Here is a 72,089-nt window from a genome sequence, read left to right on the forward strand (position 1 = left end):
GGAAAGCTCATGATATGGTGGGTAGGCTCAGGAGGCTCATGAAGTCTCTCTGTACAATATTTTCACAATAGAAATCTCACGGTACAATATTTACTGTGATATTTCGTGGAGGCTGCGAACAAAACTATGCTACGTTTACCTCTTAAAATACCTTGACACGATTTAATCCAAAGAACTAAGACTTAAAAGTGCTTACAACTGTTATTTTTTCTTGTAGTCTGCACTGAAATGGAGCAAAGGATCATGGTCTATGTAGTTCCCTCTGTCTTATTTTAGCTATTGTTGCACTATAACTCTTAATTTAAGCAAAGAGACTTGTAATTTGATATATTGTGATGGTCCACGATATTATTGTGAGAACTCTGACGTGATATTTTGGTTATTGTTACATCCCTACTACTACTGCTATCAGTATTATCAGGAGATGTTGAAAATGAAATACATTATATAGGCTACTTCAGCTTCAAGGCTAAGCTTAAATCAGACATTGCTTGTAGAAAAAAACAACAACACACACACACACAAATGCATATGTGTGTTTTGTTTTGTCTTGTTTAAAAGTAGTTTTTAGTTTTACAGTAAATTAACATAAGCAAATTTGCATCATGTCACGTTATTATTCTATAAAACACTCATTGATTCACTGCTATCCCTTCACTATGTTAATTCACATTGGTTCACAAACACCGGCATAGCTCATTTAATCTTCTCATGCTCATTGTTCAACACAGCACACCGCTCTACATGCGTTCAGTGTGCGTCTCCCTGGAGAAAATGCTGCACACTGCTCTCTTTTGGCCACTCTGAATACTGCACCGTGAGCCATACATACGAGTACAGACCCTCATCCGTCCACACGCACACACACGGGGAGGAGAAAATATAGCAAGAGCGAGATAGACAACGTGATGTATAGGCAGACAAACTCCACCGCGCATTCTCTTATAGATTTACCGCGATACCTCCTCACTGCAATGTCAGCGCATTTATTCAGCTTTGACTATCAACATCAAATCAATTTCTCTGAACCTCTCTCTTTCTTTCTCTTCCCTCTCACAGGATGTTTGTGCAAGGTCTGCCGTCAGCACTAAAGTCAAAGATTTTTTTTATTTTTTTGATCTTCCCTTCTCTTTTATTGATGCCTTCGGAGTACAGTGTGCAGATCCTACCTCCTCCCAGTGCTGGTTTGAAGTGATCTAACCAGGAAGTCATGACCTGAAGATTAGCAAAGAGCCACCCATGCTTTGGCTGCTGTGTCTCCGCTGAGTGATTATCAGGGAGAGTTGTGTTAGAGGTAAAAGCTTCCTATCGGGAGTTGGACCCGGCTCTGTACCTGGCAACGTAGGCCCCAGCAGCGTTGGCAGTTTGATAAATGACCGAGCTGGGAATAAAAAGTCACTGGCAAATTCTACGAGAGGCAGGGCTGGACCTGTCTCTTTCTGCTTCGTGGGATTCAGAAGGTACATTTTTGCATTTTCTTACGTCAGAATATATAGACTGGCTTGAATTGAGGGAAAGGCCAGGTTATACAGTACGTTTCTAAAGATCATGACTACAAATAGTTGCTCAGCGGTGGAAGAAGGACTTGTTTTTGTTGCTTAAATAAAAGTACAGATCCTGACAGTGTTGGGGAGTAACAGATTACATGTACCGGGATTACATAATCAGAGTATAAATTATGAGTAACTGTATTCAGTTACAGTTACAGTTTCAATGAGTGGTAACTGGATTACAGTTACTTTGTTGAAATAAATGGATTACAGGGCGGTATTTTCCTGTTTTCACATTTTCGGCTAAACCAGGTCTAAAACCAGGACTAAACCAGGACTAAACCAGGACTAAACAATATGACACCTAACAGTAGGGTGGACATTATTTAAATCAGCAGTGATCTTATATAAAAATCATTTCTCTATCAATAATATTTTTAATATGGTTAAGTAAAGACTGGACTTTTTATTGTCTTTTAACAGACAAAACAAAACATCTTATGTTAAGATTTCCTAGTCTTTGCTTCTCTACAGCAAACAGTTGCTTATTCATGGAGACTTGGACTTAACAGACAATTTGAAGAGAACAAACAAGAATTTTCAGGATGTGGTTGCTTCATTTATGTTGTTTTAAAAAGCATGACAATATCAAGTAATCCAAAGTATTCAGATTACGTTACTCAATTTAAGTAATTTAATGGATTACATTACAAACTACATTTTGGGGTTTGTAATCTGTAATCTGTAGGAGAATACATTTTAAAAGTAACCTTCCCAACACTGGATACTGGACTGGAGCGAGTGAATACACAAGTAAAAGCATCATGTAACAAAATCTCCTTAGGTTAAAGTATTAAAGTACCTGTTTCAAAATGTACTTAAAGAGCAAAATGAAAAGTATTTCTCACAGAATCTGAGGTCTACTAAAGCTTCAAATGTAATGATTTTGGATAAAGATTTGTTGAACAGAAACAACTGAATCAGTCTTTTTCCTAGCTGATTTTTATTTGTATTGTGTACGGCATTACACAAATTCTGTCTCCACAGAGGCACGCAGGAGATGCCACTAGGCCAATTTACAGGTCATATCTGTGGAGAAGTGATCTTGCTCACAAAGGAGTGTATGAGTGTAAAGGTATGTTTGAGCGCTACAAACACCGATGATAAAAGAAACACATGTTAGATGAGTTTAATAACACCACACTCCAGACTCCCAACAGAAAAGTTATACAGCCTTAGGTTAAAGTATTAAAGGGCTCATCTCATACAAAATCAACTTTTCAGAGCTTTCTACCTTCTAAGAGTGATGTGTAGGCCTTGTATATGTCACCGAAGTGTTTTTTAGATTAATTTGGCTTTTTTTTTTTAACAAACTGCAGCATATTTCTGTCACCCTCCCACGTGACAACAAACTATAGCTGCTACAACGATGACACGGCAGCTACACCTATGACGCGTTTGATGTAGCAGAAGGCGCTTTGCACCCGCCTCCCTCCCCCGCTCCGCCGCCTCCACCCCGCATCGGCTGACAATTCCCACATGAACACCTAAACAAAAGTGACAGCAAAAGCTAATATTCAACACTGCAGTGTACACGATATATTAAGTTTATCTACTAGTGTTTGTTAATACTTTACCAATCAGTAATGTTCAGCTGATGCAGACGCGGTGCTTGAGCTTTGTGCACCTCAAAGTCCTCGTCCAATTCTGGGTCCAACACATGCGGCTGAACGCGCTGTATCACCATGATGAATAAAAGTTTATTCCTATGGCTGGTGCACACCTGTCTCCCCCTCCCTCCCTGAGATGGGCGGAGGAAGGGCGGCTCACTCACTCAGAGCCTACATCACGTTTGGAGGGCGGAGCCTGTGCTTTCTCAGGACGGGCGGGGGGATGAGCAATAGTCAGACTTTCATAGTTCCTGGTCTGTGACTGTCTCTAAGAAATCAGTAAGATTAACTATTGTGTAATACTCAGTATTGTGTAATGGATGTTCCAAAACCCAAATTGTGCTTGTATATGTGCAGAAGATACAATGTGAAAAGAGTTATTTTGTATGAGATGGGCCACCTGTTTCAAAATGTACTTAAAGAGTAACATTAAAAGTATTTCACACAGATTTTGAGATCTAATACAACTTCAAATGTAATGTTTTTGATAAAGATTTGTGCTCAGTTTAGTTCAAAAGAAACAGCTGAATCGTCTCTTTTTTTTTTTTTTTTTTTTTTTATTGCAGTTTTTATTTGTATAATTGTGTATGGAATTACACAAATTCTCTCTCCACAGAAGCAAGCAGAAGATGCCGCTAGATCAATTTACAGGTCATATCTGCAGAGCAATGACCTTGCTCACAAAGGAGTGTATGTTTTTTAAGGGTATATTTGAGCACTACAAACACCCATGATATTGGAGCCTAAACCCAGTTTTGTCCTTTTTTTCATTACTGAGATAATTATTCTTATTTTGTTTGATTCAATATTTACTTAAAATGCATTATTTTGGTAATTTTAGTCATCCTTTATGGTTAACATGATTATTTGTTAATAAAATAATAATTTGATCTATTTACATTTTTGTTTCAATTAATTATTACTAATGTTAATCATAAGTTTATTTAAGTCATTTTTATTTTTTGTATTATTTTGTGGTCTGTGGCTCCTTATTTAAGGTGAGTGCAGGTGCATCATGGGAGTGGAGTGGAGCCAAACAGTTTTTGTTTTTTTTACTTCCTGTTACCTACGTGTTAAAGTTCCATTTTTGTATGTTTTGTTTGTCCTCAAGAGTTTTTAACTGGACTTGGATCGTTCTCTGTTGAGGCATTTTTAAAGGTGGAACAACGTGCACAAAGCGTCAGTCTGGATTCACAACGTTTGGTCCTTACACATGATCAAAGGAACTCATGTCAGATAAGTTTAGTAGCACTCATGGAAACACTCTAGACCCCCACCAAAAAAGTTACACAGTGCACCTTTAAAAATGCTCATAAATAATCTGTGTACTAGCATGCGTCAGAGGTGGACGGTGGAGCCAAAACAAACAAACCTGTTTTGGGATCATTACACAGCCCGGTGAGGTCCGTGTCCGTGTGCCCCTGGCTGCTAATAACCTTTAGCTAATTACTCTATCCCCACATCTTAGCATCAGATCATAAAGCCATGCAGCGCTCGTTAGGGGGAGAGGCTGAGCTGATATCCAATTAGGATCTTGTCAAGTCTCAAAACACGTCAGCTGACCCAATTTCTGTTCACCTTGTGTGCTCCTGGCTAGGCTACACAGAGGTGAAAGTTTTTAATCACGCTTACACTTTTAACATGGCAGCCAATGCGAAAGTTGCAAACATGAAAAGGAAAAAAAAAGGGAAATAGCAACCAAAAACTATTCCTACCAATTTGTAGCACTGTGGAACTTCTCCGTTTGTCTCCATGTTGTTGCTATGTCTGGAATGTCTGGGTTTTTATTGAGGTAAAAACTTGCATTTTAACATAAGTGGGGCTCGTCTCTCCAAATATCTGACTTGTAACTTGGCCCTCTTGTCGTCACCCGCTGCCTCCACAGAAGTAAATTAGCATAATGCCATACTGTGGAACATTCCAAGTAACATGGAGGTGATGGGCTGTCTACCAGAAAAAGTTACACAGTGCAAATTTAAACAAATAGTTGTTAAGAGTTTTTGGCCCTGACCTCACAGTAAAAAGTCACGCCCTAATTAGTCAGTGCGTCCCAAAATGACCAATTTAAAGTTGCCCATGATCAGCAACCGAACCAAGTCATTTAATTCAAGGGGTTCGCTAAGCTGACCATCACGCTTAATTCTCTATGGTCTTTGAGCATCCTAATACCAAACTAATTACTTCAAATACTTTCTTTAATTTCTTTTTAATGAGGCAAATGGACATTCAGAAATATAAAAAGTTCCAAGTTTGAAGTTGTTTAAAGGACAAATATCACAAATGAGTTCTTCAGGAGGCCATCTACTGGCAATAAGGGGAATTACTACGAGAAAAACAAACACCTAGGGTTCGAAACATTTTCTGCTAACAAAAGCACACAGTTGTAATGATTTGATGACAAAAATGAGTCTGCCAGGATTTGTGGACTAAAACAGTACAGGACACTTCCTGACAATTACCTGTGACGTAACAATCCTGGGACAGAATAACAGTAATCATTAAGCAAGTGTAAATGAAGTTCAATACACATCTAGTTATGTTGTTGATGAGGGAACAATATGGTTAAAACTCCAAAGTCAGTATTGCGTAATATATGCAAGAAGCTTTTGCCTGTGTTAATTATTTTCCAGATCATCCAAACTTGATTTCAGTCACATTTTGCGAGCCTGAATTTCAGTGATGCAGACATCCTTGGCTTGGGCACATGTGAAGCTGAAGTTTTGCATTCACCAGATTTTTTTGTCAAATACCTGCAAGTCACGGCAGACTGCACTGGCCTGGCTGGTCATTTCCACTTTTGGAGCGAAGTGGACTTTTAAAGAGTGGAATTAGATTAGTGTCAGGGGGCCAGCTGCTGTGAATGGGAGCTGTGAAGGTGGGTGACATGCAGGGGCACCCATGGGCGCCTCGTGTCATTTTCAGCCTGATGGCCTCATCCCTCTGGACATCATAGAGGGGCACTTGTAATCTGCGGTCACTCAGCAGTGACCCGCCGAAATGGAAACCAGCGCCGAGAGAGAGAGAGAGAGAGAGAGAGAGGACGGGCAAGATCTGGTACTGGTCATTTTATCTCCGTGACACTAAACACTGTCACTTCTGCGGTGTCTGGTCTCTCAGCCATATCACTATGAGTTATTCAAATTGTAAAACATGCACATATTTGTAACCACTGTTGTTAGTTGTGGTGAATCTATGACCTTGTTTTGTGTAAATAGTTGTAGCCTTTAGTTCCTTTTCATAACGTAGAAGAAAAAGTTGCTTAAAGATGCATTCATCTCTATGGAGAAAATTGCTTTTTTTTTGTGCTGGAATTTTCCAGCCACATATGGCATAAAACCATATTAAATTATGTTGTCATTAAAAATAAATAATTAAATACAAATCTATGAGTGGCAGTGATCAAGCCTGTAACTTGACTTGGTGGTGTCACCTGCTTGTTTCTGTGGAAATAGACGTGTGTGATACTTTACTGTGAAACGTTGCAGGCAAAACAATACATAACATCATGGTGCACTGTGCACCTTGAAATAACAGAGGAAATTTATACTTGCATGAGTTTATTTATTATTTAACACTCTTTCAAGTCAGAATGGCATGATTGAGTCTAACAATTGCAAGTTTGCATAGACGGCAAATTCAAGTAAGACAACATAAAAAAAAAAAAAAATTAAATCTAAAAAAATAGAAAACTCTTGTGCCACTCCCAAATCTGTAACAATCTGAAACAGATCAATTTAGCTCTGGGCAGCATAATAATAAATATTAGTCTCATAAAGTGCTTTTCCAAAAGCTTCCTGAAGTTGCTTTTATAATTTGGTGCATTATTCATTTACTCAGCACTCAGTGGTGGTAAGATACTGTTGCAGCCAGAGCTGCCCTGGAGCAGACTGACAGAAGCGAGACTGTCAATCTGCACCACCAGTCCCTCCGACCACCACCATCACACACACCACTTTCATATTAGGTCAATGTGAGTGAAGTGTCTTGCCTAAGGACACAACAACATTTCTGCCACTGGCGCCCCACTGTGGCACCTGGTGTTCCCAGCGGTCTCCCATCCAAGTACTGACCAGGCCCAGCCCTGCTGCTTCTGAGGTCTGACCAGGTCAATACATACAACATAGAAAGTACTGGACAAAACAGAAGCAGCGTAAGTTCAACTCTATCGGCTGCCAGCTCAGTTTCAATATTAATATAGAAAAATTGTGGCATTTTGTGAAAGCTAGCTCCCAAATAAATGCATTACACTGCCTAACTGAACTTACTCGACTAAAAGAGTCTATTCAGCACATTCAAATATATTAAGACTTATGGATAGTTGTATTGAAGGATTCATTCATTAGCTCAAAGTGCTGTGCAAACACTTGTGGTTGTGGTTAGCAGTAAAAATGTCTTTAGCCTTCTCCCGATCAGACTCATAATGAACTAATTTGAATGTATTTGTTCTTTGGTAATTACAAACTAATTAGAATTGATAGATCACATGGTGCAGCTCGCGTGAAATATTGATTATTATAGGCTTTGGTCGAAGCAACTCTACATCAGGAGAGGGAGGTAGTACACTGTAGAAATACTCTTTTTAGTGAGCTCATATTATTTTGCACATTCAGAACTATTTTATATTAGCTTTTCGGAGTAAAAACTAGTCCATAAGTCAAGGACCATTGGGAAAACATTCACAATCTTTAACAGCCCATGTTACAATGTTTTCTGACCTATGTGTTATAATGTTGTTACCACCACAGAGACATACCTGTGTTAAACATGTGTGAAACCACATTATAACGTGGCTTAAAGCTCACAAATCAATTTAACGTAATATAGGACCTTTAATAATGATAATAAGAATCGTAAAATGAATTGTCCTTTGGGATAAATACAGTTTTTAAAATCTAAATCTCTACATACCTTAATATGAAAAGTAAAAATGAATGTTTGAGTGAGAGGGGCTTCAAAGCATGAATGGCCTCCTGCTTTGCTCTTCTAAACAACATATGGTGAAAAACATGTCTTATCTCCTCACATATTAATGTATTCAGCCGCATTTTATTATTAGAACAAACATTACCATAATTCTCACTTGGCGGCCGTCCAGTCATCTCTGCGATTGAGCCTGATGGCGACTTGGCCTGGCCCGCTGTCCGGCCCTGACATGCATTTTCAATAGGCTCCCAAAGTAGTGCTTCTTCACGTTTTCAGCACCCACTTGGCTCTCAAAAGCATTGTTGCATTAACCGAAACCTTTATAAATAAATAAAGAGCACACTGATTTACTAAATGAGGCCATATTATTTTCAGTCTGGGACTAAACCAGGACTGGACCAGATCAAACCAGGTCAAACATCTGAAACAGGACATAGGGCTCACGCAAAGATTAGAAAAATGAACTTAAAGGTGCACTATGGAAACTTTTTGGTGGAAGGTTGGCCATCTGCCTGTCACCATGATGTTATTGCTTTGCCTGGAATGTTCCACTGTCTGGTATTAAACTTATCCATCCTCACAGAGACGAGCTGGTGACTCCTCCAGGCCAAATAAAGTCAAATCAGTGACGAGGCGACACCTGTCACAATAATCACGCATGTTTTTTTGTGTTTTTTTTTCAATGTGATTTTGAGCAATAAATGTGTCTGGAATTCAGAAAATGCAAGATAGATCTGTTCGGTGTAACACTGTGGAATATTCCAGGTGAAAAACTAACCCATCCATGGAGAAAAGCTGGTGGCGGACCCCATAATATATATAAACAAAAAAAAAAAAAGAAAAAAGAAAGAAAGAAAAAAAACACTGTCCTGTCAGAACTATTCTAGGTCCAAAAAACAAACAAAACAAAAAAAAGAAACATGTCTATAGGAACCAAGTTCAAATTTAGGTTAATACAACAGCATTGAACAAAGATCAAAACAAGGAAACCAGAGTACTATGACTGAAATGTGGGACAATAATTCACAACCTGACAAAATTCTTTAATAGCTCATAATTTGACTGGCAAATCCAGAATGATATTTTATATACAGATCTCCACAACCTCCACTGCATCTCAAGCCTGGTCAGAAATGATCGTCTAGTCTATCACATTTGTTTATTTCAGTGGTGCATGTGAAACAAAGGAGCTCATTGGTCAGTGGTCACTTATCATCAGTGTTGGGAAGGTTACTTTGAAAATGTACTCCCCTACAGATTACAGATTACATAGCCCAAAACGTAGTTTGTAACATAATGCATTAAATTACTTACAGTAATGTAATCTGAATACTTTGGATTACTTGATTTGCTGTAGAGAAGCAAAGACGAGGAAATCTTCACATAAGATGTTTTGTCTGATGAAAGAAAATAAAAAAGCCCAGACTTTACTGAACCAATTTAAAAATATTATTGATAGAAGACGAAGAAACACGTCCACACAGCATGATTTAGTCCTGTTAAATCCTGCTTTAGTCCTGGTTTAGACCTGGTTTTAGCCCTGGTTTAGACCTGGTTTAGTCCTGGTTTAGTCCTGGTTTTAGCCCTGGTTTTGACCTGATTTAGACCTGGTTTAGACCTGATTTTAGACCTGGTTAAGTGTCCGGCAATGAGTGGAATTACAGAAAAAAAAAAAAGGATATCACCCAAAATGTGAAAACAGGAAAATACCGCTGTGTAATCCATTTATTTCAATAAAGTAACTGTAATCCAATTACCACTCATGGAAACAGTAACTGTAACTGAATACAGTTACTCATAATTTGTACTCTGAATACGTAACTCCGGTACATGTAATCTGTTACTCCCCAACACTGCTTATCATTTAGAAATAAAGACAATTTATCTCACCTCAGATTAACAGAGTTTAGTGCTTGGCTCATTAATTCTGCAGAAATCCATCATGTTTTTCAGTCCGCTGTGAATTCTTTTTCCTTTATTTTTTTCTAATCAGAATATGCAGCAATCCAACATGTACCACCATTTTGTGCTCATACCACAGTTTGAGAAACAACTCCCTCTCGTTCAAAATAGCCGTGCAAGACTGCCATCCTCGCATGTGTTGACTTGCAGACATTGCTTTACCAGCGGCCATGATTGGTGTCAGTGGGCCTGTCTTTAATTCTGCTTAATCGCATTCAGGAAACATGGCAGAATCAATACAGCTACTGCTTTCAGACCAGTGCTTTGTCCATTGGCTATCGCACTCAGGGGTGAACAGTCACTCGGGGCCAAACTTTATTGTTTAACTGCTACATATGGGAGAACAGTCGTCGAGATCAGGAGACCTGTTATGGACATTGTTGTAAGTGGTCAATGCTTTTGTAATCAGCCTGTTCACTGTGTCCTAATGGCTTCTCTTCAGACATACAGTATATTGAATGAGGGGGAAATCAGGTCAAAGCTTAGGCAAGCAGAAAGGCCCATTTTCAGAGCCTATAAATACATGAATCTATTGACTAAACTACAAGTACACACTAGATAAAGGCAAACATTTAAAGGGCCCATATTACGCCATTTTCTGATGTGTTATAATGATGTTTCCTCATCACGAACATACCTGGAGTTGTGTTTTCTTTCATTCGCACATGTTTAACACCTAAACTCTGCATACTTAGGCTGAGGTCTTCTCTCAAACTGGAAACACTCCACCTTGTGATGTCATGTGGTAATACAGGAAGTGCTCCACTGTGTTTTTAAACTCCATACACCTTCACTAGAATTATTTGCTTAATTTCAGCGCTGGAACTGTTGATCTCTACTGATCAAAAAGTAAAAAGTAGCTCTTAACTTGAAAACTAGAGTGTCATGATGTCACAAAGTGGAGCAGAGTATTTTGAGCTGTGGAGATGTAGAATACTACTACTCAAACAATAATTAGGTAACAGCATTTAACATGACTTAAAGATCACAATAGTCAGTTTTGCGTAATATATAACCTTTAAATCTTAAACTGAGAGCACGATCTTAAGCCTTTCTAACAGATCTGGGTGTCATTTGTTCATTTGTCAAAACAAAATCTAAATTATGAAAACGAAAAAATAATAATAATAATTTAAAAAAAAAACTGTTTTGGAGACATTATTTGTCTCCAAAACATTTATTTATATATATTTTTTTTTCAGTTTTCTAATTTGTGTTTAAATGATTAATGGAAAAAAAAAAAAACAGATAACGGTCATTTCCCATTTCAGTGACTTAAACTGCGATCCCGGACTTTTGTGTCCTAGTCTCAGTCCTGATCACCCAATAGTCTACGTGGGCGCACCTTCGACATTCCTGGTTCAGTCCTGGTTTAGTCCTGGTTCAGTGCTGGTTTAGGTCTGAGACTGGGACCAAACCAGGACTGAGACCAGGACTGAGACTGGGACTGAGACCAGGATTGAGACCGGGACCAGACCGGGACCAGACACCATATTCTGAGACCGGTTTAGTCCTGGTTTAGTCCTGTTTTAGACCTGTTTTAGACCCGGTTTAGTCCTGGTTTAGACCTGGTTTAATTCTGTTTTAGTCCTGGTTCAGTCTGTATGCAGTGCAAAAGTCCAGCATCGCAGTTTAAATCACGGACACAGGAAATGGCTGTTATCCGATTGAAAAAATTTTTTTGTCATTATTCATTTATCGAAAAACTGAAAAAAAAAAAAAAAAATCATTATCTTTTTCTTTTTTTTCACTTTGGTTTTGGAGACAGATAATAAAGAAACTATTTTTCTTCGTTTTCTTATTTTTGGTTTTATTTTGAAAAACGAATGATATAACAAATGATACATGGACTCTAACAAACCATTTAACATGTGCTGAACAATGGAATAAACTGAGTAATAGTACAGCTCAACAGATATCATGTAAACATACGTATTCTTCTATGTTGTTGGTATTGCAACAGCAGATTCATGCCCTGTATTAGAAATGGTGAGGTTATCTCCAGTCCATTTCATCTGATTCATTGGTTGCTATTAATATCGGTATGTTGTTTACGTTTTGTACACCATATTTTATAGTTCTACCACACGGTCATGTAACTGTAGGCGTCCAATGATTCACTAGTGTGTCCAACCAAGGACTACACCACACTGCATTTTAATCTGTCAACATGTCACACATAGAGGAGAAGACGAAATGGAATGAGGTGGCGTACGGGGTGGGGGGTGAAGTTTTGAGGGACACACACAGATGACACCCAATGACACCCAACAGTAGGTGTGTGTTTGCCTGTCCGAGTGGGTGCACCTGGGCCAAGCACCCACAAAGGGGGTGTCAATCCATCACTGTCCACTTGAGGGACTCCACTGCTGGCCTCTCTATCCCGGCTGACACCCAGACACAGCTCATTGGATCGGACAGCGTGCTCCCAGGACAAGTCAGGAAATACTCCGAGATACTGTACTGCATAGTTGTCTGTGTTTTGTGTGTACAGAAAGTCAGTGAAGTAGCATAACCTTCATGTGTATTTTATGGTGTGGTGCTAAAATTGTGATCAATATTATTCTGTTCAATGTGTGAACGACATAGTAGGGCTGGGTATCATTGAGAAGTTGCCGATACAATATATACCTTAATACAGGGGTGTCAAACTCATTTTGGTCCGGGGGCCATATCCAACCTACTTTAATCCCAAAGGGGCCGGATCAGAAAACTCATGTCATATAAACCCCAAAAATAACAATAAATTCAAATATTTGTGCAGAGAAATGCAAATCTATTACAGAAATCTTTTTTAATTGATGAACTCTTTCTTATTATAATATTATAATATTATGAACAACCTGAAACTTTAAGAAAAATTCAATTTCAACACAATGTTTTAACATGAACTTGTATGTAAATAAGAATAAGTCCATTTATCTTGGAAAATCCTGCACTCGGCTCCACTTTTCTCATGTTGGACATTTTTCTGATGAGGGTGTCACAGTCAACAGTCAAAACGATCGTCCTTTAAGAGCGTTTGGAAAGAGACAAGTCTTCATTTGTGCTGCTCTGGTGGGAGGGGCCACGTACAGAGACGCTGGAGACGCTGCTATGCTGAGCACCGCAGAAAATTAACAATATTTTAATAGAAAATATAATTAAAATATTTTAGTAGAAAATCACCCAAGGGCCACATTAAATGGAGGGCCGGATCTGGCCCCGGGCCTTATGTTTGACACCTGTGCCTTAATACATAGGCCATGATACGATACATATCTCAGTACAGTGAGCTGTTTCAATATCGATTCGATGCAGTTCAGTAAAAATAAAGGCTAAATCATGGCTGTGATAGTAAAAGTCTTTGTTAAACCACCTATTGTGCAAAGTTCATATGAAACACAAACATTTTAATCCTCAAAACAGTGAAAATGTCAAATGTGTTGCAGTTTCCTTCCACCAAACAAGCAACAAAATTGTAGCTCTGTAACAAAATAGTTGAGTAAAATATATAAAAAAGAATACTCTTGGCGATATATCAATACAGCAGTCCCCAATATCAATACTGTATCATTGCATTAAATGATACAATATATATATCGATATTTCAATATTTCTGCACACCCCTACTACATAGCCAAACATTCTTGGGAATTAAAGGCACTCTACTTGATTTTTACAATCTTAAAAAAGTTGTGAATTTTATCTAACGCACTTCATGACTCTGCGTAAGTTGTTTAATGCTAATGTGGAGCACTTCCTGTATTACCACATAATATCGCAGGGTGGATGTTTGAGAGAAGAACACAGGCTAAATATGCAGGCTTTGTGTGTTAAACATGTGTGAATGAAACAAAACACAACTGCAGGTATGTCTTGTATGTGATGAGGAAACAACATTATAATAGACATAACATTTCTTAAGGTCGCCGCAGAAATAACAGACAAAACGCTCAAGGACTACTATGGAACAAACCTCGACAACTGAGAGATTACACAGATATTAGGCCACGTGGCAATATAAAAGAAAGTAGTACCGTATTTTCCACACTACTCTGGATTATAAGCCGCACTGTCAGTGAATGGTCTATTTTCAAACTTTTTTCACAAATAAACCGCACCGGACTATAAACAAAACACAACAGTTAGATGGGTCAGTGGGATTTTGTTTGGCGCGTTCACGGTGACTCTGGGCTTTGTTCAGTTGTGGCGTGTAGGGAGGGTGCTGTCTGGGACCAACGGATTGTCGGCTTGTTCGCAGTGACTCGGTTGTTCCGTTGTGACTGGAAGTGGCACATTGCACTCACTTTTTCAGTTCGTTCCTCCTTTCCATTCCTCGTCCGCGTGGAGTGATGAGTGTGGCTGCCGGTGTTTTTTGTGCGGTCGCTGTCTGCTCCGTGCGTGTTTGCGTGCGCTGTGGATGGTGCGGCTTTGTAGTTTACTGAAGTCGTGCTGGGATTCATTCGTGTATAGGGCGCTCTGGATTGCGCGCAGTCGCTTTTTGATGGGGTTGGAGGCTTATGAGTGCGCCCTATGGTGAGGAAAATACGGTATTATGATTTAATGTTAAAAATCACATTCTACTGGTTAACGAAAATGCTTTTTAAAATGATCATTGTGGTATCAGAATCAGTATTGAAGTCTAATCCTTTAGTATCGAAATTGAGTTTGAAATGTTAGTATTGTGACAACACTAGCCTCATCTTTAACATGCAGGTGATTAAGTGAAAAGCATTTGGGAGCAGCCCTACAGACAGGTGAGGTGAGTGGAGAGGGGCAGATAAGAACAAATGCAAATATACAGCAACAGTGACAGATTAACCTTGTACAAGGGCGTGCATTAACAGCGCGTCCAGGCAGGGAGTACCGTGTGGAGCTACAGCACACAGACTTTACACAGTGGAGCCTCATGCGCTTAGACAGGGAACACTTATGGACTTGCTGTTATGCATTTACAAGCATAGACCACTGACAATTCATTATTCATCAGTCAATGTTTAATGTGTAGATTATAAGAGTGCATTTAAAGGTCTTGCATTACACAAATTGACTCTTGAGAGCTTTAAGCCATGTTGGAATTTTGTTACCTCATCAAAAACATATCCAGAGTTGTGTTGTGTTTCATTCACACATTTGATTAATCCTTTATTAACAGTCTGTCTACATCTCCAAAGCTCCCAATGCTTTGTTCCACCTTGTGATGTCATGTAGTGGGAGTTTCCAAGTTAAGAGCTACTTTTTTACCTTTTGCTCAGTAAAGATTGGCAATTCCAGGACCTAAATTATCCAAATGATTCTAGTGAAGGTGTATGGAGTTTGAAAACACAGTGGAGCACTTTCTGTATTGCCACATGACATCACAAGGTGGAACAGAGTGTTTGCTGTTTGAGAGAAGAACTCAGCCTAAATACGCAGGATTTGTGTGTTAAACATGTGTGATTGAAACAACTTTATAACATAGATCCCTTTAAATTGTCTCAGAGTCCAGGAAATGGAGGCACTTTTCAAAAAGCTCTGAAGTGAAGTGTATCCCTGTTTTTAGAACTACATCACTTATAGACTATTTCTGTTGTACAGGGGTCAGAGAGTGCAAAGGGCCAGATATTGCATTTAAACTTGTTGAAAGATAGAATATGGAAAATAGACTTAAATGGAGTGACACATACCAGGAGAATATAGCATGACTATAGGGGATACAGCTACAAAATATTATGGATGTATACACAGTTAAAGGGCACATATTGCACAGATTTGGCGCTTGTGAGCTGTAAAGGTATTGTGTAACTTTTCTGGTTGAGGGTCCATCACCTGCTTGTTTCTATGGATAAGTCATTGCTCTGCCTGGAATGTTTCACAGTAAGACATTAAACAGCTCTGCTATAAATGTATTAAATTACAGGTGGTTTTACAGCTCAGAAACACAGAAAAACAGACATTCTGACTGTGAACGGGGCTGCTTCTCCACAGATCTGACCTGCAACTTGGACTGGTTTGGTTTCCAAGAAAATAGAAAGGTTTAACATCATACTGTGAAACATTCCAGACAAAGCAATAACATTTCAAAGGAGAAAAGCATTTGATGGACCCTCAACCAGAAAAGTTACACAGTGCACCTTTAAGCCATATTATAATGCTGTTAAAAAACATACACGGTGTTGCGTTTTGTTTCATTTTATAAAATAATACAATATAACAAAGAACAAGAATATAAATGGTAATAATAAATTCAAAGCAATAAGTAGCAAAAATAGCAAGAGACTAATGGCACATAAAGCGTAATTATATAAATTTGTATGCACAAGTATAAATAAAATACAGTCATCCCTCGCTATATCGTGGTTCACCTTTTGTGGTCTCGCTGTTTCGTAGATTTTTTTAGTGCAATTTTGCATGCTTTTTTTTTTTTTTTTAAACAGTGTATGAATGTGTATTGTGTTCCTCCCCATGCGTCCTGACTGGCTAAGGGACTGTACACCATTGTCAGTCAATCCCCTCCGTGCCATGTCTCCTGTACAGTACAAAATGTGTTCAGCTCGCCAAATTTACATAAATGTTTGATTACTAGCAGTGTGATTCTGAAGTGCTGTATGTTTGCGAGTTTTCTTCCCAACAAAACCGCTTACCTTTGTGAGGCGCGGAGTTGAGCCAGTCCTTTCTCCAGTGGTCACCTCCAAGCCTGTCGCGACAGTGAGTCCTGTTTCAGTCCTGGTTTAGTCCTGGTTTACTCCCGTTTTTGTCATAGTTCAGTCCTGGTTTAGTCCTCCTCTTCAGACCTGGAATCAGTCCTAGGTTAGTCCTGGGTTAGTCCTGGTTTAGTCTTGATTCAGTTCCTGGTGTATGCAGTGTAAAAGTTTGATATAATCTTGGGTTAACGGGCGGGTGCGAGTCTCGAAAAATGGACCCATGAAGGACTCTGCGCTGTAGGGCTCCATTACGGAATAAATGAATCTTCGGTTCATTATATAAAGGACGAAAATTTAAAAAAAGGACGACAGCAGCAATAAGTTTTAAGAAGGATGTTAAAAGGGTTGTAATTGTCCTGTCTGAGAAAAGTGTATAAAGTGCATGGTGAGGGGTTTTACAGCCTTAAAACAGATATAATAATTGTAAAAAAAACTACTTCGTGGATTTCACCTGTCGCGGGCTATTATTAGAACGTAACCCCTGTGATAAATGAGGGACCACTGTATAGAAATATAGTCAATATATAATCATGTACAAATCTATCTCAGCTATACCTAAGAGGTTAAATAGCATTTCCATGGTGACGGAGCCTCAACCAGAAAAGTTAAACAGCGCACCTTTACGAAACCAGTCCATCCTCTGTTGTTCTATCACTTCCATCAACAACAACGCTCTCAGCAAGGAACACGGCGCTTCTCCCCTGCCTTTTTATAATGAGTCAAATCGAACTAGCATAAGGCATGTCTCCAAGCCCGATCCTGCTATATTACCCCCTGATTACTTAGCTGGACGGATGACAGCCACGGAACAAGCTCGCCACCACCACTGTTGATGGGAGATAAGGGCCTGTGCCTACCCATGATCTTTGACGTCACTTGCGGGGAAACGGTATCTAGGAGGCAGGTAAAAATAGTGCGCCATGGAGACATCAGGTTGAGACGTGTTGAGCAGATGGAGAGAGAGCGAGAGAGAGAGAGAGAGAGAAAGGAAAAGAAACGAAAATCAGTGAATAGCAATGAAGCCGGCGGATTTGGCCCGGGTGGCTCTGGTATACACTGTACTGGATTTGTCATGTGGCTTCAGAGGCCTTGGATTATGAAAAAGCGTGTGCTGCTCCGAGGGGAGAATGAGCAGTGGGAGAAAGACGGTGGAATTTGCTCTGATGCTGGCCATATGTTTACATGTACAACCAAACTGATCATTATCTCATTTCTGGAGGTATCAGATTATTGAAATGTCATGTAACGTTACATCCAATCTCAGTAATCTGTCTACTTCCTGGAGATGCACTGATGCAGCTTTTAGGGTTTTCTTTTACAGTTTCGATACCAATATTGTTATTGATATTGATACTCTGCTGATATCCAATAGTAGTCATAGAAACACTGTTAACAAATTTGATCAATTTGTGTTATGTAACTTGTCCTGCAAATAACATCATAAAAGCTTTGTATGAATTAAAGTTCCAAAATTATGAGATACCAGTCATACATTAGTCAGTAATTATTAGTCTTATTACTTCAAATTAAAGGCTTAACCTGTATATCGTATGCAAATGTCCTGAATTGGTTCTGATATTTGATACCAGTATAGCATCAGTGCATCCTTACTACTTTCTGATTGTTCACACCTTTGTTGCTTTTCAAAAATATGCAAAAAACACAATTTAAGGTGGCAAAGACAACAATGAAAAAGAAAATGTTAAAAAAGGTCATATTGTGTTATTTTATGATCTATGTTATAATGTTGTTTCCTCATCACAAACATACCTGGAGTTTTGTCACATGTGCTAAATGTAGCAATGCTCTTCTTTCCCTCTCCATGACTCATGTTATGTGGTAAAACAAGAAGTGCTCCAATATGTTTTTAAACTCAATACACCTTCATTACAATGATTTGGATAATTTCAGCACAGGAACTGCCAATTTGCACTGTAAGTAAGTAAGTAAATAAGTGAGTGAGTTTATTTATATAGTGCTTTTCAGAGACAAATGTCACAAAGATACTTTACAGAGCATTATTCATTCACTCCATACGCAGTTGTGGTAAGCTACTATTGTAGCCACAGCTGTCCTGGGGCAGACTGACTGAAGCGCGCCTCCTCTGACCACCACCATCACTCACGCGCACACCACTTTCATACTAGGCAATAGGCAATGTGGGTGAAGTATCTTGCCTACTTGCCTAAGGACACAACGGCAGTGTGTTTTTTTTTTTTTTTTTTTTTTTTTGTGCTTTCCTCAACTGGATAAAAGGTCAAATCTAGCTGTTAACTTGAAATCCCTACATGACATCACAAGGTGAAACAGAACATTTTGAGCTTTGGAGATGTAGACAGATGAACAATAAAGGATTAATCAAACATGTATAAAAAAAAAAAAACAAAACACAATCCAAGTATGTTTTTGATGAGATAACAACATTGTAACATGGATTAAAGCTCACAAGAATCAGTTTTGTATAATATAGGACCTTAAAGTCAGAGTGACCACTAACAGCAGCCACAAGGGTTAAAGGTGCACTGTGTAACTTTTCTGGTAAGTGTCTAGCACCTGGTTGTGTTCTTGCAGATATGCTAGGGAGATTGCTTTCCCTGGAATGCATCACAGTATTGTATTAAACTTGCTTAATTTGTCATTATTAGGGATGTAACAATAATTGAAATAGTGTGATATTGTGATTGTATCGCCAAAAGCCTTACAATAATACTGTGGACCATCACAATATATCGAATTACAAGTCTCTTTTCTTAAATGAATAGTTATGGTGCAGCAATAGCTAAAAAAAACAGAGGGAACTACATAGACCATGATCCTTTTCTTCATTTCAGTGCAGACTACATGAAGACATAACAGTTCTAAGCACTTTTACTCTTTGGACTGAGTCTTGTCAAGGGATTTTAAGAGAAAAAAGTAGTGTATTCAAAGTTTTGTTAGCCTCCACAAAATATGGAAATAAATATCATACCTGTGAGATGTATATCGTATCGAAAATATCGTACTGAGAGATCTGGATATCGTTACATCTCTAGTAATTATAGGTGCTTATTTTTACAATAAATTGCAACAATACCTTGAAAAAATCTGCATTCTACTATAAGCAGGCCCATCTCTCCACAAATCAGACGTGTAAACTGGCATAGTGCTTGTCTCCATGGAAATAGAGGCAAAGCAACAACACCCCCTGCAGCCAGACCCTCCACCTGGAAAATTATACAGTGCACCTTTAAAGAGAGGAGTTCAGAGAGCTCAGAAGTGGAAACTTAAATTTAAATTTGCTGCATACAACAAATTATAACAACGAAACACACATTAAACACAGTGTAGACAAGAAAAAAAACACTGCACACTTAGCCTGTGATGAAGCTGTCAGACTACATATCTCAAGTACAAAAACACTTCAAAACCTAGCATGCCATTAGCCATCCACGCGTGTTTTCTCTGAGTCAGGACTTTTCGCGCCGGGCCCTCCGCGTAGACCCTTAGAACCAATTAGAGTGCGTTCCTCCACATGCACTTCTCAGATCACTCGGCTCCAATTTGCTTTGAATAGACACCAGCCTAATGGGCCATAATGAAGGAAAACACATTTTTCCTCTGATTCGCCGCACCGCTTAAAGATCCGCCTTAGTGCAGATAAGGAGCCGGCTGTACGTGAGAGTCATGAGAAAGAAAGAGAAAAACAAAACAGGGTTAAAGGAGCAGAAATCTTCTCCATGCTTTAACAAATCAATTAATATAAGTTTTATGAATGTCCATTGCTGAGTCTGTACTATAGGTCCTATATTATACAATATGAATTCTTGTGAGCCCAGAACACTGTGGGTCCAGAAGTTTGGACATAGGACCTCATTTCCTAGTGATCCAGAGTGTTGGAGACATGTGGCGACACTTTTTTAAGATATTCCATTCAGTCCTTGTATCATCGCGGCTAGGCTAGCGCATGTCAATGGCCATAGTTAGCCTGCCACTAAAAACAAATCTGTTATTACGCCAGAATGTCGATGTAAATGTCTTTGTTGACAGAATAATGTTTGAAATAAAACTAACCTTGCATCGCATGAATCGTTGAGGGATTATTTTCTTAACAGCAGCGGAATTTTACCTTGTCGGTAAGATAGGTGCCAGGTGATATCTGTCTGCCGCTGCCAAGCTTTCTATCAGGAAGTACAAATAACTGCTGCTGCTCAGACATAAATCCTTCAAATGCAAGGTTGGTTTTATTTCTAGAAATATTCTATCGACACAGGCATTTACATTGAGAGTCTCGTGCAAGGGTGGGCAAATTTTATGACTTGTGGGCCACTAAGGGCTGTAAAATTTGACGGAAGGTCCGCACCAGGAGCCAATGGATAGTTTTTTGGTCATCCACCTCATAAGAGAGAGAAGAAAAAAAAAATCCATGTCATTGAAATATCCCATAATTGAAAATCATGACAAAGCAACAACAAATTATCTGTCTTTCAAGTCCCACAGTATTTATTGATATGACTTTTAAAACTGTGAAATTTATTATTATTATTCAAGTTTGGTGGGCCGGATTAAAAAGATTAAAGGTCCGCATGTGGTCCTCGGGCCTTAGTTTTGCTTTTGGTGTTTTGTGGAGTGGGTAAGACCGTTTTTAGTGGCAGATTAACTATGGGCATTGACCAGCGACCTCTGGAAATACAAGAACTGGATGGAATATTTTAAAAAGTGTCTCCACACGTCTCCAACACTCTGACTCACTAGGAAATGAGGTCATATGTCCAACATTCCGGACTGTCCCTTTAAAATGCTGTTTCCTTATCAAATAAAAAACATAAAAAAAATAAAAAAAAAGTTTTGTTTCATTCACACGTGTTTGACTAACCTTTATTATTAATCTGTGTAAATCGGCAAAGCTCAAACTGGTCTGTTCCACCCTGTGATGTCATGTGGTTGTAGTTTTCAAGTCAACCTTTTACCTTAAATTCAGTAGAGATTGGCAATCCCAGATCTTAAATTATCCAAATGATTCTAGTGAAGGTGAAAGGACACAGTGGATCACCTGCTGTATTACCACATGACATTACAAGCTGGAACATCAAATGGATGGTTTTCCATTTGAGAGAAGAATAAATATGTAGCATTTGTGCATTAAACGTGTGAATGAAACAAAACACAACCCCAGTTATGTTTGTGATGAGGAACGTTATACATACATAGATCAGAAAATAGCGTAATATGGTCCCATTAAGTAGCTAATTCTCCCAACATGATTACCACTGTTACCACTTTAACACAGGTAATGCTATAAGAACATAAATAAAAGAAAAAGAATCTCATGAAAAAAAAAAAAAAAAAGTATTTCTGGTCACTTATTTCAGAAAGTAAAACTGATATATAGACTCAACAGACAACATAGGCACAACAATGTCATGAAAAAGTTCAAACTCATTTTTTTTATCTGTACATTTATGTCGTACAGTGACCGCAGCCTCACAGAATGCCACAAACAACACAAGAGAGAGAAAAACATAATTGGGATAAGAGGGACAGAGTGGTCTCAACAGCCGTTCTGCCAGTTTTAACGGATGTGAATGGCGATAACAAGCTTTTGGTGAGAGCTGCTCATGGATAAACAAGATGGGATGATTTATATATTAATACTTAAAATCTAAACAGTTTTGTGGCGTCTGCTCCGGAGACAGGGATCAGCTAAAAGGTACTTCCTGCTGCTTGGTTGCCGTGGGGACAGCGTCATGTCATTTGGAGCCCGAGGCGATGGCAGCCTCTCTAAAAAGTCAACACTGAGAAATGATGACAAGCAATTATTTAGTGCTGGAGGGACTAGAGCTATTAGAATAGTGCTACTGAGGAGAGTGTTTTACATACACAAGTCAATTTCATTTTTTTTTTTTTTTATTTAGGAAGAAATCTAATAATAAAGGGTCCATATTATGCAAAATTGACTTTTGTGAGCTTGAAGCCATGTTACAAGGGCATAGGTTTGCATGGGGGGTGGGGACATGTCACAACCAATATTTGGAGAAGATAAAATAGTCCTTACCATTTTATTTTAATAAACAAAAATATACATTTATTCTGATACTTTTCCAAACTCAGTAGTATTATTTGAACACGTTTTAGTTCACATTTTGTTTATCAGACGTTCGGAGATGTAGATCAGTGATATGACGACAGGGTTATCTCTGCTGCTATTTCATTGGCTGCAACAGAGTGATGTCATTAGTGGTGCCAGGAGCCTAAACTGGGGAAGTGGCAGGACAGTGTCAGCACCCCAAGATGGCGCCTTGAGCAGGTGTGAGTAAAGACGCTGCACCAAACTTTGAAAAACTTTTCAAAAGGAACTTACTTGGCTTCATCTTCAATTAAACTTGCCTTATAATGAGTCACTGCAGAAAAAGAGCGACTGTCGCCACAAGTGCACCTCCCAAATGGAGCTCGACTCATGTGCTGTTAAAAGCCAGACTTTGTTGACAATATTCCATGAAAAAATGTTTGGACATAACCTCACAAATATCTCATCACCAACAAGCAAAGGGAAATTTGCTACAAACTTCTACATCACTGTTAACTGCTGAAGAATCATCTTAAAAGGGCAATGGACACAAACTGTACATTTTGAGAAATGAAAAATGAAACCACCTCTCACTTATTTTGGACCTGCCCAGACTCTGTGTGTTTTTGGAAATAATTAATAAAAAATGTAGGCAACTTCTTATCCTATTTTACCCTTTCTTATCAAGACTTGCAGCTGGAAAAAATGTACCTGTGGTGCATGTTTTGGGTTGACGAGGGGGAGAACAAGCAAACGCCACAAAGGAAGGGAAGACTGAATATGGATTAAACCCAGAACCTTCTTGCTGTGATGAGTGAGTGCCGCTGTGCCACCAAAACCAAATCTGACAATCAGAGTCAGGTTTGTGGAGATGCAAGCCTGCTCACTGTAATGACACATGCTATTCAGTTTCATAACTATAACTATAACTATAACATAAAAGATGCTTTTATTTTGTGGGCTATTGTGTCTAGGTAATTTCCCTTGTGGATCAGTACAGTTTGTGCAAGTCTGAACACATGTATTATCCTCTACTGATCCAATATATGTGCTAGATATAACATTTTGACTGCACTGAAAATGCTGAAGAAACTTTGTGCTTCCTTTTATTGCAAGAAAAGAAATGTGGCAGAACCTCCATTTTTATTTGCCATGTAACGCTAACCAAAGTCTGACTATCACCAAGGACGGGCAGATGTGTGTTTGGAGAGAGGACTCAGCACCATGGACAGCGCCAGAAGGACAGAGACAGGAAGCCAGCGCTGTTGTATGGGCATTGAACATTTCTAAAGCTCAATTTTGTTATTGGTTGTACTACATCTTGTACTGCAGCGACTGCCAGTGTACAGACATTGTTATTGGAATACAGATGCACAACACAACAGATCTACACACGGATGACTACTTCTCTGTCAGGTCTAATTATGTTTGGACACAGACTCTGTATAGCAGGAGTCATTGTATATTTTGTAAACAGCATTTTAGGAAGGGACATTATAAAAGCAGAGCTCAGGATCAAATGTCAAATTGGGCCATTGTTAGTCAAATCTGCAGTGTTTGTGTACCAGCATGCAGAGTGCCCATAGAGATGTATTAGCCACAAAAAAAGAACACAACCCACTAAAGGGCTGGCTCTCTACAGTAAAAATATGTATTACTCTACACAGTATTCTACAATACATGAATGAACTCCAAGTTTTGTATTTTGACTCAAAAAATCTCCATTGATTTAACGTAATACTAACTGAAATGCTATGACGAAATAACTTTAAAAGATTCATGAAGTGGAGATTTTTATTATAGACGTGCATATCTGTAAACTTAAAGGGCCCATATTACACTATTTTCTGATCTATATTAAAACACAAATCCTGCATATTTAGAGTGAATTCTTCTCTCAGACTGAAAACACTCTTGTGATGTCATGTGGCAATACAGGAAGTGCTTCACTGTGTTTTTAAACTCCGTACACCTTCATTAGAATCATTTGGATAATGTCAGCCCTAGAATTGCTCACCTTTACTGAACTAAAAGTAAAAGGTAGCTCTTAACTTGAAAGTACCACTTCATGACATCGCAAGGTGAAGCAGAGCATTTTGAGCTTTGGACATGTAGACAGACTAATAATACAGGATTACTCAAACATATGTGGATGAAAGTCCAATGAGGTTCATTTGGACTTCCGATGATTTATGTTATTAGGTTCTTTTTCAGACCAAGAGTTTTGTTTCTTTTCATACCTCACAGTTTCGATTGCTCACTGCGGTCTTTCTCAGAGTGATCATGTGATGTTTCTGTGATGTGTCCGGTCATCTGATTTAACAGGTTTTGGTGCTGTCTTCCTGCTGGTGGAGGCAGGATGACAGCGCCATCTGCAGTCCAACGTTCTCAGGACAGTATCCCAGGTGTGTGAGAGTAAAAAAGCCCCCTCATCCTGGTTTATTGTCCCGTTCTGTATTTCGATTGCCTCTTTGATCCAGCAACAGCGTTTGTTTACCTTTGCTCCAAGGATGTTTGCTCCGTTCCAGTCCATAATATGGTTCTCTCTTTTACAGTGGTCAGAGATGGTCGATTTGAGTTGTTCCTGTTCTGCTTTGTGTTTTGTTGCTCATGTGCACGCCTTTTGCTGTTTTCTTTTCGCATTATGTCCTATGGTGGATATGCAGATGAAGCTGTTGTCCTACATAAACCTGTATAAATCAGATGACCGGACACGTCACAGCAACATCACGTGACCACTGCAGTGAGCAGTTGAAACCGTCAGGTATGAAAACAAACTGCTGTCCTGAAAAAAGAACCTATTAACATATATGTGAATGAAACAAAATGCAAATCCAGGCAGTTTTTGATGAGGTAACAGCTTTATATCATGGCTTCAAGCTCGAAAGAGTCAATTTTGCATAATATAGGACCTGTATAATTGTCCCAGTTTGTTCATTTCACTGTGCATTTGCAATTAACTCATTCCTCAACCAGCTCTTCAGAGTATCATGTCCTGAGTAGTACAGCCCAGGAATCAATATTGATAATTTTCAGTATCAGCACGCTGGAGGTGTTCTACATGTATCTCTATTGAAGGAATATTTAGGAGTTACCAGGATGACACAGTGCATACATTAGCAAACTCATTTAAACAACACTTTTTCAAGAGCCTGTGATCAAAATCAGCATTCATGGTCCTATTTAGATGTTTGATTTTCAACAAAAAGATGAGAATGACTAACTGAAAAAAAAAAGCTTGTGATTGTCATGTCACGTGTGAGAGACTTGTTTAACAGTGCAACGTAGGGTGACCAGACGTCCCTACCCAGGACATTCCCAGTTTTCTGTCCCTGTGTTCTCTGTCCCAGCAGATTTAATCAAAAACAGTGATTTGTCCCAGTTTTATACAAGGAATGTCCTTGGTGTCTCTATTTTTGACCAATATGATACCTCCTAACAGTAAAGAGAGGCATAAATTGGTATTTGTCCAAGTAAAACATAGAAAAGCTGCGTAAAAATGACCAAAACACAAAGAAAATGGCCCCGTTTACACATACACAGGTATTTTTAAAAACGGAGATATTTCCCTTCATTTGTACCCATGTTTTACACGCAAACAGCAAATCTGCCTCTAAAAACGAATCTTTCTAAAAACTCCGGCTAGAGTGAAGATTCTGGAAAACTACGGTATTGCGTTTGTGTGTAAAGTGAGATAAGCAGGTTTTTAGACAACTAACATGACGAAAGTGTGACCAGTGTTTAAATTTTGCTCTGAAGATGATCATGGAAGCATCCGAGCAGCAGTCACATTTCTTCTGGTGCAAACACTTTTCATGTGTACACTTTTCGATGTATTATATCTATGACCAGAGACGAATGAGGCTAAGGTGGTCAGCAATTTTGCCACTTCTTTAATAGATCTGTGGAGAGGCGAGCCATAAGCTTGACGTAGATATGATGGCACCCAATGGCGTATTTATGTGAGCTTTTTTGAAAACGATGCTATATGCACAATGTTATTTTGGAAAATGAAAGCAGGGAAATATTTGTTTCTCAACATCCCCGACTATTAAAAACGTCGCCTATACTGACCCACATTAGAGCAGAGTGCATAAAAATTGTCCTTAATTACACACTCGTTTCACAATTTATTTTATTACCAACCAACCCAAACCAGGGATGTTCCAGCTTTTATTGAAAATCTGGTCACCCTATACAAAGCAGCTGATGTAATTCCAAATAAACCAGCTCCCCGTGATCAGATTGCAGTGTTGGGAAGGTTACTTTTAAAATGTATTCCCCTACAGATTACAGATTTCATATCCCTAAAATGTAGTTTGTAACATAATCCATTCAACTACTTAAAGTGAGTAACATAATCTGAATACTTTGGATTACTTGATATTGTCATGCTTTTTAAAACTACATGAATGTAGCAACCACATCCTGAAAATTCTTGTTTGTTCAGGTTTTACTTACCAGATTAAAAATATTATTGATAGACAAATTATTTTTATATGAGATCACTGCTGCCTTCAATTATGTTCCACCCTACTGTTAGGTGTCATGTTGTTTAAACCTGGTTTAGTCCTGGTTTAGTCCTGGTTTAGTCCTGGTTTAGTCCTGGTTTAGTCCTGGTTTTAGTCCTGGTTTAGTCCTGGTTTAGTCCTGGTTTAGTTTAGTCCTTTTAGTTTAGTCCTTGTTTTAGTCCTGTTTTAGTCCTGGTTTAGTCCTGGTTTAGTCCTAGTTTAGTCCTAGTTTAGTCCTTGTTTTAGTCCTGTCCTTTAGTTTAGTCCTGGTTTAGTCCTGGTTTAGTCCTCGGTTTAGTCCTGTTTAGTCCTTGTTTTAGTCCTGGTTTAGTCCTGTTTAGTGTTTTAGTCCTGGTTTAGTCCTGTGTTTTAGTCCTGTTTTAGTCCTGGTTTAGTCCTGGTTTAGTCCGTTTAGTTTTAAGTCCTAGTTTTAGTCCTGGTTTAGTCCTGGTTTAGTCCTGGTTTAGTCTGGTTTAGTCCTGGTTTAGTCCTGTTTAGTCCTGTTTAGTCCTGGTTTAGTCCTGGTTTTAGTTCTGGTTTTAGTCCTAGTTTTAGTCCTAGGTCCTGGTTTAGTCCTGGTTTTAGTCCAGGTTTTAGTCCTGGTTTTAGTCCTGGTTTTAGTCCTGGTTTTAGTCCTGGTTTAGTCCTGGTTTTAGTCCTGGTTTTAGTTCTGGTTTTAGTCCTGGTTTAGCCCAAAATGTGAAAACAGGAAAATACCGCCGTGTAATCCATTTATTTCAACAAAGTAACTGTAATCCAATTACCACTCATTCAAACAGTAACTGTAACTGAATACAGTTACTCATAAATTGTAACACCAGTACATGTAATCCATTACATCCCAACACTGTCAGATTGTGTTAAATTAAAGCTCAGATTAAGTCTAACTTCAGTAACAACACTTCTGACAGAGTAGTGCTTTCAGTTAGCGTCATCAGCTGCAAATGATCAACTCAGAGACAAGAGTGCTAATCCTTCAAACATGCTTTTCACGCTTCCATTTCAGATTTTACACAAGCACAATAGACTTACAGTAATATAGTGTGTTCTGTCAGCTTTAACCAGCACTCCTGAACGTCTAACACAAATAGAACAGTTACAGACACAGGAGAAACAACAACTCTCATTAACTGGTCAATTTGATGTGATATAACATGTTCATCAAGTTCTTTTTTTCTTTTTTTTTTAAATAACCACCGGATACATCTGCTGTTCTGCGCCTCAGCATTTTAAACTTGCCAGTGTTTTGACCCTGTGTGTAGGTGTGTGTAATTATACGAGTGGATGAGAAGTGCTTGAAATCGCTCTGTGGACAATATTATTCTCCCAGCAGCCCCCATAGCGCACGGGGAAAGGTTAGCGCTCCTAGGGTGTGGATTGAAATTCAGGCCCACTTCACCTAAAGCCCAAGAGCTGCTGTCTGAAGATTAATGAGCTATTTGGGGAGAGTTCAGCTCTTTCACATGCGCGGGGTCCACATTACTGATGTAATTAATTTGACTACACTAGGGGTGTTGTCACCTCTCAGTAGCGTGCAGTGTGTCTATGATAAGCCATCCCTAATTAAACAAACTGAAAAAAAGAAAAAGAGACTCGACATTCACAGAGGAAAGGATAGAGGATGGTCATAACCGTCTCTTAGGACACGACTCAAGTCATTCTGCGTAATTCATTTATTGTCCCGTTTTAAAAATAGAGAAGCACCCTGAGGTCTTGATTTTATGTTCCCATTGATACCTTGCAGTGACAATACGCTGGGGGTGATCTACATGAATCTCTAATGGTGGAATGTTTTAGTTACCATGTTGACACAAGCAAGTGAGAAACCAACTAACAGGTGATTTGATTAACAGATTATTTATGCAATACTGTTTACTTTTCATGTGATGCACACTGCAAAAACTAAACTAAAACAGCATATCTTTATAAGAAAGGGTCAAATGGGATAAGAAGTTGTGTAGATGTTTTATGGATTCTTTCCAAAAACACACAGAGTCTGGACAGGTCCAAAATAAGTGAGAGGTGGTTTCATTTTTCAGTTCACAAAATGTACAGTTTGTGTCCATTGCCCTTCTAAGATGATTCTTTACCGCATAACAGTGATGTAGAAGTTTGTAGCAAATTTCCTTTTTCTTGTTGGTGATGAGATATTTGTGAGGTCATGTCTGTACATTGTCAGAAGAGTCGGGCTGTTAACAGTGCACTTGTAGGGCTCTGTTTGGGAGGTGCACTTGTGGCGACAGTCGCTCTTTTTCTGCAGTGACTCATTATAAGTCAAGTTTAATTGAAGATGAAGCCAAGTAAGTTCCTTTTGAAAACTTTTTGAAAGTTTGATGTGCAGCGTCTTTACTCACATCTGCTCAAGCCGACATCTTCAGGTGCTTGACACTGTCCTGCCACTTCCCCAGTTTAGGCTCCTGGCTCCACTAATGACATCACTCTGTTGCAGCCAATGAAATAGCGGCATGGATAACCCTGTCGTCATATCACTGAATACATCTCAGAACGTCTGATAAACAAAATGAGAACTAAATCATGTGGTCATACCGGCTTGTCAAAGCCTGAGAAAATCAGGTACCACAGTGGGAAAAACTGTCGTTGTGTCCTTAGGCAAGACACTTCACCCACATCGCCTAATATGAAAGTGGTGTGTGCATGAGTGATGGTGGTGGTCGGACAGATCGATGGTGCTGATTGGCATGGCAGCCACGCTTCCGTCAGTATGCCCCAGGGCAGCTGTGACTACAATAGCAACTTACCACCACCGGGTGTGGAGAAAAAGAATAATGAATCTATAAAAAAAGCTCTGTAAAAGCGTCTTTGTGACATATGTCTGTGAAAAGCACTATATAAATAAAGACTTACTTACTTACTTAAATTGTGTTAAATTAATACTATTGAGTTTGGAAAAATATCAGAATAAATGTATAATTTTGTTTATTAAAATTAAAAGGCAAATATTGGTGGGGACTATTTTGTCTTCCCCAAATACTGGCTGTGACATGTCCTCACCATCTCTATGCAAACCTACACCCTTGGACACGAACCACATTACCAAACACTGTCCAAAAAGTTAAGATCGTTAGAAAAGTGAAGAAATAAATGTGATGATGTGATGCTAAATGCTGGCACTGGTATATTTGAGACTTGCTAGACTTTACTTCCACTAGAGCTGTCTTAGTTGGAACTACAACGGTTGAGATGATTTATGCTGTTAGACAAGTTTCACACTTGAAATTACAAGTTTTTCAGTTTGTCACTCTCAGCTTTTTGTTGAAAATAAAACTTCTAAACAGGACCATGAACACTCATATTAATCAAGGGGGGAAAAAAAGGTATGTAAATCTACTATTTTTTATATTAAAATCCTCAAAGTAGCCACCGTTTGTTTTATCAAAGAATATTTATTTAGATGTTGTATTTAACTTTTTTCTTTGCCACATACTTAATTCCATATAACTTGCTTCATATATTTGTTGTCTTCTGTATGTATAAAAAATGAGAAAGTAGTAAAAAATAAGGAAGAAAAAAATTGAAAAAAAGTTGTCTAACTTGACTTACACAAACAAGTGAAACTATTTGGACACAGTAGCTCATGGCATATTATAATAACACAGAGGAATTGTATAATAAATTCTAAATAAGTAGCAGAAATAGCAAGAGACTGATGTCAAATAAGATATTAAACAGTGGTGAGTAACAGATAAGTTGTATAGTCATCTCCTTTAAAACTATTGTCTTAATTTCTCTTTCCCCTCTCTCCACTGTGAGCTTTGTTTTTGAGATTCAGTGCACACCACATAAAGCTGTCACATTGTGTTTTATGAGAGATAATTATTACAACATAAACCGCTGTAACATTTTATAGGCTGCTGTTCAAAATAGATAATACAATATATTTTACCAAACTAGGCCACACACTCCTTGGCTGCAGGTGGGAGATATCAAAGAAAGCAGAATTGCCATTGTCATTTTGGAGACAGGGAAAATTAGAATATTGAGTACATCGTCTCTGATTAAAATCTGTCACAAAAGGCTGCAAAAAGTAGCCTGATTCACCAGCCGGTTTCACTTCGGGGAAACAGCGTGACCTCGCAGCATTAGAATTCATTTGCTCGATGGTAGGCAGGTGCTTTTTTAATTTAACCGCTGCTATTTGGTGGGGACGTACGTAATGCACCAAATCCTGTAGGAAGATGGGCAGTAACGTCTTTCCCCTTAGTAAAATTCACCAAACATTCTCGTTCCGGCTTTATATCCTCAATCTGGGGAACTGTGCCAATGTAGCACTTGTGGTCGGATAAAGAGGTTTCAGAGAGTGTATATTTACTCCATTTAATGCCGTATTCACTGAAACACAAGAGATACATTTATGACCACACTATTCATGTCCAGGCACACTTTACAATTAGGTCACACCACATAGGATGCATCTAACTTATAAACTTATGTTTATCAAAAGAAATATTCACTTATATTGTCATTTCTCACCTGAAACACAAGAGATACATTTATAACCACACTATTCATGTCCAGGCACACTTTACACTTAGGACCTCCGAGGCCTCCCCCAGTTGCCTTCCCCTAGCTGCGTGCATCCCCAGCATATCTCCCGTCTGCAATCGTATCTGTTTCTTATGCGCTTGAAATATAAAAAAATAATAATAATAAATAAACTTTCCTTTATACAAATCTGATATACAATAATAAAAAATAAAATGAGGTGGGTGGTGCTTTCTAATTAATCTTCATATCATTACTGTGCCTGCTTAATACTATTGGTCCCACACCGACACAGAATTTATGGCTTCATCTACATCCATCTCGCCGCTTTGTTTACTGTTGTGCTGAACCACAAAAGGGACCCAGACAGACACTTGTGTTGGACGTCATGGCTTCACAGCTCTTCGCTGATTGGCCGGAGGTCTACAACTTCTGGGGTCCTTGCAAACTGTCTAGTGCAGGGGTGCTCATTTTGGTCTGGGGGCCGTATCCAACCGACTTTGATCCCAAAGGGGCCGGATCAGAAAACTCATGTCATATAAACCCCAAAAATAACAATAAGATCCAATATTTGTGCAGAGAAATGCAAATCTATTACAGAAATCTTTTTTAATTGAAGAACTCTTTCTTTTACAAAATATTATAATATTATGAACAACCTGAAACTTTAAGAAAAATACAATTTCAACACAATGTTTTAACATGAACTTGTTTAACATTAACTTGTATAAAATAGGAATAAGTAAATTTTTCTTGGAAAATCCTGCACTCGGTGTCCACTTTTCTCATTTTGGACATTTTTCTGATGAGGGTGTCACGGTCAACAGTCAAAATGATCGTCCTTTAAGAGCGTTTGGAAAGAGACAAATCTTCATTTGTGCTGCTCTGGTGGGAGGGGCCACGTACAGAGACGCTGGAGACGCTGCTATGATAAACACCGCAGAAAATTAACAATAAAAAATAGAATTTAAATATTTTAGTAGAAAATCAGCCGAGGGCCAGATTAAAGGTCTTGGAGGGCCGGATCTGGCCTCTGGGCCGCCTGTTTGACACCTGTGCTCTAGTGTATTCTGATTCCTGACCTAGTCGCTGGAGAGAAAGTAAATTGAGCAGAGGCACTAGGTGGCGCCAGCCTGCCTATGCAAAAAGAGCCCCTGGAGAAAAATCAATCAATAAATAAAAGAAACTAATTTATACTTTTTGCGATATTTGAATCACAATCAAGACATGTACAGTCAAATGTCAGCACTATTTGTAAAAACTGATTATCGGTATTGGGATAAGCCAAAAATATTACGACATTCATTGCCACTGTTATCATTTGCTGGGTTTCAGACGTCATGACAACATACAGATCAATAATATTCAATACTAGGGATGTAACAATAACCGAAATATGGTGATATCGTATTGTCAGAACTCTCACATTAATATCGTGGACCATCAAAATATACTTAAAAAGATTAAAAAAGAGGGAACTGCATAGGCCATGATCCTTTATTTACTTTACTTACATTATTAAGCACTTTTAAATCTTATTTCTTAGGAATATGGCAGTAATGATTCACACTGATCACCGGTCAAGGTATTTAAAAAGGAAAAAAAAAATTGCGTATGTACAATTCTGTTAACCTCTCCAAAATATTGCAATAATTATAGTACCATGAGAGGCATATCGTGATAATGTCGTACAGTAAGATTTGGATATCGTTACATCCCTATTCAGTACATATGTGGTACAGCTAAAAATATTTGTTGTAATACACTGAGTTCTTGGGTGTAGTTCAAGCATCGTAAATGATCATTTTTTATACAACGCTTTTCTAGGGAATCTCACTGGTGTGTGAATGGGTTCAGCCAGTGATGTTTATGACAACAGTGAAATTTGAACCACTAACCTTCAGATCAGTGGACAAACGCTCCACCAACTGAGCTACTGCCGGCCATAAAAAATGCCCAAACTATGACCCAGGAGCCAAATGCTGCTTATATTTACATTACTTTACGGCACTTTTAAGTGTTTTTTCGAAAATCTACCTTGATAAAATCAGTAGGAACTATTTAGTGTGTTCTATTGAGGATCTAAGCATGAATAAAGGTCTGGTGACTCATTCTAACATTGTTGAATTTTTCATTGTATTGAGCACCAGTCTATGACCCTCCGCTTTGGCTGCGTTTTTCTATCCAATCTATGATGAGAAAAGTTTGAATAGCCCTGCTCTCATCGCTGAAGGAAATGATCAGGTTCAACATTTGTGAATTTATCTTTTGGATATTTTATGAGTACAGTACAATGGAATCGGTAGGGAGAACAGTAAACTTAAACAAACTTCACTGATTCACAAGGAAGATTATCTGGACACAATAGCTCACACATCACAATACAAATAAAAAAGAGCCAAAATATAAGTGGTAATAAAACATTAAAGGGCCCATCTCATGCAAAATCATTTTTTCAGAGCTTTCTACCTTCTAAGAGTGATGTGTGGGCCTTGTATATGTCGCCCAAGTGGTTTTTAGATTGATTCAGCGTTTTTTTGTTTTTTTTTAACAAATTACAGTGTGTTTCTGCCACTCTCCAAAGTGACAACAAACTAAAGTCTGCTACAACGATGACGGGGCAGCTACACCTATGACGCATTTGACATAAAACACTTTGCACCCGCACCCCATGATTTGGTAAATTTTACTTGACAAGTAAAATTATCTACCAGTGGAATAAGACTTTTTGTACTTAAAATATAAGAATACATTTTGCTACACTTAAAATAAGAAACAAAATTCAATGTTGCCTGAATTAAGAAAACTACACTTATTCCATTGGCAGATAACTTTACTTGTCAAACTGAATCTACTCAAATAAAGTAAAATGTTCTTATTTTAAGTCATTTTAACTTGTCTATTTGTTGTTGTTTTTTTTTTTCTCCCAGTATAGAGCTTTTGTGGAATTAGTAGGACTTTTGAGTTGTTTTACTCTCTCACAAACAAAACAAACAATTATGATTTTACCTGCTTAGAAATCAACCAAGAAAAACAGCAGGATGTGTTTTCCAGTGTGTTGCTGACAGGTAACTTTCCAAAGCGTCCTAATCCCTTATATGAAAATGCAATTATCTTCCATATGTCTCAAGGTGCATGCATCAAGGTTAGCTGATTTCACACTTTTCGCGCTCCGAGCATACATTGTCATTTTTTGCACTTAAAATGCACGCACGCTGTATGTAATCTGCATAAACGCTACATTAATGGTGGCTCTCGGCCCTTATAAATTGTAAGCATCTACACGGGAAGCCGAGCGGTCAGCACCAGCCTCAAGAGACACAATAAGAAAACAACAGCAACAGTGCTTCCTTCACTGCAAAAAAATAAATACAAAATAAACAATCTAGGTAAGTTAAAATGACTTAAATAAGTAAAGTAAAGTAAAATATTCTTAATTTGAGTAGATTCAACTTGACAAGTAAAAAGTGTTTTTCTTAATTCAAGCAGAAAGATTATTTCTTATTTTAAGTGCAAAGAGTTGTGTTTTTCTTATCTTAAAGGTGCACTGTGTAACTTTTTGGTTGGGAGTCTGTCACTTGCTTGTTTTTATATGTCATTGCTCTGCCTGGAATGTTCCACAGTATGACATTAAACAGCTCCACCTAACATTTATGCAATTACAGGTGGTTTTAGAGCTTACAAATACCTAGAAAAACAGGTATTTTGACTGTGAGCAGGGTCGCCTCTCCACAGATCTGACCTGTAACTTGGCCTAGTTTGATCTCCATGAAGATAGAAACATTTAATACCATATTGTGAAACTTTGCAGACCCTCCACCAGAAAAGTTACACAATGCACCTTTAAGTATATGTCATATTGTAACTACATTGTCCCATTGGTAGATATTTTTTACTCAGATCATGATAAAACTTAACTTGCTTAGATTTTAGTTTTTGCAGTGTGTAGCCTCAATGCGACACATGAGAAAGGTGCAAATAGAAAGAGAGAAAGAAAGAAAACAATGTATTTATTTTCCACACATTTGGGTTTAATAGAAGCATGTGGTGCCTGCAGTGGAGGCAGTGAACGTGCTAATGAAGACTTAATATGTGTGGATGGAATGCCAGGGAAAACACATTACGATTTATGTGCTCGTGAAATATCAAATAATCACAAAATGGCTGTTATCAGAGATTGATTCAGTGAGGAAACAAAACATTGGAGTATTTGTATAGGGTTAATCTACGCACACCACGCTTAAAGGTCCTATATTATGTGAAATTGACACTTGTGAGCTTTAAGTCTTGTTATGATGTTAATAATTCCTCAAAAACATACCTGGAGTTGTGTTTTGCTTCATTCACATGTGTTTGAGTCATTCTTTATTATTAGTCTGTCTACACCTCCAAAGCTCAAAATGCTCTGTTCAACCTTATGATGTCAAGAAGAAGTAGTTTTTAAAGGGCCCATCTCATGCAAAATAACTCTTTTCACATTGTATCTTCTGCACATATACAAGCACAGTTTGGGTTTTGGAACATCCATTACACAATAGTTATGAAATCTATGAAAGGTCAGCTATTGCTCATCCCCCCGCCCGTCCTGAGAAAGCACAGGCTCTGCCCTCCAAATGTGACGTAGGCTCTGAGTGAGTGAGCCGCCCTTCCTCCGCCCATCTCAGGGAGGGAGGGGGGACAGGCGTGCACCCTGTGGCGTAAGTGTACAGCCCTGCAGCCACACAACACGTTTAGTGGTCTGATAGTGGTAGGAATAAACTTTTATTCATCATGGTGAAACAGCGCGTTCAGCCGCATGTGTTGGACCCGGAATCAGATGAGGACTTTGAGGTGCACGAAGCACAAGCACCGCGTCGGCATCAGCTGAACATTACTGATTGGTAAAGTATTAATAAACACTAGTAGATAAAGTTATTATATCATGTACATTGCAGTGTTGAATATTAGCTTTTACTGTCACTTTTGTTTAGGTGTTTATGTGGGAATTGTCAGCCGATGCGGGGTGGAGGCGGGGCGGAGGCGGTGGAGTGGGGGAGAGGGGCGGGTGCAAAGCACTTTCGCGTCATAGGTGTAGCAGGTTTTAGTTCGTTGTCACATGGGAGGGTGGCAGAAATACACTGCAATTTGTAAAAAAAAAAAGCCGAATCAATCTAAAAACCACTTCGGCGACAAATACAAGGCCCACACATCACTCTTAGAAGGTAGAAAGCTCTGAAAAGTTGATTTTGCATGAGATGGGCCCTTTCAGTAGTTTTCACAGCTACCTTTTACCTTTAATTCAGTAGATATTGACAACTCCAGGGCTGAAATTATCCAAATGATTCTACTGAAGGCGTACGGAGTTTAAAAACACCGTAGAGCACTTCCTGTATTACCACATGACATCACAAGGTGGAACAGAGTGTTTTCTTTTTGAGAGAAGAACTCAGTCTAAATATGCAGGATTTGTGTGGTTAATGAATGAATGAATTATTATTCCCTGGAATTTAAATCAAAACCTGTAATATAGAGTAATTCTAAATAGTGAAATTCAAATTAATAATATAACATTGCAACTGAACATGATAATAAAAGAGAATGCAAAGTCATTTTAAGTAATGAAAATATGATAATAAAAAAGAATAGATAGACCTAAGAATGACACAAGGTTAAAAGAATAAAATGGGGCCAAGAAATTACAAGTGAAATGACATATTTTGAGAAAGAAAATTATTTGAAGTAGAAGTAGAACTAAGAAAACATGTACAATTCCCATACTTAAGTATACTCGTAATTTTGTGCACACTTGCTCAGAAAAAAAGAAAGAAGAAGAAAATGACACAAAACGTGTGAATGAAACAAAACACAACTCCAAGTGTGTTTGTGGAGGAAACAACATTATAACACAGATCCGAAAATATCGTAATACGGGCCCTATAACCAGGACAAGATGCAAGCAGCAAAAAGTCAAATTCAAATAGTGCCTATGTGTGAAAGAGGAGAGACAGTCGAGCAGATTTCAGACCCATCTGGTTAGTTACATAATAATGATTTGACTTCTGTTTAGTTTTAATCTCTGTGATAAAGAAGTATTGTATTTGCAGTATGAGGAGAGACGCTTTCATAGTTCTAGTATGGCAGAGGAAGTGCTGATATATAAGAACATGATCTCCAGTAAATGAATTTGAAGTGTAAAGTAGTGGTAGGAGATAGGGGGTATGTGAGGGCTTTATTTTTTGAGCACTCAAGGGCCTTGGTGGAAGAAGTACTCAATTTTGTTACTTAAAGGGACAGTTCTAGTGCATGTCTGTAATAGCCTGGTGGCAACCTTAGCGGTTTTAGGAGGAATAGAGTCAAGTTGAGCCAGTTTACAGTGCAGATCCCAGTGCATTTATTAAAGACAAAACAAAAACTATTTACAAAAATTCCAAAAAGGTTAAATTAGGCATAGCAGTTACCTGCGCTCACACAGCACCTCCTCCTGAACAAGGTGAGGCTGGCTTCTTTTAAAGGCCCTGTCCTAATTGGGTGAGCCCACTTTAACGATCAGGTAAGCACCAATAATTTGTACATTTAATATCTAAAAACAACTATCAAAACAGTGCCCAAACAACATCCAATTACATTAATTACAAAAATGTATATATCTTTATTTAAATTAGCAGTGTTCAATGCCCTAAAATACGAAATAGAACCAGTTAAAAAATTGTGCTCCCCTCCTCCAAACAACATGGTTGGCTGCACCGGAACCTTCTTAAGGTGCTCTGGCTCCCCGGGGACTCTTTTGGCCGGAGCACCTGAGGCAAACCACACCAGAGGGTAAGTACAATTACTTCAATTTAAATGCACTTTTACTTTTTCCCTTTTCTTTTACAGGTAACTTCAATCTGCACATACATTTTCAATAAACATTTCTTAAACTTTGTTTCAGTTCCTCATTTTACCTTTTAACTAGCCCTAGGCCCAAGTAATGGACTGGCTACATTACAATGTCAATGGCCATAGTTACCCTGCCACTAAAAATAGTCTTACCCACTCTACAAAACACCAGAAGCAAATCTATTATGACACCAGACTGTATGTAAATGTAAATGTCTGTGTTGATAGAATGATTTTAGAAGTAAAACCAACCTTGCATTTGTCTGATATCACCTAGCACTTATCTTACCGGCAAAGTAAAATTCCACTGCTGCTGAGAAAACAGTCCCTCAACATGCATCAATTCATGCAATGCAAAGTTAGTTTTATTTCAAACATTATTCTATCAACACAGACATTCACACTGACAGTCTGGTGTAATAATAGATTGGCTTCAGGTGTTTTGTGGAGTGAGTAAGAGTAAGTTTTTTTGTGGCAATTAACTATGGCCATTGACATGCACTAGCCTAGCACCAGTGACCTCTGCAAATACAAGGACTGGATGGAATATTTTTTAAAAAGTGTCTCGCTAACCAGGAAATGAGGTCCTGTGTCCAAAATTCCAGAATGTCCCTTTAAGTAATAGTACAGATACCAGAGCAAAAAAAAAAAAAAAAAAGAAGAAAACACAAGCCAAAGTATCACATGAAAAAAACTACTTAAGTAAACGTATTAAAGTACACATTACTTCAAGAGTAAAAACTAAACGTATTTTGCACAGATTGAGATTTAATAAAATATCAAATGCAGTGATTTTGATACAGATTTGTGCTGAGTTTTGCTCAAAAGAAACACTTTACAGTACATTTCTGCTTTTAACTAGGTTCCCCCACTGCTCAGGGTCAAATACAGGACAATGCAGGATTACTCAAGCATTATGAATCAAGCAAATTCTGATGAAGCATGTTTATAAGATCATAAAAGTTGATTGGTGGTTTTCAGACTATAGAATGTCATACTGTGTCATACTCCCAGATGGGGGCAAAACTTATTAATTACATTGTACTTTATCATGAAATATCCAAAAGGTAAATGCACAAACGTTTAACCTGGCATTTTCTATTATTGTCTAAACCCAACAACTCACTGTATTACCACATCATGTTATCACATCATTTATAATTTTTAGCTGCCCCAATTTTTCACAACGGCCAAAAGTGCTGCATTGTAATTTTTCAGTTTTTCTGTGGTAAAATATCTGTGGAAATGTGTCTAATTTCATAAATCTCCGTTCGAATGCTACAGATGTTCACAGATTACATGTCGAGCATTTAAGATGCACAAATCTCTCTGTCTATGCTAATATCTACATCATGAAATCCTTTTATTTATTTTTATTTTTTAAATTTTAACTGTGAATCAGTCTGAGTTAACAAGTTATTTATGTTTTATTCATGACCATAATGTTAGTTTTGCTCAGGAGTAGTTCACTAATGTGTCACCGTTGTTCGCCTTTACGTTTTCGTCTTTCTTACCTTGATAGTTGTAGATAAGTGTTCTTTGTGGACATAGTTGGATGAAGATTTGGTGATGGGTTAAGCAGATTTATGAAGTGACATTTCCACAGATATTTTGACATAGAAAAGCATTAACATAAGTGACATTTACCCTACATCGCGGCACTTCTGGCCATTGTGAAAAAGCTCTATTACTGGGTTTCGGATGACATCACCGCATTCTGAAGTCCAATATTAATGTATGTGGATTAGACCAAGACTAAACCAGGACTAGAACAGGATCAAAACAGGACCAAAAAAAGGACACGTGGAAAAATGTATTTACTCGATTAATAATTTTAGACTTTTCATATTCTGTTCCTTTTAACTTTTATTTTCCTTTAAACACCAGACTTCCGTTTGCTGTGCTTACATTTGTCCTCTGTTATGTAGGACACAAACAAAGCCTCTCCACCTATTTCCATGCAAAATCCTGCAAAAGTTAAGTCAAGATCTACAGTCCGAAAGTCACATTTGGTCTCACACCAGTTGCCACACCATATGCTAAAAGCGTATTATAAAAGTTGAAACAGAGTTAACTGGAGCTTTTGTTCACTTCGCAGCCCTGGTCCACGTTCCAGTGAGTTTGCCTTCTATATCTGAGCAGCTGTTGTCTGTGACCTTTAGACTTTTTCACATATTCTTTACCACAACGCCTACAGACCGGCTAATTTTATGAGACCAAGGCAAATGCAAACAGAGGCTCATTTCAGTGCAACTTCAGCTCCCTTCTGTGAGTTTATCCAAGTTTCATCGAGTTCAATCCGAATTCAATGTTTAGTCACGGTCATGTCCTTAAAAAATGTTAAAATGTAAGTTTGGTTTTTAAATGAAGGCAAGCCTAAACTGAATAAATTTGCAACATAACACGAACTTGATCTCAACTTTATCAGAGTTGAGATGGTCATTTTCTACTCTCCCGATGCAGAGAAGCAACGGAAGCTGTTCTTGCCCAAGGACACAATGACCAGTAGTGGATAATACTTGGATACTTTTACTTAATTATACTTTTAATTCACTAAATTTTAGAGCATGTACGTTCTACTCTACTACATTTTTTAACAGGACTGAAAAGTAAAAGTATCTTTCACACAGTAGCCACTAACTCAGTGGTCAGGGGTTCAATTTCCACTTAGGCAAGACACCCAATATGTAGCATGAGAAACAGCGGGCGGTCAGTTTATACCCCAGAGCAGCTGTGTTTTTAAAGGTGCATTGTGTAGCTTTTCTGGTGGAAAGTCTGTCAAATGCTTTTCTTCAAGGACGATGTTATTGCTTTGCCTGGAATGCTCCACAGTATGGCATTACACCTTTTTATCTTCATGGAGACTGAACCGGACCGAGCCACAGGTCAGAGGTGAGACCAAGTCGTTGTTTTGCACGTCTCAAGTCTTTGATCTCAAGTCCGAGTCAAGTCGAGTCCAAGTCATCTGTATTGATTTCAAGTTTTTAAACCAAAGCACCAAAAATAGTTTCGATTTTAGCAATTTTTATGAATTTTAAGCTAAATTGTACTTAAAAAGTCATGGTATATTTATGAGTATTTATGTTGTTCATGTTTTGTCAAGTTATGTTATGTTTACAGTTGTAGAGATGCTACTTTTGTCCTTTTTAAATGTCGTGACAAGATCTTAGTGTGAATCATTACAGTCAGAATAGAAAGACTTAAGGTTTTAAAATGTGGTTATTTTGTTGTGTAGTCTGCACTGAAATAAAAGGATCAAGTCCTATGTAGTTCCTTCGGTTTTACTGTATTGTACTGTATATACTGTATATTACTGTAGTACATTTGAGGATATCATATCACAGTACTTCAGTTACGTCCAAAGTAATAAACAAGTTGGAGGGCCATGTTCCAGTTTGTTTCTGTAAAATTAAGTGCCTTTTTTTTTTTCTTTTTGAGCGTCAAGTCCAAGTTGAGTCCTCAGTTTTTTTCAAGTTCTAAATATAGTGACTCAAGTCTGACTCAAGTCCAAGTCATGACATGCAAGTCCCCACCTTTGCTACAGGTCAGATCTGTGGAAAGGCAACCCCATTCACAGTCAGAATTTCTGTTTTTCTAGGTATTTTGGAGCCATAAATGCATCTGTAATGTATAAATGTAAGGTAGAGCTGTTTAATGTCATACTGTGGAACATTCCAAGCAGAGCAATGATGTAACCATAGAAACAAGCAGGTGAAGTTACATAGTGCACCTTTAATGTCTACGAACTGGGGTTGGTAGTTCCTAAAATGTGCTCTTTTACAAACACATTTTCCACTTGCGGCAACAGTTATGGCCAAATGTTAACCAGCTCGCTTTTCATCCCTGGGCCCCAGATCAGACAGTATTTCCAACTCTTACAACAACAACAACCAAACACTGCTCCAACTCGACCATCTTTCTTCCTCCGCTTGCCCAAAAGGTAAGTCTGCAAATCTGCGGAGAAGACATGGAAGATACAACACAGGAGCCGAGCGGCGCCAACAGCTCGTGGGCCCTGCGTGTGGAGAGCTGTGCCCATGTCACAGATGGTTAGAATCTTTGTGATTAATGTGCCCGCTCAAGTAGAGGAAGATCAGACAAGAGGCCAGGGCTCTTGTTCAGCGGTCCAAAAGGTGTTCCCCTCATTTGGTTACAGTTTGTAAGTCCACTGTGATCAAGCCGACCGTGTCAAAATCTGGGGTCAACCAACGAAAACAACCAGGTGAATGTAGCCAAGCCAAAGCCTGCGCTTGCATATATTTAGTGGTGATTGTGAGATGGAGTGGAAAGTTGGAGTAGGGCAAAATAACAAAGAGGAGATGCCAGGTGGAAGTTGTTTATCAAGTGGTTCAAAATAAAAGGATTGCACAGTATTATTGCATTATTTTTTAAACTTTTATGAGCTGAGTTTCAAAGGAGCACAACTATGTGCAAAATATGAACTGAAATTACGTTATGAAAATTATGAAAATTCTTGGGGGGGAAAGAAAAAAGATATCCAAAAACTATTGCAAAAGTGTCTCTATGTAAGAAAGTAAAAAAAAAAAATATATATATATATATATATATATATATATATATATATATATATATACTTTTTGGGTACTTTTTCTTTGTACTAAGGTGAAACTGTGGTTATTTTTCTGTATTATGATTTTTATTTTATTTTATTATTTTTTTTTTCAGGTAGAAATATGAACTTCTATGACCCATTATAGACCTATTCTGGAATAAAATAAAATAAAATATAGTAATTAGGGGTGTAACAGTACACAAAAATCCTGGTTCAGTACGTACCTAGGTCCTGAGGTCAGGGTTGAGTTCGTTTTTGGTGCAGTATGGGAACAAATTGCAAAACCATTTGCTTGTTGTTTATTTGTGTTTTTATTAAACCAACAATTTGTTTTAACATTATACAAGCGGGAAAATAAAATAAATGCCAAGTGCTGCTTGGTAATACTAATAAGTTCAATAAAATGTTCTCAAATAAGCAACAAATGTATGAAATATTATAAAAAATGTAATTCCTTGTAAAAAGTAAACAAAACTTTTCAAAGCGTAAAGTGCAGCACTAACAGTTCTAGCATGAAGTTTTACTCAAGTGAGGACCAGGGTGTGACGACCGTAGTTTTGCATGGATTCATGTGGTTCGGAGGGACGTAGTCAAGGCAGGGGGGCAATTGTTGTCAAGGCAGCCGTCCTAACTATAAAGCTCTGCAGGAAATACTGACACCTCAATCACAGACGAGTTCCCTCATGAATATTAAAGAGCCGAGCCTTCTGTGTAGCTGCACATGAAGTGGCGGAATGTAAACACACAAATAGTGCAAACTCACTCATCACTGCCCAGCACCAAACCGAACATCCTGTACAGAAACGGTTCGGCGTGAATACATGTACCGTTACACCCCTAATAATAATATAATATAATGAAAACAACCAGAGAACTAATTGTGTGATTGGGAAGAATTAACAGGTTTTTCTATATAATCCAAAAGAAACTGTAAATTTCCAATTTTACAAGGTTTAAATAAAAGATGCAATATTTTCAAAGAACTCCAGACCAGTGCTTTCATACTTTCTTCTTGAGAGCTTTTGATTTGTAGAACATATATAACTGAAAAAAATCAATATGCATTTTCTTTCATATGGTGAATGAAAAGCCCACTCCTCCATCACAGCCGGTGACACAGAGCTCCAAAGCGGATGCCAAGACTAATGGCCATCAGTGCCCAGAGACAGTGAGGCTTATGTGGGCAGAGGTGTGGCTCCTGTGGCCCCCTGCAGATGAGGCTGGACAGTGTGCGCTCTCCTTCACTCCAGATCAGGCTCCAGTCCCGCTTTATATGCCTATAGACTGTGACACATCCAGGCTGCACGGCAAATACACCAAGGAGCATCTGACTTACAGGGCCTATATTATGTCAAATTAACTCTTGTGAGCTTTAAGCCAGTTTGAATGTTGTTACCTCCCCATAAACATACTGAGAGTTGTGTTTTATTTCATGAGTAACTTTGCATTATTACCCTGTCTTCATTTTCAAAACTCTATTCCACCTTGTGATGTCATTAAGCAGCATTTGGTTATTTGTTTATGCAACTGGTTAAAAATGGTCATTGGTCACATTTTTCTATATCGCTTTTCCACCTCAAAGCACTTTACATCAAGAAACCACTCACTCATTCACAAACACACATTCATACACCAGTGTACACAAACATAGGAGGAGAGTTGGGTTAAGTGTCTTGCTCAAGGACGCAACAGTATTCATCTGTTGGAGCTGGAATCAGCCCAGTTTATTTGAGTTGATCAACCTTCTTAACTTTCACAGTGTATAAGCTGTATCCCCACCAGCTTCCCTTGGCTCCAGCAGCCCCTTGACAGCCTTCTCCTCAGCAGGAAAACAACTGAATTGTTTTTTTGTTTTTTTCAGTAGCTTGGCCCACCTAATACTCTGCTGACATACACTCCCTCTCCACACAGTGGCGTCTTTAAAGATTCTACTTCCTCCTCTGAGATTAGTGGTGGGTAAAGATGAAAAATTGCGTTTTCAGTGCGTTGACATCTAATCTGTTTGGCGAGCTTTAATTTCCCCCGGCGATGTGAAGAGCTGGTGGGCCCTGGGATCACCGCAGACATGCTTTTGTCAGAGGACGGGGACAGCACCAGCACAGAAAGGACCCACTTTTCATCGCAGTAATGGTCCGTGTACTAGAGAAGGGGAATCGATGCAAGACAAGTTTTGGAGCTATGAAGCACTTTGTACAGTGGAATATTACATAATGTCCGTTTGCTCATGTCTGGTGAACACTTTGTACAGTGTTTACTTCATTTCTGGAAGAAAAGATATAAAAATTACAACAACAATATTTCAATGAGTAGTTATTATTCATTTTATCTAATTTAGGATTGTGTATTGTCTTTATTTATGTATGACACACCATCTCATTCAGTCAAAAAAAAACAAAAAACTTTACTACATAATCCCATATATCTTACTACCTAAACAAGCACAGTAGGTCAGATCTTCAAGCTAAGGTCGTCCTGATCAAGCATAGCTCAGAAGCAGTTTATTGCTCCTGCAGGATGCCCAAACAACATTAAATGATGAGTCAAATGCACAGTAACTGTAATGAGTGCGCAGAATGGAAATACAATACTCAAGAACAGAATCATCAAGGGTCCAACTCATGGAGGAAATATATCAGTTAAACTAGTTTCACTGAAAAGTCTGTAAACACTCCAGTACTCAACAGAAATTAATACAATAACATCTGATGGCAGTAGCCTTATAGTCAAACACATATTTGTCTATCAATAAAACCTCTATAGCCCCGACTTCTCCATTTGACGTCTCCAAATAAAGCCATTTTTCATCCTGACAGGAGTAATGGAGCTAAGTTATTGGCATAATGTCCCAGACGAGATGAGTACCACCACAGTTTCTTGTTGGCTTCTTGTGAAATGGGTGTCGTTTAGCTTTAAATTATATTAGCATGCCTGACACCCCTGACACCCTTGGTTTAGTCCCTAACCCCCCTCCCTCCCTCCTCTGCTCCAGCGAGTCATTTTTCAATTTCACAAAATCAGAATGATGTTGTCAAATTGGCGCCTTGTCTCGGAGATCCATCTCTTTGCTGCCGTTAAGTGCTGGGTGCATTTCAGTGCAAAGACAGATTGGATAACTGATGTGTTTGGGGTAAAAAGGTAGGTAGACGCTGTGAGATGTATGTATAGGACAGGAGTGAACAGGGCTCGCCGAGTAACTGAATCTGAGCTTTGTGTGCTTCTGACACTTGTCACAGAGGAGTCCACTGTGATTACACAACGCTGAGCCCCTGGTGAAAGATCTGTGTGATACATATACTCAGGGGCATGGTGAAAGGAAATAGAGCAAGAGAATAGGATAGTGTCACATCAAGGGACCATATATGAACTCAAGAACAACATATGTACTATAGTAATGGTTAAAGGGCCCGTATTTTCTGTTATTTTCTGATCTATGTTCTAATGTTTCCTCATCAAAAACATATCTGGAGTTGTGTTTTGTTTCAGTCACTCATGCAAAAAATCTGCATATTTAGGCTGAGTTCTTCTCTCTCTAACAGAAAACACTATGTTATTAGGTTGTTTTTTCAGACCAAGAGTTTGTTTTCATACCTGACAGTTTCGACTGCTCACTAGTCTTCCTCAGAGTGGTCATGTGATGTTGCTGTGACGTTTCTGGTTAGGTGATTTATATACGTTTTAGGGAAACAAGGAGGGGGTTCAGTACACAAAACAGAATGCAAGAAGGAAACAGCAAAGGTGTGCATACGAACAACAAAACACAAAGCAGAACAGGAACTAAAATCGACCATCTCTGACCACTGTAAAAGAGAGAACCATATTATGGACTGGAACAGAGCAAAAATCATTGGGATAGAGGAAAACAAACACCGTTGCTGGATTAAAGAGGCGATCGAAATATGGAAATGTATCCACAGGACTATAAACCAGGAGGAGGGGACTTTTATACTCTCATACGCCTCCAATACTGCCCTAAGGAATTCGGACTGCAGATGGCGCTGTCATCCTGCCTCCACCGGTAGGAAGACAGCACCAAAACCTGTTTAAATCATCTAACCGGAAATGTCACAGCAACATCACGTGACCACTCTGAAGAAAACCGCTAGTGAGCAGTCGAAACAGTCAGGTATGAAAAACAAACTCTTGGTTTAAAAAAAGAACCTAATAACATAAATAATCGGAACTCAAACATACGTGAATGAAACAAAATACAACTCCAGGTATGCTTTTGATGAAGTAGCAACATTCTAATATGGCTTAGATCTCACAAGAGTCTGTTTTAATATATAATATCGGACCTTTAAATGACGTAGCATGAGCATTAGATTGCTTGAAAAGATTAGAATAAAATTTAGTGGAGATCTTCACTTACTACATGATGCACTTTGTCTATAGCGATGGCCATATTTTCTCCAACCATTGTTCACAAATCAAAAAGCAAAATGCCTCTCAGACCATTACTCACCTTCATGTCCGCAGTTACTTGAGGGACCCCCATCTTTACCCGCAGTGAGGAGGAAGAGGAAGAAGAAGAGGAGGAGGACGTAAAAGGCTGCTGGTGCTGTCTGTCACGTAGCTGCAGAGTGATGGTTGGTCTCCATTGGGGCGGAGGGCATTAAACATGTCAGATATTAGCGCCAATCTCTCTTCCATCTCCTCCCCGAGCACTTCAAGCCCCATCGGTGGAGGTCCAGGTACCAGAGCGTTCCTCCACCCCTCCCCTCAGGACAGGTCCAGCTATTAGGGTGATGCACGGCCGTCAATTCGTCATCTTGCTCCATGGATACGCTGCTCCAGCCCCGGTTTTCTCAGGTGGGGGTGAGGCAGGGGAAGGTGGAGAGGGGGGTCCCATTAGAAACAAATGGATGACAGTGGGTAGGAAAGTGCATGTGACTGAGAGTTATGGGTGAGTGTCAGTGTTAAGAGGACAAGAGGGCAGACTGCAGGGTCAAAGTTCAGATCCATGCCAAAAAACAATTACAGATGTTATATTTATGACGAATGTGTTATGTAAAATGAATCATGCAAAATATGCCATGACCATGATATATAAGGTTAATAAAGTTAAATGTTTTGAATGGCTCGCACAGAAAACGATAAAGAGGAGGTGCTTGAATATTCATTGCTCAAGGAGCTCAACAATTCAAACTCTTCAAGTAAATTTCGCATTCATTTCTCCCATAGACTTTTCGTGGATACTGACCAGCTACTGTATGTGGTAACTAATATCCAGAACATGACAAAAGGAGAAATTCAGTTTGTCAACTGGACAACAGTTTATTTGGTCAAATACGTTTCACAGTTCATCCAAACTGCTTCTTCAGTTCTGGTCAAAATGCTGGTGGACATTGCCTTATATCCGTCTGCAGGGAGGAGCTAACTACATTGAAACTACTCTGAAACTAACAAACCTACTTGTTTACAGTTTCTGTTACCTAGGCCTTTTGTACTAGTACTGAGTGTGGGATCATATTAGCAGAATCATACAGGGCCATAATGGCCTAAATCAAAACAGACAAACAAAACAATAGGAGTAGCGAGGTCAGGCCCAGAGGTGTGAAAGCACCATCATGACTCTGAATGATTCTGCTAACATGACCCCACACTCAGTGCAAGTTCAATAGGCCTAGGTAACAGAAACTGTAAACAAGTAGGTGTGTTCGCTTCAGAGTAGTTTCATTGTAGTTAGCTCCTGCCTTTAAGGCAGTGTCTACCAGCATTTTGCCTGAGATGCATGTGTAAAACACAAAATTCTGCTAAATGTTTTCATATTTTAGTTGTGTTAAACTGTGTTTTACAACTTCACACACCTTCATTGGGATCATCTGGATGATTTCAGCCCGGGAATTTCCAATCTCTACTAAAATAAAGATAAAAGGTAGTGATTAACCTAAACTATTACTGCTTCATATCCTAAGGTGAAACTGAGCATTTGAAGATGTAGACAGACTAATAAATCAGGTTTACTCAAACATATCTGAATTAAACTAAACACAACTCCGGGTATGTTCTTCTTCTAGTTCATGTTGTGTAATATAATAATATTACACAAAATTAATATCTTTAAGAAAACATTAACCAAGTCTCATTATAATTATTATAATCATTATAATTTACTGTCTTCCTAAATTAGGATTAATCAAACCATGAAGTACACTGACAGATCCTTTTTCATGTGTAATTACAATACAAGTGTGAGATTTACACTAGTAGTTACTATGCTATTACCATGATGAGCAGTGAAGTGCTACTATTAATATTATGGCGTTCAAACCATGTGTATTCCAGGCTTGTAACTCAATAAATTTGGAATGTGTTCTGAAGCCCCTAACTATCAGGGATCCCTTGTAATAAGGTCACTATTTATTCACATTTTTGTAATTTTAGTGATAAATTATGCCGAGAAGTGCAGATGAATATGAAAACTGTGGTTGTTAGAGGAGTCAGGTAAAAAGCACATGCCGTCTCGGTACAAGACCTGCTTTAAATTTCAAATTATTCCAATCCTGAAAATGCCGTCCCAGCTATCAGATCCTTGTTCTAGGAGAGAAAAAAGTAATTAATTTGACTGGCTTAACCTGCCTTTTCTCTGCACAACTCTACAACAGTACGCTTTTTGATTGTTGATGACCAAATTAAAATTACTAGCTGCTGAACAACCTTGTTAACAGCCAAGGGAAGCACACATCAGCACTATTTGTCTATAAAAATAGGTAACATATTGCACAAAACTCTCTTTTGAGATTTAAAAGTGCACTATGTAACTTTTTAGTTGGGTGTCCATCACTTGCTTGTTTCTATGGATATGTCACTGCTCTGCCTGGAATGTTCCACAGCATTACATTAAACATCTCTACCTTATATTTACTCAATTACAGGTGGTTTTATAGCTCAAAAATACCTAGAAAAACAGGTATTTCGACTGTGAGTGAGGTTGCCTCTTTGGTCTTTATGAAGATAAAAATACCATATCCCATAATACAAAACATCCCAGACAAAGCAATAATATTTCCATGACGTTCGCTCCACCGGAAAAGTTACATAGTGCAAGTTTAAACCTTTAAAAGTTCAAATAAGTAATTAATTTGACTGGCTTAACCTGCCTTTTCTCTGCAGAACTGTACAACTATGTGCTTTGCGATTGTTGATCACCAAATTAAAATTACTAGCTGCTAAACAACCTTGTTAACAGCCAAGAGAAGCACACATCAGCACTATTTGTCTATGATAATGCAATAAAAAATACTGCTTAGCCTGGCCAACTTGGAATCTCATAAAAAGGACCCACATACAGCAGTGAATGGAGTATTATAATGAATTATCACGAAGTCATAATTACCTTCTAACAGCCCCTTTCTCACTACAGAGCATCTTTGTGATTGAAGTCCACCCACATTGAGTTAATTGCATTTATTCCCCGATGCCGCAAATACGCAATTAAAATGCAGGCGCTCTACACAGGCCTGCAAAATCATCAATATGGTGTGAGGTTAAAAATAGGGCTGTGCTTGCCTTTCCATACAAGTATTACAACTGTGGATATGGGAGACAGAGTTGAAGTTTTAGTTTAGATGGAGTACATTTACATAAACACACTGTATACAATAAAAAGTACATTATTCACTTCATACAGAATGTATGAAATAGCAAATGCCTGAGGATGCCGATCTGCACCATGGGCCATTGCCAACACTCATGCATACACCACTCTCATACTACAAAATGTGGTAAGTGTCCAGAGACTGTATAAAGAAGTGGACTAAGGGAGTGTGACGTCACCCATACTGTTCAGCTCCAGTTAAATGTACGATGCTTATGGTTATAGAAGTCAATTTGGAGCCAGGTCCATATCAGGAATAGGAATTGATGTACAGACAAAATAGCAAAATAAAAACACCAGGTTCATGTAGAGTGTAATACCAAGACCAAAATCCAAAAGCAGTTACAAAGACAGGGGAGGCATTTTCCAATGGAAAGTCAATTGGAAACGGAGTTTATAGAACCGGAAGCGCCCCATGAACACTTCCTATTTGGAACACGGTGGCTAGCGGGTAAGCTTTTCTATTTATTTATGCAGTCTATGGAAGTGTACTGTCTAAGGGTGCTTTCACACCACTAGTTTGGTTGTTTGGTCTGCACGAGGCAATAAAATTGTTATTATGTAGCATATAGACTCCAGTGTGGTCCACTTTCACACCCGCAAACAAACCAAAATTAGTCCGATTGAGGTATATCCAATGCTCCTGTGCACAGTGGGTTTGACTGCATGTGACTCAAGGACGCTGAGGCTCTCCCGCATTCCAAACCTCTCAAAAGAAAGGTACAGAAGGCACGGGCCGGTCCCTATCCCCCCCAAGTGGAAGCCGGCCTCTGGCTCCCCAGGTCAAGGGAGCTCGTATTCACAAACCTACAGACCACCAGCCGTGGGGCAAGTGTCCGAACCCAACTCCGGCCCCCATCACACCCCTGAAGTGGAGCGCGGGGGCACACCACTGGGGTGTACGATCAATTCGGGACTATGGAAATTCAGGACTTGGGGAGGGGTTGGAGTGCTCAATTCGGGAGTCCAAGCCTGCCCTCCCATGATGTATTTCGAATAGTTCATTAGGACCTACTGTCTGTCGGTTTGGACCTGAGTTCGAGTTCTCAACAGAGGGACAGCACCAGAGTTTGGCATTTCGTGCAGAGTCAAGTAACCTGAGACCACCTCTTTTTTGAGGTCTCAATCCACTTGATTTAGTGCAGATCCAAGAGCAACTGATGCTTTCACACCAACGAAAATGAACCGAACTAAGAGCTGTTGGTTCGAATGTAACGTTTGTTGCTCACCAGCTGCTGTCTGTGTGAAATCACCCTAAGAACACAAGTTTCCAGTAGAGCCACCAATACATGGGGATGGTCTGTACGAACTGAAGAAATCTGGTTTTGACTGCCTTTATTTTTCCCTTCAAAAAATAACACTTTTGACCCCTATATGACCTTTTTGAACCTGTTATGTCTAAATTGAAGGTACAGAGCTGTTGGGAAGGATAGCGCTTACACCTCAAATACTGGACAATGCAGGGTTACTGAAACATGCATGAGTCACTCAAAACACAGCTCAGAGGAAGCTAATGATGATGAGAAATTGCACCATCCCAACACGGCAAGCTCCTAATAGTCGATTTTGCATAATGTGTCTCCTTTAAACTCTTGAGTTACAGAAGGGTAAATGCTTGGGACTGCTTAGGTGCCCGGGCAGACTCTTAATAATGCAGCTCGAGAGGCAGGTTCAGTCAGAGAAGTGCTGATGATGCAATGTGCTGACCCAAATACGCTACTCGCTCCCTGCAGACTGTGCCAGCTGGGGCCATGTCTCCTCTGCCTCTTTCACCGGGTCTTACTGTACCCCCTTCTGTTCGTGCACATGAAGATCCCTGGGTGTACGATGCTAACTGTAGGCACTACTCAATCTGAAGCTCTTTGATAGCTCTCAAATTAAAACAAAGCTCTGATTAAAGTCTAACAAGGGAAAAATGACTTAGTTGGAACTACAACAGGTGAGCTGATTTGTACCTTTAAATGCGTTTCTTACACAGTTTTTTTCAGATAGGCTACGTTCAGACTGCAGGGCTTAATGCTTTTTTTGGGATTTTTTGTTCACATTTCCATTACATGTGACTTGTGCGTGATCTCCAGTGTGAACTTTAACCGCTCCAGAAGTGTCCAGCATGCGTATCGGAGGACACAAGTGTGCTCAGTGTTTACGGAAGTCGCCTAAACATGGACGCATTGAGCACATGGCGATTTTAAAGTTGCTGTCGTACCGGAGTCAGAACATGTACAGCTTATTTGATTTAAGAAGAAGTTTGAGAAGGAAAAGGACAAGGTTTTTGGCCATGGCGTTTTGTGGGGCAGTGGCAGCAACGTCCGTAGAAAGGAACGTGCAGGTGCCGAGTCGAAGCTAAGAGTGGAGGGATTGATATGTGCTTCGCTGCTTGACTGACGCGGAGTTCATACACAATTTTCGTACGATAAGAAGAAAGTTTGTGTACATTTGTGACGAGTAGGTAGCCATTCAGACTGAAGTCACGTGTCAAAAGATCGGATATGTATCGGTGTCGTTCAGACTGTCATTAAAAGATCAGATACAGGTCACATAGGGGCAAAAAATCAGATTTAGGTCACTTCAGGCTGCAGTCTGAATGTAGCCTTAGACACTCGCACCTTTTTTGTTGAAAATAAAACACCTAAACAGGACCATGAACGCTTGTAATGATCACAAGCTCCTGAAAATCAGTTCTTTAATTCCATTTTGCATTTTTCTTGAGTCTTCAAACGATCTTAGAACTTTTTTGGCAGTGTGTTTTAATGTAATTTAACATAGAGGCATCATGCTGGGGGTGTTCTACATGTATTTTTATATAGTGGAATGCTTTTCAGTTACCATGGTGACAGAATGCACAGAAGTTTAAGTTATTGCCGCTGCCAGCCATTTAAAATTATTGTAGAATTTTTTTGAAGACAGTTCATTCAGTATTGCACCAAAAATAACACTTTATCAAACTATTCGCCACTTTAGACTGGAGTGGCTGTAGCAACGTTGTGAATTTTCTTTTAACAAATGTACTCAAACGCTTCCTTCTTGTGAAATGCCCTTTGAGTGAATGATACGCTATTGAGAAATAAGACATAAAACACAATTCCTGGTCCGTGTTGTGGCGAAATGCCTGAGACGTAGAGGCCGATGATGAAACCGCTCGCCTCTCACTGACAGCCCGAGAAAATTGAGCCAAAAACGAATGAAAGATGAAATAACTTTTGATCAGCTACATGCGACGTTGCCATGTAGCTCACTGCTCAACCGTGAATCCCATGCTGGTTAACTACAAATGTTACCAGTTGACCAATTTCTTGCTTGTTGCTTTTACTAGAAGGATGAAAAGACTGACACTACACCGAGCACAATAAACCCGTTTAAATGAGCCTCAGGGATGGGGAGAATAAAGCCACTTTCACAGACAGTGTAATATCAGGTGATGTTACGGACTCACCCTAATCTACCAGTTGTACCACAGCAGCTGAATCATGAGCCCCCTCAGCCTCTCTGCACGTACTTTTGTAGCTATAGTCTATGATGTGGTCCATTCATCAGGTTAATTATGCCAATTGTTTTTTAGTGATTCTCAAGTGCAACGCTTCTTAACCCGTGAACCTGTGTCAGTGTCATGACTTATTAAGATGCCAAATATGTTTTTGTTTCGTTTTTTAAATTAGTACAGTGCAGCATTGTTTTTATATTTTCACAATTTTAAAAAGTAAACACAGGGATGTAACGATATCCAAATCTCTCAGTACAATATTTTTACGATATACATCTCAAGTATCTCATATGTATTGCAATATTTTGTGGAGGCTGTGAATATGACAAGACTTAATCCAAAGAACTAAGACTTAAAAAAAAGTGCTTACAACTGTTATTTCTTCATGTAGTCTCAACTGAAATGGAGCAAAGGATCATGGTCTATGTAGTTCTCTCTGTCTTTTTTTTAGCTATTGCTGCACCATAACTCTTAATTTCAGCAAAAAGACTTCGTAATTCGATATGTTGTGATGGTCCATGATATTATTGTGAAAACTTTGACGATACAATATTTCGGTTATTGTTACACCCCTAATGAATAAACACACTCCCACTCTCACTTTGAACCATTTTAAACAAATCTGAACCTATGTCATTTCTTTCTGTGATGAGTTTGTAGTTCAGTGAGTTCTCACATTGGGTTCGGTGATATAATTAACTATAAAAAGAGTTAGTTTTTGAATGTCTCTTTGACATGAACCGATCCAAAAGATTCGGATCCCACAAAAAGAGCCGACAGTCCCATCATTAATACGTTAATAATCGGCATTGATGGTTTCTGATTGTCAACTTTTAAATCAAAGCTTGAAGTAACAGGACACTGAGAAAATGACTGTCTTTTGAAGTCATGTATTAACACTTTTAAATGCTAAATATTTGATTGCATATTTCCTTAAATTGAAAACTATATTTTTATTTAGTCTGTGGCATTATTTAACCCCAAATTCACTGCACATAAAGAGATTCTTATGCCAAGTGGACCAATAATGACAAGGTTCGACATACGTGTCAATTTAAGCAATCAAGTTTTGCTGGCATGCCCTGCTCAAGTGTGTTGTATTAAATGTTAGCTCATTTCAAATTTTATCACCCTGTTTTACTCTGATAATTATCCACATACAGAAGCTCACAAAAAAGCTCCTTTCTCTCTTTTCTCATGTTGTACTTGGTTGACAATGATGCAGACATTGACCTTAACCAAACCTTGACTTCAAATGATTTCTCTCCATTTGTTGTTACCATTCTCAGAACTGTTATTCAACATGTCATTCCTGGCCTGATTTAAATGATCAGTACTCTGAAATTGTGTAACATTCACTTGTCTCCCGGCCTTTGTTAAAGGTAAATAAGTCTTCTTTTTGTGACTCATCTGTATCAATCTCCATAACTCCACAACTACAAGCTCAGTACACCACTTCAGTTTTATTAGAACAGTACAGACCTAAAGACAAAGTAGTGAGAACCAGCAAAATAGTTGGGGTTAAAAAAATAATAATAATAACAAAAAGGTGAAATTTGGAGCTCACAACTTTGCAGGAAGAAATGTTGATGGATTTGGGAGGAACTTATGGATATACAGAGAGGAGATGAAAAGGTTCTTCTGATGCTGTGGCGAATACGTAGACTGTAGCTCGTTGCCGTGTTCTAAATAGGAAGTGAGCATGGGCCCGCTTCCTGCTCCAACGATTCTGGCTCCAGTTCATGTCACATTGAAAAGCTGAAGTCGCTCCCGCTAGTATAACGACAGGTCTGATTGGTCAATGTTGCTAAGTGCTCACTACCTGCTACCTGTGGCCAGAATTCCAAATATGGAACTTGGGAAAAAAAGTAAAAAAGAACTGTACTTAAGTAAAAAAAAAAAAAATCTGCACTTTACTTATTTTACTTTACTACAGGGGTGTCCATACTTTTTTCATCAAGGGCCACATATCTAAACACAGACGGAGCAGAGGGCTGATCGAGGGCCATAGACTGGTTACTGGTTACAGTGAATAATTAAAATATGTGCATGTTTAATGCATCAGGCTCTAAAAAACTTGCAGTAGAAAGTTAATTTCTAATTAATGCACAGTAATTTGGGCCAATTCACCTGGAAGCCTGAGGGCCAAGAAAAATTTGTGTCAGGGCCATAGTTTGGACATGCCTGCTTTACTACATTTGAGTATTTTCTGGTCCACTACACTTTTTAACTGGACTGAAAAGTAAAAGTTTTTTTTTTTTTATTACTGTCTAAGACCGGCTGAAATAGAGGTGAGATCGGGCCTAAAAAATCCAGCCCGACCCGACCCGGCCCGCGGGTATTAAAACCCGACCCGGCCCGAGCCCGACCAATTAACTTGATTTGCAGGCCCGAGCCCGAAGCAAACCCGAAATGTCATATTTTATTTGTGAGGACTCGGGAGGAGGAGCAGTGCTCAGCGTCGAGGTGCCAGTCTTTTTGCTCTCGTATGAAAGCAAAGCGCCACATTGACGACATTCAGCGAAGCCAACGCAAGTTTCTGTAGCATTTTCAACAATCAATTTGAAGCTTTTCCACACCTCACTCTTACCGGTGCGTGTTTGTCTTTTCAGTTCTCCTGCCTTTAGTTTAACTTCTTGCTCCTCCATATTGGGGATACCAGGTCAAAATAGATGCAGACTTGTGGAGGGGAAGATTATTAAATGAAAGGGGGGCGTTCACGTGCGCAGAGCTCTGGCTCTGCGGATCCTGTTTAGTAGTTAAATAGCAATTACATTACATTACTTCTCTGTTTTATCCATATTATTTATTTTATAACAAGTATTCCTTAGTTTAGTATCCACACATCGTTTTAGCATACATTTTATAAACATATATTTATTTGAAGCCCGAGCCCGACCCGACCCGAAGTAATGATTGACATTTCGGGTCGGGTTTGGGCTCGGTCTTAAGATCTTACCTCTAGGCTGAAAAGACGGATGGTTTATTCATGATCTCAGCAAACAAACATATATATATAATATATTAAAAAAAATCCTAGAAATAGTTAATTGATTTAATAATGTCTGTTGAATATTACTCAGCAAAATCACAAAATTTGATCCTTTATTAGCACTCAAAATCTGCACAAAATACTTTTACTTAAGTTCATTTTTCATTTGATACTTTTACATGTACTTGATTTTTTATTTATTTTTTTATTTTTTACTAATTATCTGTACTTTTATTTAAGTAACAAAACTGAGTACTTCTTCCACCACTGTATATTACTCAGTGCGGAAATATTATTCAAATATATTCAGAATTCCTCCAGTAGTTTTCAGAGTGATACTGTGCCATAAGACGAACAAATACGTTTGTAGAATCATCCTTGGCGGAGATAGATTGCAGCTGTGACATTGTAACATCAAATGAACAAGAGATTGTCAAACTTTATGGCTCAATAACTCATAAAATATATTCCCAAGAGATCCTTCAAAGCACAACTACAGAGAGAAGATCACTGTGTGTAAGAGTGTTTCTATTTTGTTTCCTTACTTCCTGCACTTTATTGCAAAAAGGTATGCCTATAATTACATACACTTATTTTCTGGTTAAATTTCTTTCTGATATAACAGTTTTTCAAGGAATCAAGTGTTTTGTTTATCTTTCAAAAATGATGGTTTTCATATCCAAAGTACAGGCACACAAGTATTGTAATTTCCAGACTATTAAGCGCACTTGAATATAAACCGCATCAACTAAATTTTAACTAAATTTTAAAACTGTACATACATAGGCCGCACCTGGATATAAGCTGCAGGTGTTCATGTTTTCAAGAATGTTTTTAAGTTCGGGCCATCTGCTTTTATCGCCTCTGAAAGCTTTTGTCGTCTTTTTGCATCAAGTCAGTTTGTTGCTGCCGTCGCCAAAGTCTCACCATCGACTCACTGACATCAAGCTCTCGTGCAGCAGCTTGATTTCTTTTTCAGATTCTGTTGACATAAAGCTGAAACTAAGTCTAACTTGAGTAACAGAGCTTCTAACAGAGCAGTGCCTACAGTTAGCTTCACACCCCCAGGGGAATGTTGACGACATCAGCTGCAACGCATCAAAAGGGCAACATGTCGCCGATCGCAGCATGGGCCGATCTCCAAATTTTGAGCCAGGATCTTAGTCGGGGGTACTGGAGGATTGGCCTATATTATACTTCTGAACCTATTGTTGAAATTACAGTGAGAACATAGAACTCCATGCTGGAAAGTTCTAAACATCCTTGCAATCAAAAATGTTAGAACTAGCTGCTCTTCTATGAACCACCCTGAAGCCTGCAGGCATGAATGAAGCAGATGCAATGATTGTACTTGACGAGAACTGCCTTAAGGAAAATATAGTCTTTTAATGATTCAACTAATAATTCAATATGTATTTTACTATTAGCAACAGTGAAAAGCCGCGTCCTACAACTGGCTGCGTACATCATCATTTACATACTTGATAGGGCTGCAAGTCTCTGGGCGCCTCTTGGATTGACTCATTTCCACGCTTTGTTCTTCCTACACATGAACTTTGCTGGGGAAGGGCACAGATGAAGAAATCTATGTATTTTTCTACAATTAGAGGCACAAGACAGACTTAACCATCACAGAGCAGCTTATGAGTTGTATCGTTTTGTCCATTTTTCAAACTGATCCAGAATGAGTAAGTACTACACACACATTATTCATTCAAAGAAGCTATTGATTTGAGAGATATAAATGAATAAAACAAAAAAGATATGTTTTGTTAGAAATATGTTTTTGAGGTGAGAGTAGTACAAAAAGATGTGGCAGTTCAAAACAATGGCATGTTAAGGTGGGACGGCATCCCACGTAAAACAAAATTTCTAGTCCTTTACTTTTCAAGCTGTGAAGTAAGAAAGCTTTCAGAAATATTCATGTGCATAGGATAGAAATCCATGCATATTTGGGAAATCCGTGCATATTTGGCTGTAGTTGAGCATAAAATAAATTAACTCTCAAATGAGTTCAGTCATACATAAAATGTATTGTGTGTATTTTTTCCATCAGAATATGAATTGAAAAGTTATAACATCAAGAATTACAATTACAAAATGAAATTTTACGAGTATTTCTTTCTTCAGTATGAATACAAATTCACAGAAACAACTTTACTGCCAAAAATACGTCATCACTTCACAGGCATTATTTATTGAGCAGAAGAAACATCGATCGAGATGCTGGACTCTCGCGCCTGTGAATTCAGTATGAATCTGCTGAAGAAAGCGTAACCATAATTTTCATGATTGTAATTCTTGATGTCATAACTTTTCAATTCATATTCTGATGGATAAAATACACACAATCAATTTTTTGTACAGCTGGACTCATTTGAGAGTTTACAAATATTTATTTTATGTTCATCTACAGCCAAATATGCACGGATTTCCTAAATATGCACAGATTTGTATTCTATCCACACTGATATTTCTGAAAGCTTTCTTGCTCCATATCAAACATAATATTATTCATTATGCTTGCCCATTAAAGCAACACTGTGTAACTTTCTGAGATGGCACATCACCTGCATGCAGGGCACCTCCTGGCACTGGGCCCTAGGTAAACAGTACCCCTTAACCCCCCACCTCCAGTGGCCCTGCCTGCATGGTTTCATGGAAACACAAAGTTAAAGCCATACTTTGAGACATTCTCTAAGGAGATAGATACATTTAAAACACACCACAGAACATTAGAGCCAAAGAAGACAAGAAGGTGAAGGTCTTCCCCCAGAAAGATTTATAGAGATGCAAGCCCACTCACAGTAAGAAGTTGTGTTTGTCTATATTTTTTCAGTGCAATAAAGACAAAAAGTTACGCAGTGGGACTTTAACCAAAAGGTTTGAGCTTAGCTTGTTATGCATTTTATGATAATGATGCATCCACAAAATCACATAAATCAGTTATGTGTGTATATATAAGACCATACCATACACATATTGTGTAAATACCAGGTTACCGGGTTCTTGGCAGTTCTCAGTCCTGAGATGTACATTGCTTTTCTTCTGAAACCCTCCCCCAAAGACCCCGAAGAAAGAAGAAATAAGAGAAGGGATCAGCTATAGAAATGCTGAGGCTGGATTTTGTTTCCTCTTTGTACAAAAATAAATATAGAAGCGCAGAGAAGACTGTAATGAGTGAAAAGGCATGAGTCAGTCTCCAGAACATGTGGAGACGTGTGCAGAAACAATGTGCTGTGTTCTGAGGCCTGACAAAAAGCTCCACGGATCGGGACTATTGTCAGAAAGCCAAGGAAATTTCACTGTTCTAATTCAGTCTCCGGAATTAGACTACACCGCCAATGGAATATGAAGGTCAGGTGCTGGACTATGTACACACTCGATCTCCAAGGCCATTAGTGCTTACTTAGAAAGCCATTAATGTCCATTATCATAATTACCTTCTCTAATATGCACCTCCAGAGTGAATTCTGCTCTAGTTTGCAAAAGGAGTTTCTAGAGTTGAAGCGCTGGACTCTCAATTCGTCCTTTTGACCCTTTGGTGGATGAGTGACTATAACGGTCACGCCTCACTGCGAGAAGGTTCCAGGTTTGACGATCAGGGCTTTCTGTGCTCAGCTTGCATGTTTCTCTCTTTGTCTGTGTGGGTTTGATCCAAGTACTCCGGCTTTCCCCATCAACCCAAAACAGAACAGGAAAAATCTTCTGACAAAGGTAGTCCAAATCAAACCTAGGAAGTTCTTCACTGTGATTTTAAACTTCATACACCTTCACTAGAAACATTTGGATGATTTTAGCTCTGGAATTTTCAGTTTTTACTGAACTGCAGATAAAATGTTAACTTGAAAACAACAGCTTAATGACATCACAGAGCATTTTAGGCTTTGGAAATGTAGACAAACTAATAATAAAGAGTTACTCAAACATGTGTGAATGAAACAAAACACAACTCCGGGCATGTTATTGTGGAGATAACAACATTATAACATGTCTTAAAGCTCCCAAGAATCACATTTGCATAATAGAGGACCTTTAAGCTATCTTCTTCATTAATATTTAAAATCATGGGTTGTTTCTTTGATAATTGCTGAGGAGGAAAAAAAAACACTGCATTAAGTTTAGGAGTTTACATGTGATCTTTCTATTGTTAATGCATTTAGCAGTCCAAGGAGGTTCATTTGGTCTTCCGATAATTTATGTCATTAGGGTCTTTTTTCATACCAAGAGTTTGTTTTCATACTTGACAGTTTCGACTGCTCACTAGCTGTCTTCGTCAGAGTGGTCATGTGATGTTGCTGTGCTGTGTCCGGTCAGCTGATTTAAACAGGTTTTGGCGCCGTCTTCCTACCGTCACAGCAACATCACGTGACCACTCTGAGGAAGACCACTAGTCAGCAGTCGGAACTGTCAGGTATGAAAAACAAACTCTTGGTCTGAAAAAAAGAACCTAATAACATTTAGTTTAACCTTTGAGCACCAGCCAGCTATAACAAAATAAGCCCTGAAAGACGAATAGTTTAAGAAGTCTTTTTTTTTTTTTTCTTATGGCATCTTTTAATAGATACAACACATGTTCACGCCATGTTGATGAAAATTAGGAAGACACAGTATTAAAAGGTACACTGCATGACTTTTGGAAATGCTACTGCTTTAGTTGGAATGTTCCATGATATGACTTTAATCATATCCATCGAGCATTTATTCGCTACTATTTATTCTACTGCTCAAAAATTCTCTCTGTGAATAAGGGCCGACTCTCCACGACTCTCCACGGATCTCTTGTGGTAGGTTCAATCTATACTGTGGAAAATTCTAGGCAAAGTAATAATATTTCGTGGAGATAAACAGGTGGCGGACTCTCTACTGAAAATGTTACGCAGTGCAACTTTAAGTTCAAGAAAATGGTGGTAAACAGCCTAAAACTATTTCGATTTTATTTATTTTTGTGTTTGTTTCAGTAGAAAATGATGCTTGTGGTAACTGCAAATTCACCAGTTAGTTGCAATATTATGAAATTCAGCTTGTCAGTTTGAGTCTTGACTTTGACTTGATAGGTCTTGACTACATCCTTCAGCTTTCCCCAGCCTTACCATCACCCCAGCTCTTCTGCTATTCCACCTGACTGCTTGGGTAGAGTTCTTCCTGTTTGTTAAAAATACAACCAGGAACCACCTCGCGCATATGTTCCCTCACCGTGGAAAGGTTTGGCCATTAATATGATAGTGTGTTTCATGAATTAGTCACGCACAGCCCCTTTCGCTGGTACACCGTGTCAAGCTAACCAAAAGAACAAGGGGAGGGGAGCGTTCATTGCCAGCGAGAGAGTCTTACGTCAATATAGTCCATTGTTCCTCTTATGGGCGTAAGGCGGCCCCATTCCATACCTGCAACTCAGCTCCCAATGGAATACACTTTCTATACACAGCACAAAGCAAGAAGCCAGAGAACTCACTCACAAATAGAAATATTCCATTCTGGTCGGGACAAACGCGCTTCCGATGGTACTGCATTTTTCATCCCGCTTGTGTCCAAATCTCTATACATACAACTCCTGGTAGACCTCATTAAAGAATGGCCCTCTGGTGATGCTATCTACCACAATGGAACAACTAGAGCTCGCCTTTTTTGCCCTTTCCCCAGTGCGAATTTTTCGGCAGTTGCAAGCGATTTGGAGCGCGGGGTTCAAAGGTCAACAATCCAATTTCACGGGGCCTGCCTGTAACAGACACTGTGTGATCTCAGATAGGACCCTTCCCAATTCTTTCGCTGCATATCAACAGGAACACACTCAGCTTAATCAAACTTTAATTAGCCCTATGCTTTGGTGATAATTGGCAGACAAGGCGTGGGCGGAATGGGGTAAAAAGAGACAAGAAGTCACTGGCAGTGGATAGAAAATCTTCTTTTTTTGCAATTTCCAGTAGCTTTCACAACACTGCATGTACAGTATGTTTTTTCTCATTTGAAAGGGCAATTATTACGCTCTTCTCTGATATTATAATGTTGTTACCTCATCAAAAACATACTTGGAGTTGTGTTTTGTTTCATTCACTCATGTCTAACACATAAATCCGACATATCTATGGTGAGTTTTTCTCTCAAACCAAAAACACTCTGTTCCAGCTTGTGATGTCATGTGGTAATTGTTGATATTCAGATTGTAGAATGTGATGATTTATGCTCTCAGATGGGGGAAGAGCGTTTTCCTATTAATTACATTCTACTTTCCTGTGAAATATCCAAAAGGTAGATTTGCAAATACAGTATTTATAATCTTAAAATCATGATCTTGAAAATAAATAAATAAAAATCTTGGTAAATATGATCTTCTGTCTTATTGTATTACCTCATGTGCAACCAACCACACTGATCCTGCCCTGTTCATTATACAAACTGACCCTTAAGAGTCTTAACAAAAAGCCCAAACACTGGCACCACTGTGAAATTTTAAAGAAACATAAAATATTTAACTTAGAAACTTTTACCAATTTCAATAATTTTATTATTATTTTTTTTTAAGAATTAACCTAATTGTGATACACCATTGTATTCAGAATTTGCCAGGACCATAAAATGCACACACAGAACCAATACAAGAGGTGCTACTAGTGGCAATTGTGTTGTTCCTAGCAGATTTAAACCAATAACAACAAATGAAAAGTAAATTAAAAGTATTGTACGTTTCATATCAAAAATGCATCCACTGAAAATTTACTATATAATATCTGTATGTAACTTATGTGTCTTGTCATGTTTGTATTTATGCATGCAGTTTATATGTTTTTATATGGACAGATGTTGAAACACATCAGGCTTGTCTAATGCAATTGTGATGCCCTTAATAAAAAAATTAAAATAATATAAACTCATTTCAATTAGTAACTAGACTCTACACTGTAAAAAAATAAAACACTGGTTTAACTTATAATTTATATAGAAATCATTTACATCTAAATATTGTTAATTGATCGTAATGATATTTATAAATTTGTCAAACTAAAACAGTTGAAATTATAACAGTTAATAAATTATAAATTGGTTCAACAAGAAAACATCCATTACCTCAACACGCAAAAGTTAATTGTGTCAATTAAAAAACATTCATTAGCATTTATGTGCCAATTTAAATTCTACATTAAATGAATGAACATGTAATAGATTAATACAATCTATTTGAACTTTTATTTTATAGTGGTCCTATAATCTTTATAATTTCACAACACATTTAATTATTTTACTTTTTATTAACAGTGCATAAATAAATAAACTTGTGACAACTGCCAGTTTCCTCCACCACACTGCATTCTTGCTGTACCTGAAAAACATGAGTAGCTTAGCACAAAATATAATTTTCAATGCTTATGATCAGTCTGCATCTGTATGCATTCTAAGAATTTGCAAAAAATACATCATATTCTAAAATGTTATGTAATGATTTCAGATGGTGGGAAGTGACTTCATAACTATATATAAAACAGATTTACTTTGAGAGAAATCTCTTTTCTTATGATGCACAAATGTAAACTTCGTGCCAGTTCTTGGTTTCATGTGGCTAGATTGAATGATTATAGAGACGGAGACAACTGAAAATGTTGGGTTCACATGACATCACAACATTCCACAATCCCTACAGTTTAACACTGAGCTGGAGGTCAGTGGAGAATTCTACGGTAGAATTTGCAGTATGATTTCTAATATTTAAAAATTTGCATCAACTAATATTTTGTTGTATAATTAATGCTATGTAGTATATTGGTAAAATATTACCTACAAAATAATGGACTATGGATTTTTTGTCCCAATAACAAGATCACTGCAAATCAATTTATTCACTAAAAGGACCACTGTAAATGGCATTTAGAATCAGAATAGGCTTCAAGGCAAGTTTTGCTTCATTCACATGTTTAACACAAAAAATCATCAGTTACAGACAGACAACTGGTGAGGAGTTTGATATTATAAGACATGACATGTATATTATATATACCGTTATCATACCTGATTCTTATTTCATTAACAGGGTCTCCAAGGAAAATCATCAGCAGTTTGAGCGCATATTGCCTTCATGTAGATAAATCCAGTGCAGCATTCAGTGAAGCCTGCAAACATAAGAACACTGTTATTTTTCTTAGTAATTCATACATTAAAACAGTAGGCTACTATATGAAGTTAAGTTATAACTCCATACAAATGTGCATGCAAATGAACCAGAGCGCACAGCTGATCCTCGTGTGGGCTTACACGCACTTAAGTTTCACTTTTGTTTTCTTCGTGACCCCTCTTTACATTAAAGGCAGCGCACGAAGCACGTGCTCGTTGTTTTGATAAATAATTTTACACATCTACTGCACCATTACCTGGACGGAGGAGGACCAAGGAGAACTTCACACGGACTCGTTTGGCTGGATGGATATATACACCACATTTGTGAAATGCGCTTTTACCAGGAGGATTTTGGCGGAGTTTTAGTTCATTACCAGTTTGGTTTCAACTTTACGCGTCTGGCTGCATCTTTACGCAGACGCATGCTCCACACAGGAGTTTGGTTCATGTTATCTGTTTGGCTTCAATTTTGCGCGGACTTTACAGACTAAATAGATGTGAATTTATTATTACGACTTTTAGGAACTGTAAAGGGCTGGATGTATTTTCGGGTGGATCCAAATTTCATGCGGTACGCTGTTTCTTCATCTCTGTTTTACCGGTAAGATGACACACGGCGCTTTGTTGGACACATGTAGAACTATGGTAAGACATGAGTGCCGTTTGTGCCTTTGAGTTTGTTTAAGGCGCAGCCGTGACGCACGAGCACCTTCGCTGCTGTGAAATCGCTGCAGTGTATTTATTGGCTTGTTGGCGCTCGCATTTAAAGCCAAGGAAAATCGTCACCGAAAGAAAGTTTTTCAATACCAGTACCGGAGTTTCTGTACCCAGCCCTGGGAGCGGGCGAGGGGAGGGGCTGCGCGCTGCAGCGGAGAGCGAGCGCGTTAATTTATACGTGTATAGATTAACTAATTTAGTTTCATAAAGGGTACAATTCATGGCCCTTTCCAGTCTGGAGGAACGGAACACTCGCCGCTTTATCAGCTGCTGCCCGCTCGTTTGACCCCGAGACTTAAACCTCCACCACACTGGGCTTAAAAGTTACACCTGGCCGTAACGCGCAAAACGCGTAAATCTAGTGGTGACTACTACAATTTGACAAGTTTACAACAGTGTAAAATAAAGCTGGACCGGTTCACCTCACCAGCGTTGGCGATGTATTAATATTAGCCCAAAATGGCGGCCGCGCAAAACGACCCAATCTAAAATCCAACTCATCACTCGTCATAAGCAAACATCAGGGTAAAAATCGCGCATGCTGTCGAAATAAATACCCTATTTTTATCCTTCTGATGACCCAATCAATGAATTCAATATCTAGAAGACATAATTAAAATTAGCTAGTACTGTATTTTTTATCATCTCCAAGTAGCTTACTTTATGTGCCTCTTTACACACAAATGGGACTCATATACTAAGTAAAACAAGACTAAATGTGTTTTTTGTATTTTTTATTACCTTTTGTCGTGGAGAAGCTTGGCAGTGGGATGGAGAGGTCTCGGTCACGTTTCTTGGGATGATCAGAGGCCAGAGCACATGGCGCACATGTCATATTCTACTGTGTTATTGGGCAGAGTCAAGTGAGGCTGTTGTCAGTGCTGCCCCCTATGTTGGGTGGAGCGACTTGGCACAGCGCATGCGCAAGACATGCTCAATGAACAAATATTCATTGGATCAATTAACTATTGTAAATTACTGTTGATTTGCTTTAGCCAATTAGATGTACATAGAAAAAATTAATACAAACACAAGTTTGAATGTGTATTGTTTAAATTGTACTGGCCAATTTGATTTTTTTTCTTTAAACCAATGGGAAAAAACATTGAATGAACAACAGCAATGTTTCACTTTTTTCAGTGTAGAACTAGCCATATAACTTTTTTTATTGCTATTTTATTTTAAGCTTATCCCATCTGTATTAAATAATAAAGGGCAAAAGAATGTTGTAATGTCATTTGAAACCTAGTAATACTGTAAATGCTCCACTGTGTTTTTAAACTCCATACAGCTCCACTAGAATTATTTGGAAGATTTCAGCCCTGGAATTGCCAATCTCTGTTTAACAAAGTGACAAAATCACAAGGTGGAACATGACATTTTGAGCTTTGGAGATGTAGACAGACTAAAAATAAAAGTTAGTCAGACATGTGTGAATGGAACAAAACACAAGGTATGTTTTTGATGAGGTAATAACATTATAAGATGGCTTTAAGCTCACAGGAGTCAATTTTGTGTAATATAGGACCTTTAAGTCAAACTTGCTCAACCCTTCAATCTTTGTGCATTTCAGTTCATTGTTATTCAAATAAAGCCACTTCATCCCCAAGGTAATGGAACGCCAGCAACTCAAATACCAATTCATGTTTTGTATTGTAGATATTGAGCAGTCAAGAGAAATATGATCCGTGGGTGTGTTTTTGGAGCCAAAGTGTTATAAAAAACTATTATGGTTGACGCCTGTGTGACCTGGAGGAGAAAATCCATGCCAGACCAATCTTTTTGGAGCAGCTCTGATCCACTAAAATGAACGCCTTGTGAGATTCAATCAATCAACTTATTCACTCCAGAGTCACATCAGCCTGCTCCAAACGGGGGGCCCCGCAGATTTAGAGCTCTACTGTAGTCATGACGACACTGGTCAATGGAACTAATGTGGAAGGTTGAAGGGTAACACCAGGTCAGTGAACACCTCAGGCTCAAATATTATCTATGGGGCACTTTCTCCTTCTCCAGTGTAAAAAGCATTTCTTATTCTGGCTGAAAGAGCCCATGATATGCTGTTGTGCTGTGTTTTGTCTCATTCACATCTTTAACACACAAACTCTGCATATTTAGGCTCAGTTCTTCTATCACACTGAACACCGGTAGGCGGGTACTTTTTGTCATTTAACCAATCGCTGCTAATTGGTAGTCACATATGTAATGCACTGCTATATATTAAGCTTTTCCCAAATCCCGTAGGAAGAAGGGCAATAACGTCTTTCCCCTTGAATTGAACATTCTCTTTATTCTGACTTTAAATCCTCAAATCCCGGGAATCGTTGAAAACACTGAATATATGGATCTTCCCTGATAGGCTGGTGCCCAAACTTGCAGTTCAGGGGGCTTTGCGAACTGTCTATTGCGTTTTGATTCCTGACCTAGTCGCTGGAGAGAAATTAAATTGAGCGGAGGCACTAGGTGGCGCCAGCCTGGCTAGTAGAATCCATGGGCAATAGGAGAAATTCAATTTGTCAACTGGACAAAAGTTTATTTGGTTGAATACGTTTCACAGTTCATCCAAGCTGCTTCTTCAGTTCTAGTCTGAATGCTGGTGGACACTGCCTTATTTCTGCAGGGAGGAGCTAACTACACTGAAACTACTCTGAAACTAACACATCTACTTGTTTACAGTTTCTATTAGTTAGCTAGGCCTATTGAACTTACACTGGTGGAGGTCTTATTAGCATAATAAAATAATCATAAAGCAACCCTTATGGCCCAAAATGATTATGCTAATTCGACCAAATAAAATTTTGTCCAGTTTACAGATTGAATTTCTCCTTTTATCCTGTAAAGGATAACTTGAAAACTACCACTTGATGACATCAAAGGGTGAAAGAGCATTCTGAGTTTTGGAGATGCAAACAGACTAATAAATAAGGATTATTCAAACTTGTGTGAATGAAACGAAACACGGCTCCAGATATGTTTTTGAGGAGATAACAGCATTATAGCATGGCATAAAGCTCAGAATACATTTTGTCTGATGAATGGTTAAAGACGAAACATAATTTAATTAGGCAACAATTTAAATAATAATAATGTTTAGAGATAATACAGCTGTGTGGACCTTTTCCCTACTGTATTGTTCAACGTAGTGCCACTTGGCTTGTGTCTTTGGAAATACCATTGCTGTATTTGAAATGATCCACAGTTGGACTTATTTATCTTTTTTTTTTTTTTTTTTCCAATTCTTTCTTGTTTTTTTGCCTCTCAACCTATCTAACCTGTAGCTTGACCTGATTGTCTATGTTTAATGTCATACTGTGGAACCTTCTACTCCAAGCAATAGCATCTCCACAGAGACTAGCAGGTGGTGTACCCTCTAAAAAAAAGTTGCACAGTGCACTTTTAAACATACAAGGCGCTAAAAAGAGATGATGCAAGGGCGTTTAAATTGTTGTAAATATTAATGACTTAATGCACTTTCATGTTAAAATGGTTGGATAAAAATAAGTCCTCGTCTGCACATGGTTCACTGTTTGTCTTGCCCACAGCTCCTCTCTATCTGGCCCTTGCAGGTTGTGTCTGTGTTAGGGCCATACACAGGTGGGTGTGCGGTGGCTCTAGTTAATCTGGATAATGCAGAGAGTGTAGTGAATAAAAAGCATAAATGGATTTATTTAGGAGTTGTTCACACACTCTGCACCTGCACTTAGCCCTGATGAATGGGGCTCTGCGACTCCAAAAAGTCTACTCTGGAACAATGCTCACGACCTCACGCCACAGTGGGAAATAGAAAGTCGGGAAGCAATGGAAGAGAAGTAAATCTTACAAATTGTCTGGCTGAATTTTAAAAAGAGTTACAAGATGTTTGCACTGTGTGGATGAGAAATGAGAACTTAACCCTTCCAGACCTAAGGACAATTTCAGTACATTTGTCCAAGCCCGTTTTTTTTTTTTCTTAATTTTGCTATTAAAACTCCCAGTTTTACCCCCTAATGAAGTGTTTAACATCCTTTTTTTTTCAGTACAACCTGTTATTTCACAATCTGCTGCTGTAGTTGTCTCATATGTTATATTCTGTAATAAAAGCTATAGGACAAGAAATACAAATGAAAAGAAGAAAATAGAAAATAAAATTCACACTCTTTCATACAAAAAACACAGCAAACACGTATAAACAACTTTTTGGACATAAAGAAATGCTTAATTTAGGGCCATAGCTACACAAGTGCAAAATATAAAGTATGTGAGTAAACTATAAACATTCTTATTGCCCTCAAAACAAAACAAAAAAATAAGTACAATCACCCCATTATTTTACTAGGTTCCAGTCATGGAAACAGCTCATGTCAGGTCCAGGGCACAGAGCCACATCACTTCCTGCATTTTCCATGGTGTTTATTACATTTGTACTTTTTGAGTGAAATAAACATTTCAAATAAAAATAGCAATGGATGTGCAATCACGCAGACCAAGATGTGTAATGTGCCATTTATTTTAGAAATAACTGCACTTAGAGCAGCTTTTTCAATAGTTACAAACTCAGATGCTCAGAGTAGTCGACCATTTTGACTCACTACACTCTTAAAGGTAAAGTCTGGGCCAGTCAAAATGGATGGAGCGCATGTGTTTGGTGGAAAAATAAAGTTTCTATTGGACACTCGTTTTCACACAGCATGGGTGTGATGCAGAATAATGCTCGGATGTAAGATAATAAAGGAAATTCTCACAAGTCAGAGTTTTTCAAGTGAAAAAAGTATGTCTCTATCTTTTATGGTTGGAAAGTTATGCACGGTTATACAAAACATAATCCCAGGTATTGTATATGATACCATCGGTCTGGAAATTAAAAGGCCAATATTATGCTATTCTCTGATCAATGTTGTAATGTTGATTCCTGATCAAAACACACTTTGAGTTGTGTTTTGTTCATTCACACATATTTAGGCTGAAATCTTCCCTCAGACAGAAAACACTTCCACCTTGTTGCGTCATGTGGTCATAGAGAAAGTGCTCCTCTGTTTTTAAACTCCATACATTTCCAATCTACTGAACTGCAAGCTTCAATGAGCTTCATCTGACTGCAAAACGTTTTGGGTGACGTAATGTCACAGTCCCTTAGTCCACGTCTTTATACAGTCTATGGTAATTGAAGGGAATATTAAGGTCACTTTGCACTTTAGACCTTTCCAGACTGACCACAGAAGCTGCAGATTTGGAGATACCCCTCATTTACCCATCTTTCTCAGATCCCTATCCTTGGCTAACTTTTTGCAATCTAACTTTAATGGTATGTCTCCTATTGATGAAGCACATCTGTATCAACAACAAAAAAACAGCAGCACAACTTTCCACAAGCTCAGATTTCGGAATTTATTTTGTAGCACATAACAAGGCTACCAACCAAGGACTCTGCATTAAGCATTCAAGGATATAACTTTAGCTGCTCTTCTCTGCGTGTGGGGAAAAAAGGAGTCCATGTGAAAAAAGCAAAACAGACTTTGAACTACAGGCATCATGGACTCGTCAATATCTCCCATTGACCCCTCTCGCTTTTATTCAACATGCTTCCCATTCCGAAGGCTTGATTTGCGGGATGCTCATTGCTATGCTGGCGGTGCTGCAGCATGCTGTCATAGTGCTGAGGCCGGTATTTCCACATTGATTACACCTCTGGGATTAGCTCAAATGCAAATGCGGAGGAGTGTGAATGTTCGAAAGAGGCCTGAGAGGAACAGAGCAAGTGAGAGTGATTGAGGAACTTTGCACATGCTCTTTGCAGAGTTCAACTTAATAGACAATTAAAATGCACATCCAGGAAAAGACCGTCAAAACATTCAGGAAACTTGACAATATTACCAATACTGCTACTTGTAATTAACACCATATATCCATCTATCTGTCTGTACATGTGTGTGTAACTCAGTCCTCTGGGTAGGTTTGATTGCTAAAGAAAACTGAATTCCGTTAACTGGACTAAAGTCTGTGAAACATAATATGAATATGT

The sequence above is a fragment of the Boleophthalmus pectinirostris genome, unplaced genomic scaffold, assembly GCF_026225935.1.
Source record: "Boleophthalmus pectinirostris isolate CB_2022bp ecotype Guang Dong unplaced genomic scaffold, ASM2622593v1 HiC_scaffold_20, whole genome shotgun sequence".
Lineage (NCBI taxonomy): Eukaryota > Metazoa > Chordata > Actinopteri > Gobiiformes > Gobiidae > Boleophthalmus > Boleophthalmus pectinirostris.